This window comes from Falco peregrinus, chromosome 1, assembly GCF_023634155.1.
Source record: "Falco peregrinus isolate bFalPer1 chromosome 1, bFalPer1.pri, whole genome shotgun sequence".
In the NCBI taxonomy this organism is placed as follows: Eukaryota; Metazoa; Chordata; class Aves; order Falconiformes; family Falconidae; genus Falco; species Falco peregrinus.
The window spans coordinates 29,720,001-29,785,482 of record NC_073721.1 but is presented as its reverse complement, the minus strand read 5'-3'; the positions used below and the strand labels follow the sequence as shown (position 1 = coordinate 29,785,482).

Genomic DNA, 65,482 nt, shown 5'->3' with positions numbered 1-65,482 from the left:
TGGCCACCACCAGCCCTGGGCATGCACCAGCCCTGGCACCTCCCAGCTGCCTGGGGTGAGCAGGGTGCGGGTGCCTCTCCCAGCACTGGAGGTCACTGCCAGGCTGGGGGCAAAGAAAGGGGGGCTCATCCTGCTGGCACCTGAAACACCTTGAAGACACACGCTAATGGAGCCAAAACTGTGTGGTTAAAAACCCACTGGACCCCAGTCCCTGGAGGAGATGCACAGGGCTGGCACTGCTGTGCCACCATCAAGCATTTTGGCCACGCTGCTTGTGTACTCGCAGCACTGGGTGCAAGGGGGGTTATTCAGGAAAAACAGACCCCCCAGCCTCTAAAACAGCTGCTTTCTGCCCCAGGCTTGCAGTTCGTGTTGCACCCAGCCCCTGCTGCAGGCTGTTGGAGGGACCTCGGCACTTGTCACTGCTCCAGCCTTAAGTATGGGGGCACCATCCAGGTCCCCAGACCACTCCAGGGATCACCATGGGTCAGGAGACCACCGAGACAGTCGGCAGCTGACCCAGAAATGACACCAGGTTGCCCTGCTCCCCGAACAGCCGCTCCAATACCCCCAGCACCTCCCTCATCCTTGCCCCCCAGTCCCGCAGCGCTGCCCAGAGCTCGCGTGGCAGCAGCCACCAAGCCATGGGGTTTGTGGTCTGTGGGGACACCCCACCAGGTCTGGCAGGTAAATATGATTCAGGAGCGAGAACACACTGTCCCTGTCCCTCTGTGCCCTCGGGGGTGCCGGGACCTGCCCCCAGCTTGGGCCCGGGCAGGAGGCACGTCTGCTCCTGCATCCCGGAGTCCGGACGGGGCCACCGGCGGGATTAGCCGCTAAACAGCGCCACCACCTGGCAGAGCCGCCGGCTGCGCCGAGCCGCGCCACCGCGCCCGGGGGCCGGCAGAGGCACCACTGGAGCACCCCGACCCCTACATCCAGCCCTGCCCGCCCCATGCCCTCCCCCTGCCCCCGGCAGCAGCTCTGCCTTGCTGTGAGGGGCGATACTACCTAAGGGACATGGGTGATAAACTGTCCCCCACGATGATGACGGGAGTCAGAGCACCCTCTTGACATCTGCTTTGGGCAGCTGTGGCCAGCGCAGCTGGGATGGGGCAGAGCTTGGAGATGTTCAGTTGCTGTCCTTGGGGGTGCGCTTTAACCCAAGGCTGTAAAAGGGTCAAAACGCCTCGTTGCCACCCTGCCCATCCCCATGTGCTGTGGGTATCTCCCAGGCTTCTGGCAGGGGTCTCAGCCAGCCTGAGTGCTGGTCATGCCTGGATGTGATTTGCAGCACCGTAACCTTGCTATGCTAATGGGTAAACTGAGGTACAGAGCAATCAGGTGTGGGGAACTCAACCAGAGCCAGAGAGACAAGCAGGGCAGATCAGCCAGCTACACACAGGACTTCTGTTGCCAACCTGTCCCCATCCTGTGGGAGGTGACATTTTCCCTTGTGCCCCCTATATGGCACCTCTTTGCCCTGCTGTGCTGGCTCAGGGAGAAAATAAAAAGAGCAAGACCACTTCCCTACCTCCACCCAGCACTTATGCCATCTGATAAACAAAATGGAAATAAATCCTCCTGTGTTTGCAGCAAATAGGTCTCCGTGGGGGGTTGCTTTCAATAATTCAAATGCTGTTGCAGAGCAGAGCCCACGCCAATGGGTTTTAATAAACACAGCCATAATGTGACATGCAATTTATTATTAAGCTTAAAACAGGAAGCAAAGAGTTTAATAAAAGCACCAGGATCCCTGTATCAGTCACAGCAAGCGGCGGGGTGCCAGCTGTGGGGGGAGGCTGGCCAAGCTGACTGCAGAGGCACACAGAGCCGGTTTGCTTTGCTATGTGCCCCCTCAAATGGGACTGCAGGGACCATGAGCAGGACATGGAGATGTGAGCCAGACCAGGGGGAAATGGGAATTAATACATGGACAAGGGTAAGGCATGAAATGATGCCTGCACCCTGCATGCTACGCCCCTTACGGCTGCCCATCCACCCAGGGCAGCTTTAGCCCTAGCATCATGGCTTAGGTTTTGTCCCTCTTGCCCCAGACTTTCTCACCCACACCCCTTCTTAACTCAGCTTCACATGGGCAGCCCTGCCCAGCTGCTCCACCTTTGCCGCTGCTGGAGCTGCCTTTAAAAACAGGCAGAAGGGGCAGCTGAGCCTTACACTGAATGTGTATTGTATGGCTGTGTGAAGGTGAGGTGCTGCAAGGTGTGGGGTACAGGAGCTGGTAGCTGGCACTTGCAGCTAGCCTGTGTGTTGCCTACTGGGCTGCATGGCTATCCCTTTGTGCCACGGATCTGCTCCAGGGCTGGTGAAAAGCAGGAGCTCTGCAGGGAGGTGGCTGAGCTGAAGGATGGAGCTGGGTGTGAAGTAGCTAGTCCAGCTACCTCTGGAGGCACTTCTGTGCGTAGGTGAGTCACAGAACCACAGAATAATTTGGGTTGGAAAGCATCTTAAAGATCACCTAGTTCTAAGCCCCCTGCCACGGGCAGGGACACCTTCCACTAGACCAGGCTGCCCAAAGCCCCATCCAACCTGACCTTGAACACCTCCAGGGAGGGAGCATCTACAACTTCTTTGGGCAACCTGTTCCAGTGCCTCGCCATCCTCACAGTAAAGAATTTCTTCCTAATATCTAATCTAAAAATGAGGGGTGAAGGAGGTGGCAGCATCCCATGTTTATCACCTAGAAGGAAGTGGGCACTGCTTTCTCGCTGTGGGCTTCCCTGGGCACTTGAATCCTGACAGTTCCCCCAGGGATGTGGCCTTTTTGTCTCCACTCCATGGTCTTGCACCCTTTCTGTTTGGGAGGGGTTCTGGCAAACCCCAGTACATAGTCCTGCAGAGACTAGCACAGCAGCTGGAAGAGAGGTAAGAAGTGGTGCAGGGACTGCCCGTGCAGGTTCTCTGGGGAAACGGGGGTTTGTATGACTGCCTGTGCTCTGGCTTGGGGGAATGGCCTCAAGGAGAGGCAATTCCCTGGATGCAAGCTTTGCCCATCCTATATGAGACAGCAAAGAGTCCCTTCCTCACCGAGGTTGTAGGAGATGGCAGGCTTTGTCCCAGTCCAGCCAAGTGACAGCCTGGGGCCGAGCCAGAGTCTCCAGGGCACCTGCAGCTGCTTCAAGCAGAGTGAGTGGCCTCCTATCTTAAGAAGGGCTTTCCAGCCAGATAAAGCCACACAGGCAGCTTCCATCTTACAGCTTGGCTGAAGTGTTGGCAGGGCTGTGCGTGGGGCAGCTTTCGTGGGCTCTTTAGCTGGTGTTGACAGCAGAGGGTTCATGCTGGGATTGATGCTGAGTAACACCCTCAGGCTTCTGCCAACACCTTTGCCTGGTGGAGCCTGTAAAAGGTTTTAACTTGATACTGCTTTTTTTCTCAGCTGTGTTTGCTGAAAGCCCTGCTGCCTCTGGCTTTAAAAGTCCAAGGGCTGCTGATGTCACTCCGTGTGTCCACTACTGAGCCTGCAAACGGGATCTTGAACCTGGATCCGGTGAAGGAGCATGGTGTCTTGCCTGTCCCCTTGAGGTGACGATCATTGTGCAAAGTTGTCAAGAGTGGCACCAGCCCAAGCAGAACTGGAGGTCCCCTGCAGCTCTCCAGATGGAGTAGAGTCTCCTTGCAACACAGGTGGCTTTTTGACCTTCACCCATGGTCAACTGGGGGAAAGACGTGCCCTTGGTAACATGTGGGGACGGCGTGGAGATGGTCCTGATTATACCTCTGCTCATATGCTAGTCTGATGTCCTGGGTCCGCTCCCTGTGCCCAGCACCACTCCCCTTGGGCTGGGCTTTCCCCTCTGCACGGGGGGGCTGTGGCAAATAACCCGTGCCAGGGCACAGCCTGCAGAGAGCACGGGTACCCTTCGGGGAGTGCCTGGGGTGCGTTATCTCAGAGGCAAGGAGGTGCTCAGCAGGGACCTGCCTTATCTGAGCACTGGTTGCTGTCTCTCCTCGCAGCCCCCACCCCACCCCGGCGCTGCTCTCTGTCACTTCTCTGCTCCATAACAGCCAGAGGCAGGCGGAAATGGGAGCCCCTTCCCCTGGTCCCTGCCGGAGCACGCTGTTTCGGAAGTGGGGGGGTATCTGGCTTGCAATTACTGTGCCTTTGGCTTGGCAGGCCTGAAAGTGTGAGTGATGGGGTCTCTGCAGAGCAGCCCCTGAGCCCTCATGGGTTGGGGAGCGCTCAGACCCATCAGCAGCTTCCCCAGCTGCCTGGGCTCAGCTGGTTTGGAAACATGGGAGGGAGCATGGGACAGCAGCGTTTGGCTACTAGCGAGAACCCCAAAAAATCACCTGGCTGGATGGCCACACTCAAGCACAGCCTGAGCCCTCCTCTTTAATAACCTCCCTCTCCCAGCCACAGCTGGGGGGAGAGGCAGAAGCACTAGGAGACTCACAACTCCTGTTCCCATCTACCATTCCTGCTTTGCTGCTGTGTGTGGTGGAGGGCTGGGGTGGCCATTCAGCATCTCTGAGACATCTACTGGAGCCAGTCCTTCCCCGCCAGGAGAGCTCAGGTAGGGAGGAAAAAACAGGAAAAAAAAAAAAAATCTGCTATTGCATCTTGGCTGGGGTCAGTGGGACCAAGAGGTTTGGGGAGCCCTGGTGTGGTGTGTCCTGCAGGTACGGTGTGTCCTGCAGGTACAGCTGCAGCCAGTGGACTGAAGCCTTCATGTCTGTAGGTAACAAGCCATCAGCCGCTGGGCTGCTGGGGTTGCAGGGTGGGAGTGGCAGCTCCCCCGAAGGTATTTTGGGAGGGAGGATGCTGCCTGTCCTGCCTAAGGGCTCACTTTTAACATGGGGAGAGGGCCGAAAGCACTGAGCATGTTAGCATGGTGTCCTCAGGAGTCGTCCTCTCTCCCACCACCAGGTTGCCCTGACCTTGGGGAAGGAAGGGTTAAGTTGCAGGTCTCGGCAAAGAGAATGCTTTCCAAAAAAGCCAGCCAAGCTACCCAAATGCTGGTCTCCCCTCTGCCCCCACCCTTATCCATCTCTCTTATCTGCCCTGGGCAAGAGCAGGGCATTTCCCCTCCTTGGGCTGACAAGGACCAGAGCTGGCGACAGGCGGAAGCCAGCGCTGATGGCGTGCAGGGCTTGGGGAGGCCATGGCCATGGTGTCCTGGCTGCAGGGTGGCCTCTGCAGCCGCAGATAGCAGATGTGGAGGGGCAGTAAGGTCCACCATGGGGCCAGACCCACTGAGGGGGTCCCCTGTCCCTGGCTGTCTCACACCCTAGAGACCTCCAGGGGAACCTCATTTCTGTAGTAGGCATGTAATGAGCTGCTGGGTCTTAACTCCTCTGGGAGTTAAGCTCGCATCATAGGGGATGATGGCTCTGCAAGGTTTAAGTACCCTCTGGGCACTGATATCTGGGCATGGCAGCCCAGTTTGGGGTGGCGTCATGCAGCTGGGGCTCAGCTCTGCCTGTGCTGGGGGTGCAGATGGAAGCCGGGGGGGGGGGTGGGGTGTCCAAGTAGCCCAAGTAGGGGTGCTTCACCCAGTGAGGGATGCAGTGTAAGGTGCCAGGGCATCTCTGGCAGCACAGCAAGTTCTGCTGACGTGAGGCAGGCTTGGATGGGCTGTTTAATTAAATGTGAAGGTCTCCCGCACTTCACAAGCTGCAGCCCTCACCACAGCCTGAGCGACTTCAGGAAAGAGGCCTTTTATTAAAAGAGAGAGAGACTCTGGCTCTGCCAGGCAGCCATCAAATGGCACATTTAATTGTCTCTGCTTGTTTAGCTGTCGCACGGGGAGGGATGCGCTCTGAGCTCTTCAGCCTTCCTTATATGTCCTCCCTGGCAGGCACACATGCTGCCTGCATCCTGGGTGCTCCTGCTGCTCTCCAGGAGGGTTGGTGAGGAGGAGCTGGGAGATGAACCTCCATCCAAGGACAGCACTGGGGGCTTGCTAGGGAAAATGGGCAGAGCCCTGGCTTGCTCAGTGCACTGATGGCCCAGCCTTCCCAGGGCTGAGCACTGGGGTTTGAAAGGACTTGGGAAAGCCTCTGGGGAGATAGGAGCCTCCTGGGGTTGTGGGAGCTGTCTGGAAGGCAGGGGGTAACTAAATGGCAGCTTAAAAGTGTCTTCTCAATTATTCTCAGGGTTTAAAAGAGGAAGAGCACTTCTGGCTCTGAAGAGGCCATCCTACTCTGGCTGCAATTTGGCAATCTCAGTGTCTAAGCTGTGGGGCAGGCTGGCAGTGGATTAGGATCATTGTGCTGCTCCTCTCCTCTCGGAATTTAAGTCCTTTGAAATATCTTCTGGGCTCTGCACCATCCCAGGTGGTCTGTTTGGGGTGCACATGGAGGGAGAAAGAACCTCTGAGTGGCTTTGCATTAAATTTGCTGGGTGATATGGAGGGATTGAATTTGGGTTCAGCTGCTGGTACCGAGCACATCATCCTGGGCCAAAGGCTGTTTGGCTGAGTGAGGGGAGATGCTGCTGCAGGGGGGAGTCGCAGCCTTTCCCTTGGCTGTGCAGGAGCAGCCATGCCAAAGCTCACCATATGAAGAGGGGAAAGGAAAAAAGATCAAGAGGGGAAGGAAATGCAGGCTTTTATCAAAACGTCCTACTTCAAAGTTGTCCAGCTGAAGTGCTCCCCCTTGGTTTAATTTGAAGTGATGTTTCCTTCAGCAACTGCAGCTAAATGGCATCAAACGGGACTGAAATGGCCGGAAAGCCTGGAAAGGCACCGTTTGGGAATGGCTTGAGGCACACCTTCCCATTAGGGTCATCCATGAAAACCTTTCCACAGGGATAAAAACTGCCAATGTTGGCATTTCTCATCCCTCAGCTCATGGCATGGGATAAAATCCAGACCTCTTTGGGAATGGGAATGGGGGGTAATTTCCCATCCTGGGCACCTGGGGGTGGCTCTACCACTCTGAATCAGCTGCAGTGTCTGTGCTCATGAGCAAGGGGAAGGCAGGAGATGGACACCTGGGTGCTGCTCTGCCCTGAGGAGCCAGCACATCTCCTAGGCTTCTGGTTCCCAGCCTGCAGCCCACCTGAAGTCAGATGCTGAGAGCTGCTTTGGCAGCCCCTCCACACGAGTGAGAGCTAAGCCAGATTTCAGGGAGCACCAGGGGAAGGGGCATGAACCAACCTTCCTGATGAACCCCTCCAAACCCTCCTGGAGCAGAAAAGGTCACCCTCTACTCCCATTGCCTGGGGAATTCCTGTGGGGGGGCAGTGGGGAAAACCAGCAACAGCAGGGCACGTGCTCCCCTGTCACAGCATCCCTTAACTACTAAAAAACTGCCTGAGAGGCAAAGCAGCTGGCTTTTCCTGGGAGAGCCCAATATGCTCCTGTCTGCTGCATAGGAACTGATTTTCCACATCTGGCTGAAAAATGGAGAGAAGCTACTTTGAAGGCAGCTGTGTCCTGTCCCTGTTGGGACAACGGGGCTGGGTGCCTCCTGGGCAGTGGGTCTGTTCACTGGGAGGGCAAAGGTGAAAAACAGGCCAGCAAATCTGAAAGCTTCTCTGGGAAAAGATATGTGTCCTGGGAAACAAAGAGAAAGATCATGGTCATCTCAGCTCCAGCAGTTGAAGCCAGTTTTTAATGGCAATGATTACGTTAGCACTAAAGCCACTGGCCAGGGAGGAAAGTGAAGGACAAGTCACTTGTCACTGCGTGTGGAGGAGGGATGCTCAGTGCTGTCTGTCTGCTGGGGACTGCTCATAATAGCACCTCCAAACCTTCTTCCACCCAAAAGACTTGAATGTTGATCCAGCCAGAGGCTGCTTTATGGAATGGGACTTCAGAGACTTGTGATGGTAGCAGAGCTGGGACCCTGATCCCAGATTTTCTTCCAGTAAATCTCGAGGGAGAGATGCTCAAACATGTGTTTGTGCTTGCAGTGATGGGAGCTCCATGGAGCAGAAGGCATCCAACCATGTGCTCTTTCTCATGCTCTCCTTGATGTTTGGGAAAAGATCTCTGCCAATCTTACGTGAAGCCTTGAAGCTGCATGAAGAGGCAAGAAGGAAAAAAACAGTCCTCCCATAAGAGTGGGCTGAAAGAAGCTGTAATTTCTCTTCTCCTGGTCCAGCAACCCCACGTCCCCCACAGCAGCACTGGTAGAGTTGTTGCTTGCTCGACTCTCCCCTCTCCTCGCCCCCTCCTCTGCCTCCCCCCAGCTCTGCTCCATGCACTCCCAGCTGCTCTAGGATGATACAGGCAGGCGTGGAGTTCATGGGAGCCGTACCTGTGCTTTGTCTTCATCTGTCACCCCTCCTGACAGTCAGATCCATCTTAAAATGGGAGCGAGAGGGGAAGAGAAGGAAGCAATAATTAACCTCTGCGCAGGCCGATCCTGAAATGCTGCAGTCTGGTGATGCACGAAGAGATGTCCCTGACACTTTTATTGCTACTCCAGTGCCGTGCTGCGTCTGTAGGAGGTGATTTGGCCGAGCTGGGATACCTAAGACTTTCATTATGGTTGAAGAGCCACTGGCACCTGCTGCCCTTCCTTGATGGGTGCATTAGCAGGGGCTGCCTACCACCCTCATCTGGGGAGCTGGGGGGCAAAGCTTGTTTGAAGGTGTTTGCAGACAGATTGGGTCAAGGGTTTCATGGCGTGCTTTTTGGAGTGGTGTGTGTGTGTTAGATTTAGGGGTCGAAGTTTTTTGTGGTGTGGGTAGAATACAGGCATGCAAGAACAGAGATGGCAGGGTGGTCTGGGATGGGTAGTCCCAGCCCCAGAGTGAGCTGCCAGGATGTGCCTGAGGTCTAGGGCAGGACCCCAGGTGTCAAGGAGCCTGAGCTCCCATTACTTGCAACAGATCTTTGGTGGCAGCCTTGTCCTAGACTGCAAAGTTTTCTCAATGGGGAGATGAAGTGAGTAGAGAGGCTGGGAGCTTTTGGGCTCCCTTGTGATGCTGTGCTGGACCATAATGCCATCTTGGTAAGGGATGGTGCTGAACGTCCCCCTGGCTCGCTGCAGACCCTTGCCTGGGTGCCTGTGGGTCCCTGTGCTGGCACCCTTGGAGTGGGGTGGCCCAACAGCCACCTCCCAGCAAGGCTGGGACAGCAGTGACACTGCACGGCTGACAAAGTTAGCTATGCACCTGTCTGCTCGGGTCCTGGTAGCAAAGGAGCTCAGCAATTAAAGCTACTTTAATGGCCAAGCTCCATGAGATGCAAAGACAACAGTTGTTTTTGTGAACCCAGTGGAGCCCAGGGACAAATACAGCCTGACCCTGCATGGAAATCATGAAAAGCTGTCCACGGGCTGGTGTCTAGCTTGGTTGTCCACTCTTTGGTTCTTCTGCAGGATTGCTGTGCTGTCAATCAGAACAGCGACTGCATTTCATTACATGCCAATGCCCATTCAGCAGATGTTGCAACCTCATCTCATACAAGCGTGAGAGAAAATCAATGCCAAAAGCACTTGGCAGCCAAACCCTGGGTTGTGTTGATGGAAAGTGGCTCATAGGCAGGCTGGTGGTGTATCAGACTCCTGGTCCTCCATGTGGGAGTGTGGAGGATAGGACAGCACTGGCCAGAGCTGGATACCAGGTGTAGGGCCAGATCCTGGTGTGGGATACGCTGTTCTGCAGCATCTTGCAGCACCTTGGACATGGAAGGTCCTGTGTCTGGGGAGTGGAGCAGAAAGGACTTCTTGGGATGCATCTTTGGGATAGCACTGGCATGTTGTGTTTGTCCATGAGATGGGTTGCAGCAGCTGTTCCTCACCAAAAATGATCCCAAGTAACCAGGACTGTGAGTGGGCAGGAGCCCAGCATCAGGTTCCTCTGCTGTCTCCAAGATCTGCAGCAAGGGGCAGCCATCCAAGGGCTGTGAGCTCCCCAGCATGGAGGGTCGGTAGGTCACCGCCATTTCTTGGGTGGGAGGATGGAGGTGCCACTGGAGCTGGCACACGGAAGAGCCACGGTGGGATATTCAGGCCCAGAGGAAACACCTTGTAGGGTCTAGTGGATTGAGCTTACCAAAATAAGCATGAGTGCCCCTGGTCACCTTGTAAGGAGGAATCACCAGGTGCTGAAGGACTAGCTCATGAAACTAAGAGAGAACATGAATCTGGACCCAAGTTCAAACCAAGAGAAAAATATTTTTAAATAACATTAATTTTGGTTTTCAGTTATTTTAGCAGTGAGGGGGGCTGAAATAAGCTCATCCACTAAAATCAGAGGTGGCTTAGCCTGGTCCTGTTGTCTGCAGAGTAAATTGGGATCCTTTTCCACCTATTTTTGTCATAGAGATGCTTTGAGCAAACCCAAGTTGCAGCTGGTCATGTTTGGAGGCAGGCTGATACAACCTGCCCTGGGTAATTTCAGAGGCAACTGCAGAGGATTCTGGCATCTCTCCTAGCCTTGAATTTTCTTGTTGCAGCCTCAGTCCTGGCAGGTTTCTTACTCTACCCAGCACCCACGTCTTATGAACTGTCAGCCCCATAGGTATCCCCAGGCTGTTTCTAAGGAGTCTTTGAAAAGCCATCAAGAAAGGCAGAGGTGGCTTCTGCACAGGCCAGAATCTGGGGCAAATTCCTAGTGGAGGCAGTCTGCGCTTTAAAGAAAACACAGCTTCTGCATGTAAGAAGCTGTTGCTCATATCTATTGGAAATTGGGAAACTGAGGCACGGAGGATGAGGCTGATTTTTCCCAGCTGAAGCAGGGACCTGGTAACAAGCCCAGAGATGACTTAAAGTACTGTACAGCTTCCCTCTTCTAGCTGCAAAAGTATCCATTGGGAACAGGTCAGCAGATAGAGGAAAACCAGCCCCAAACTTTCCAGCTCAGCCTTCAAGGGGTAGTTTGCCAGTGGTAGAGGGGGAAAATGCTCCTGAACACCTGAAATGTCCCAACAGGCTGCAGATGAGGCCGTGCACAAGTGCTGCCAGCTCCCTGGCTTTTGAGCAGCAGCAAGACTCTGCCTTCCCTGCACAGATGGGGGTTTAATCAGGCACAGTTTAAGCACATGGGTGTTCAGCACTAATCCAATTTCCCTCCATTCATTAGGGTGGTTATTCATCACTCGGGAATGATGAAAGACTGTGAGTCTGTGTGGATGCTGGAGAGCAGCAGCACTGCTCGATGCCAGTGTGCAGCCGCAAGCCCTTCCTTCGCCGCTGAGCCTGACCACCGGTGGAGATGGCGAGTGAGCTGCTGGATGATCCCAAACCCTTCACAACACCAAATGGCAAGCTAGGCTTGCTCCACCAAGCTCCAGAGATCAAGTCATCTTAGGCTTGTCCAGCAATCAGGTGGGAAACTGGCTGAAGCATGTGGAGGGAGAGCTGCTGTGCTGGGAGAGGACCTGAAGGGATGGAAACATGTGGCCCCGCTCTGCTTCATCAGACTCTTGCATTGCTCCTGAGGGTTAGTTGTATGGTAAGCTTACAGGGCAAAGCTGATCTTCCACTGCTCTGCGAGCCCACAAACCACCGTGTTCAGCAAACTGGTCCCAACCCTACTGAGAAAGGCCACGGTCTGTGAGAGCAGAGCTACAGGGAGTGAGTGAAGGGGTGGCCAGTGCCCCAGGCTGGGCAGGACCTGGGTATAACATCAGCTGGAACAGCCACAGGGAAGGCAGCTGCTTTGGGTGCATGTTGGCTTCTTCCAAGGGTTTGGCAGATGCACTTCCACCTCTGCCACCCGCTGCCTGGGCAGACGGGTCAGAAGGCTGCCAGAGCAGATCCTAGCTGTGCCCTGGGACCATGGCATCCAAGAAAAAGGCAAGGGATATGTCTCCCTCTGTCCCTTTCCCCCATATGTAAAGCCCAACAGACCTTAGCTTTCCAGACAAACAGCAAAGTTTGCACAAGCATGCAAGATGTTCCTCCTGTCTCCTAACTCCTGTCTTCAGTACAAATATTCTGGCTATTAAAGGCAAAAAAGTAAATTACTCTCCATGGTTGGTGTAAATTTTGGTGTGAGGTGAATGAAAGGGCTTGCAAACACTGGACAGGAGGAATCAAAGGCTGTTGAGTGGATGCAAGTGTATTTCCCTGCTGCATTTATTCCCCCAGCTCTGGTAAATGGCCCTCGTAGCATGGCTCAGAGGGATGAAAATTACTGCCCTGCCCCAGGGAGCTGAAGGGTAACTACCAATTAGTGGCTGGAGAGTTATTGGATAATTCTGATTATCATGAGGTATCTGGGGACCCCCGGGTCATTGACATGGGGCACCTGGGCTGTGAGCAGGTATTTAACCATGTTCTGGAGTGAACCAAAATGACTTTCACATCCTGGCCAAGGCTTGGTCCTTCAGGCCCCGCCTGGGGGTCCCAGTGCAGAGCCCAAGAGGGGCAGGGGGTGGGAGCCACTTACCACCCATGGAGCTGAGCTCCTGAGCTCCTGGCCAGTCCATCCATCCTGTGCTCTTCTTGGTTGGGAGCTGGATACTAATGCATCTGAGACGCTGTCCTTCTGGACCTGGATGCTGAACACACCTTTGAGGCCCTGAAATCATCTCCAGGCTGCCTGCTGGCATGGGATCTCCTTTGCCTCCTCACTTTCCCTCTTTTCTTTCCTCTCCTTTGCAGGATTCCTTCTCCAAAGCATTGACCCCTCAGTCCCATCACCTGAACCCCTCATTCACTCAGACTCCAGCTAATGGCATCTCTCAACCCCACCACACCCCCCGGCATCCTCGCAGGCCCCTGCCCACCCTAAGCCCATCTGCCCTCCCTCCCCAGCACCCCACTTCCCAAACCCCGGCCGAGTAGCAAGGCGCTAACACCAGCACCCCTCTACCTTCCAAAAGGGGCTGGTGGTTGTGTTTGATGGGAGCAATCCATCTCCATCATTGTAATGACCGTTCCCATTAATCGGCCATAAACTAATAAAGTAAGCACTTTCCCCTCCATCCCCACCACCCCCCCCCAAACTTCATTAAGTCTTTAGTACATTAATACGTCTTACTTAGTGTCTGCTTTGGCCTCTGTTTGTTTGGCTTTTTTTTTTTCCCTTTTTTTTTTTTGCTGTGTGTAACAGGGGTTTACCTGATGATGTTATTCCCTGCAGCCCCAAGGAAGCTTTGACAGCCCAGGTCATCCCTACGGTGGCAGGAGCATCGTGCGTGCTGGTGAGCTGAGAAGAAAGGGACAGGGATGTGGGGGGCGGAGGGAGGGAGGAATAAAAGATCCCGTACACCTCCAAATTAAATTTGTGATGCCTGGCATCAGATGGGCCCGCAGCCAGAGATTAATTCGACTGATCAAGTTATAAAGAGCGCTGAGGCGGGTAATCAATCTTGGAGCTGTCAGGCGAATAGGCAGCAGTATTAACCTGGCAGGACTCACACACACATACACACGCACACACGCAGAAGCCTTTTTAATTCCTTTCACATTGACTATTATTTTCCAGGCCTGTTTATTTTGGAAGGGCTGGGGGAAGGCGGGGGGCAGCAGTGCTTTACTTTCTCCTCTGTTCCCAGCAGCAATAGCCCCATCCAAGTGAAGCATCGTTCTCCCCCTCATGTGCCTGCCACCTCCACGTGCAAAGGGGAAGCCCTTCGCCATGAAGTTAGAAGCCTTTCGGTTCAGTTTTCCAAGGGACAACACTGGATTTTCTGCTTGATACTGGAAAGATTCAGGCTGGATTTCATCCTTTCCCCAGATCCTTGGCTGTGGTGGTACGCTTCCTGGCCAGCCCCTGGGCTGGGACTGGCCCCAGGCTTGTGATGCCCAGGACACCCTCCCAGGCAGACATGGTGCCCATGTGTCCCCAGAGGGTCACAGGACCACTGAGCTGCACTGGGTCAGCTGCAAACTGGAGCTTCTTGGAGCCAAGTCTGCAGAGCCCATAGATAAAGGCCAAGAGCTCTCTTTGGAGGTCTTCCTCAGGAATGGGGTGCAAACAAAGCAGATTAGAAGTGATGAGAGTGGGAAGCTTCCTCTTTTCTATGAGCCTTGGGAGTGACAACCTGGCAGGCAGCAGAAGAGGTCTCTACCTCTATGGGCTGGAGACCCCTGTGCTGGTCAGGTGCTGTGCAGAGACTTTGTCTAGTCCAGTCTTGGAGGTGGACAGGGCAGGTCCTACAGGCTCAGGGCTGGGAGTCTAAAGAGTCTTGAATCAGCTCCACAGAGAGAAGGAGACTTGCAGGTGAAAGCCAGGGGCAAGTCCAGCCCAGGGACCTGGGAATGGGCTGTTTCAGGAGGGAGCTAAAACTTGGGCCAGCTGGAAAGATGACAAAAAGAGCAGGAGTTTGGGGTGCTCAGCCATCAGCCAGCACTGCAGTATGTCTGGGAGACACCCAGTACCCCATGGGATCATTGGCAAACCACCCAGGAAACTAGGAGGCAGTGGGACCTCCTTGTATGAGGAAACCTGTCCCCTGCTAAGTCCTCTCTGGCTGGGGACACCTTCTCAGGGGATGTAGTCAAGGAGCAATGTCTCTGTGAAGAAGTCACTGCGAGCAGGCACCAAAAGCTGTTGGTTGTGGATTTTTTTTTGCCAGGCCAAACACATGGTGACCCACCTGGCATCCTCCAGGAGCTGAGAGGGGACCTGGCCAGGTGAACCAGCTTATACTGGTCCCCGCTTTGAACCCGAGTGCTAAGCATGACCCAGATGCATGGGGACTGGGAGCTAGCACCGCAGGGTCCTAGCCCTGGTGGTTGGTGGCCATGGATTAAACCCTGTCACGGACTGCATCCAAATGCGAGTGCTTGTTTAATGAAAAGGCTCTGGCACAAGTCTTCCCTGTACTGCAGCCCTTCTGGTCGTCCTGGCTGGCCAAGGGGCTGAGAGCCCATTCTGAGCCCCTGGGCTAGTAGCCCTTCATCTCAGAGCCGTGCTGCCCCATATCCGGGCAGGCTGGACTTTTGCAGTAGCCCTGTAGTTCTTTCCAAGTGCCAAAGCTGCAAGCCATCAGCATGACACAAGCAGGACACATGGCTCAGGCTGCTGGGAACGCTGTGGCCTTTCCAGGATGCTCAAGTGTGTCCTTTCAGGCTGGAACAAACTGCGTGGGCAGCCCAGGGGTCTCTGAGAACTGTTCTGGGATGGGAGCTGGCATCCCTGCAAGGCAAGTTGCTTTCCAAGCAAGGTCTCCCGGTCAAACATTTCAAAATCCTTTCACTCCCACAGTTTCCCTGCACACCCCCTTCAGGGGCTGTCAGTCAGGCTGCAATGGCCCTGCTGCGAGCTGGGTCATCCAACACAGCTGCAGCTTGCAGCCAGCTCTCATATCTCTGCATCCAGCACAAACGTGTGGAAGGGCTGTGCCAAGTGCTGAGGAGGGCACTTGCCTTTGGGTTGCTTGGGGTGGGTCCCCAAAGGAGGCAGAGGTTGGGGAAGGATTGCTGGTGCTCAGTGCCAGCACCCGTCCTTTGCATCCCTCTCTTTCTGAAGGGGATGCAGGGCTTCCCAGAGCCTTCTTTTGATGGCTGGTGTGCCCCAGGGGTGTCCCCATCCTCCCTCATGTCCCCCACAGAGCGGAGCAGAGGCGTAGGGACTGCTCTCATCCCCATGCTGGGCAGATGTCCTCTCACCTCTGGTCAGAGCACATGGCTGCAGCCATTCCCCCATCTCCTGTCCCTATGGCCCCATCCCTGCCATCCTGCGGAGCTCTGATTGATGCTGTGGCTCCTTCCCCTGGACCTGCCGACAAACACCTGTATCCTCTGCCGGCTGTGCTGACCCCACCAGCTTGCAGGGCTGCAGGCAAGAGGGCTGCATCCTGGTGCCAAGATGCTCCTGCTCAGCTCTCACTGGCAGATTTTGGAGCCGTTCAGTGCCAAAGTCTTCTCCAATTAATCTTCCCCCATCTCTGGCTCTCTCCCCTCCTCGCTGGGCCACATCTTGGGGAAGATCCATTGATCTCGGAAGTGCCCAAAAAAGCATCTGGAGCTCAGGCTAGGCTGCATTTCCCAGCACCTTCTCCAGGTTGCTGGGTACCGGTGCGGATGTTGTCTTCATGTTTGATGGGATTATTAGCATGGGGGGAGGAGGAGGGGGGAGAGAAAGCACTAATTGATCTGGTAATAAAGTTAATAGAAGCTCTTATGAGCTTGCCCATTAAGAATAATTAAGCAAGGGTGAGTGAGGGGAGGAAGGTGAAGGGAAATCCACTGAGGATGGGGGCTCACTTGGTGAAGGTTTGCAGAAGCTCTTTTACCCACACTCTCTGCCTTTGGCCTTCACCCCCAAACCCTCTTTTGTCCCCGCTCCCAAGGTCCCAGGCATGTTCGACTTCTCCAGCTGGGACTGGGGCAGCTGGGAACACAGGTCACCCAGGCCTGGGAAGGGTGAGGCTGGGACCCTCCCCGTCAGTATCCAGGCAAGGCTGGGGCCCTGTGGGAACTTGACAGGGACGGTGACGGAAGAGAATGGAGGACTTCTTCCAAAGATCTTCCAGCAAAAGGTGAGCATCAGTTTTTGCCAGGCTTTTCACGGATACCAGGGCTGCTCTGGTTCACCAGCTGGCTTGGTAGGAGCAGCTTCCCTGTGCCAGGCTGTGACCACTGTGGACCCTCCAAGCTGGGAAGGGCCAGGAAGCATCCTGGGCTGGAGACAGGGTGGTTGAACTCTGGCAAGGAAAAAAAAGCCAACCTCCAAGTACCTGATAAACACAATTGTCAAAAGAAGAAAAGAGCAGCTCGGCAAGGTCAGGGGTTAATACACACAGGGCTACTGCTACAAACAGCAGGGAAAACAGGTAGGATTTCTGTGGCTGATAACAGGAGGCAGCAGGGACAGGAGTGCAATGGGGCTGTGAGCTGCCATAGAGGGGACCAGCCTGGCTGTGGGGCAAGGGGCTGCTGGGTACGTGGGGGCAATGCAAAGTAAGCCCCCCACTCCTGCCCTGCCTATGGAACTGCAAATAGCGTGGCACAGGCTGCCCACAGCACACCCTCCCCAGACTCCCGGAGACACTATCCCCTACTTTCCCCACCTCACAGGGCTCATTGTAGGTGTGTGGCCAGCTTGGTCAATGCTGCCAGCTACCAGCACTGAGCTGGATTCCACGGCATATGCCAAATAAACAAGAAATTCAGAGGATGAGCATGATGCTGCAGCTCTGTCCGCAGCAAACAGCCATCACCCAGCTGTCGAGCAGCGAGTTTACCCAGGGAGTCTCAGCAGTGCTGGCCCCAACTGCTGCTCATCCTTGAGATGGGGCTGGAGGCAGAAAGTAGGGCCCTGCCTTCCCCTGCGGCTCTGCCCCTGCAGCGATACGCAGGCAGCCCAGACTCGCTCTGCCTGCAAGCTGCCCCAAAGAGGGGCAAAACCCCCCTGGCTCCCAGTTCCTCTGCCTGCTGCCAGTCCATCCATCTGCAACCAGCTGGGACATGCAGCCAGAGCTGGGCTGCGGGGCTGGCAGATTCAGGGTTCCTTGGAGTAGCAGGTGTGTTTTGCCACAGGCGCTGAAATGCAGACACCGGGCAGTGGGGCTGGACTGGCTGCCCTGCCACCATTGCATGTCAGCTCTGCCCAGCACCCTTTCCCAGCCCAGACCTCTCCACATCCCCCTGCCCTTGGCTTTGCAGCTCGGCTCTGGCCCTCTCTGCCCATCCCTCCAGCACCCTGCAGATGCAGTGCTGTGCCCACAGGTCTCCAGGCAGCCCTGGTAGCCAAATTCATGCATGGCACCGACTTCTGTCCTGCCTGTAGCACACAGAGCATGGCTTCATCCTTGTGCGAGTGGCACAGCAGCCCTGAGACCTCCCGCCATGGGGAGAGATGAGCTGGCTACTCCCACCAGCAGGATGCAAGGAGGAGCCAGTGCCTGGGCTAGCAGAGGGGAACACGTGGCAAGTGCAGCCGGGAGCTCCCAGCCCAGCCTCGGGCTGGCTGCATGCAGCCTCCATGAGAGGATGAAGCCTTCCCCAGTGCCCCCCAGGTCGGTGCAGCAGGTGACGATGTCTGTGTTTGTTTGCTTTGGGAAAAGGAGTGAAACCAGATCTAGCTGTGCTACTGTTTGCAGCAAGGCCCCGACCCAAACAGAGGCAGGAGGCCAGCACTCACCGGAGAGGCCACAGGGAAGCATGTCCATGCGACTTATCAGGGCATCCATCTCTGCCCCTCCTATCTCCACCTGCAGCCTTTCAGTGTCCTGTCTAGAGCAGAAAACCTCATTTGCTGGCGATTTTGTAGCATTGCTGTGTGGTGTGCCAGGTACCAACACATGCAGGCGGACCAGGCTGGTAGTGTGACCCTGCAGAGGTCCCTGGACTCTCCCACCACTTCAGCCTCATGTGACCAGCAGAGGGTTCCCACAAGATCAGTGACATCTTAAAAGCTACTGCAACACTAGCCGGCAGCTTGGAAACACCCATATGCTCTGCTGGGCTCTGGGGAGGGCAGCCAGGGCCAGCAGGCTCCAAATATTGATTATGGCCAGGATGATCATGCAGCATCTTCCAAGCCCTGCGATCATGAAGAACCAAGGCCAGATGTCACCACTTAAAACACCCTGTGGGGAAAAAGATGTGGTGCCTGCTCCTTGGAGCCCAAATAACTCAAATCACCTCCCTGTGTCTGTCATCACCTGTGGGTGACAGAGCCACTCACTGTCACAGCAGACTGGGGCATGTTCTGTGTGACCGTGAATCACCTCTGCACGGGGGTGACACCCTTTCTCCCCTGTGAATACAGGCTAGCTAATGGGGCTTGGGATCCTTTGTGGTAATCCTGAGCAATGATTTACATTTAATTAGCCAAATTAATATGAAAATAGACTCTGCCCAAGAGCCTACTAATAACTTTCTGTGTTAATGGCTTGAGCTAATATGACTCCTCCCTGGCAGATCGCTGTGCTGTGCAGTGTGGAACAAGATCCTCGGCCAGGCTGCGGGGAGAACCGAAGCCATGCACACTAGTGAGCAGGGCAGGCGGCTTTGCCACCATGAGGTCTGTGACCACAGTCTTTCCCCTTCTTTTCAATGGGTGCTGCAGGTCTGATGTGATCAAGGCTCTAAAACATGTCCTTATAGCCTAACCTCATGGAGATGGCTCAGTGGTGGCTTCCTTGGTCCTAAATTTGGTGTTGTGTTGATTAGCAAGCTCTAGATCTGAATAAACAAGCATTTTGTTATTGAGGCAAACAATACGAGAGGAAGGAGCCAGGTATAACCGCAGCAGAAAGATCAAACAGCAAAAATAGTCACTATGCAGAGCCAGCCCAGGAGCTGGATTCAAACCACATCACATCGCATCTGACACCTGTGAGCTTGGTAAGGGCTGGGCTACAACCCCCCCAAGCTTCCCCTCTTTAGTCCCTCCAGCAGATGCAGAAGCATCTCTGTAAAGATGCTGGTCATCAGAAACATATCAGTTGGTACCCACAGGGCACAGGAAGAATTCTGCCCCAAAAGAGCAAAGCTCCCAGGCTCGCCTGGAAACATGGGCATCACAAGAGGTTGCCCTGGACAGGAGGGGAAAATGGCATTTGGAGTCAGCTGTTACCAAGGAATTAAAAAAAACCATCCAGTTTGTTCATTGATTAATGTTAATGAATTGTTAGTTAATTCATTACTGTTAATCAAGCCAAAATGCTGTATGTTTAAAATTTATTTTTTAAATAGCCTCTGCCCCCAGGCTAGTCTGCTCTCAGGGCATCAGAGGGCTGGCCTGATAAACCTGCAGACTAGCGTGATGGACGTGACCTAAGAACTGGCTTTGATGGCTTTGCACTAAATCACAGATGCACGGGGTTGTCAGACCATGCCTGATTTTTATGTGTGTTTGGTTTCTTAACCTGTCTGAACCCCATTAAACATGATTAAGGCTAATATGGGGCAGACCCACTCAAAATCTCCTACAGTGGCCTGGGGTCTCCCCAGTCAGTCTTGTCTCTGTTTGATTTCTTGCTGCCCAGGAGCCCCCCAGCATCTGTAATTGAATGTGAGGGCTTCTGTCCAGGGGAGCGGCACTGCATTAATCACTGCAACCTGGCAGAGTCAGGCCGATAGATCTTCCCAGAACGTGAAATACCTCATGTTAATCATTGCTTGTGATTTACCCGCTTCTCTGTCTCGTACATGAATTACTCAGGGTAGTGCTGGGGGAAGCTGGGGCAAGGAAAGCTAGTGGGGAGAAAGTCCTGTGGCTGGCACAGGCAAGCCCTGCTCCCCCAGCTGGGAGGGCAGAGTGGGGTGCAGTGGGGCTCCCACTGCAGCTCTGGGCACATCCAGGTTGCAAGACGTGCTTGGCCGGGGTCCTCACTCACAGGGTCCACTGGAAATTAATTGCATGGTCAACAACCATGTGTTGAACTCTCTGAGCATCTCCACCTGGGTTTCTCGGGACAGGCTCTTCTCCCATCTGTCTTTGTGCTGGCTGCAGGGCTGTGTCCGTCATTGGCGCCACATTTGTTTTGCTGTGGGTATTTTTCTTTAGCCCCAATTATGCTCAGGCTTACACCAAAACAAACAAGCCCTAGGACGTGGAGGTACCTGGCTGGCTCAGACAGGCTGGTGCCGCAACTGGCCCCAGGGCTGATAAAGGACCCACGGTGTCGCTGCACTGGAGTCTGGGCTTGCAAAATGTGACATGGTTTCTCTTGACGATTAATCACTGGGGAGCAAGCAGCACCAATTAATGGGTAATTGGCCTCATTTTAGGTCAGGGTTTCCAGGATAGGCTCTTTTTGGCCCTCTCTCCACTGCAAGGATGGGCATCTCGTTGCAGCGCCTGGATGCATAGCCCCAAGGGAGATGGTGGATGGAGGTGTGGGCTGATCCCCCAGTGATAGCAGCCAAGGGGGTTATTTCCCTGGGTGAGTGGGAATATTAGCAGCAAACCCCGAAATGGGGAAAATGGACCCAGCCGGGGTGAGGACGTGACCAGCCCTGTGCTCACCACTGCCATCTGTGCCCCAGCCAGGCTGGCAGCACATGTCCAGACTGAGCCATGGGATGTTTTGGGACCTGGATGCTTTCAGGGGTTCATTTCCGTGGGTGGCCCCATGGCGGGGCAGAAGCAAGGGCTGCTGGCTTTGCATTTAGAGGTGAATTGAGATGCCTCCAACTCTGGGAAATGCAAATATTTCTGGTCCACTCTTGCTTTAGCAAAGGTAGCAGTGAGGTGGCTGCTTGCAACACTTAGTGGGGAAACTGAGGCACCAGAGCAGCTGTCCTAAGACTGAAAACCCCCTGATGAAACAGTGCCCTCCCAGCCACACTGCGTAGCATGGGGGGCATCCCCAGCCCTCTCCAGTGCAGCAAACAGGTTGAAGGATGGAGGTGTGTGTTGACCTGCCATCAGGGAGAGCCCTTCTGTCCGGCCACAGACCACATCCCGCTGCGGAGTGGCTGCCCGGCATAGCTGGTGAACGCTGATCTGGAAGCTCCAAAACAGTTCAGCGGAGGAGTATGGGATGGAAGAGTAATTTGATGCTCTGAGTGTCCAGAAGAGATCCTGCTAGAAATACCCATCTGACACTGCTTGAGATAAAGCAGGGGAAGCGGCTTTACTTTAGCTTATCGGACACATTTCCTCTAGAGAGATCTCCATCAGCTTGGGGAGGAAACTACTGAATTTTTGTGTTTTGGTGGCTTTTTTCCTTTTGAAATTTTTCAAGAGGAACAAAGATGGTTAAGTTAAAAATAGTTTCATTTGGTCCTTATTTTGCTGGTGAGAAAGTTTTAAATTGGAAAGTTTTTGTCCATTTTCTTTTAGTACCAGAAACAGAAGATTTAAATTTTAATTTTTTTCCCCACAATTGAGATGAAGTAAAAAATACTGCCTGGAGAACGAGGTGGAAGATAAATTTTAGCCTGAAGAAGAACAAGTGACACACTTAGAAATCTGTATTTTTCATAATTATCCAATGGAGACAAAGTGAAGCGCAAGCACAACGTGGGAATTTCCCCCACTACTTCAAAGCTGATTTAATGAAATTCCATTTTTCAGGGAAAGAAGAAGTTTGTCAGAAAGCACTTCCACATACCTTCATCCCTGGGACCCAACCCCATCCTTGGGACCTGACCCCTTGCCTCCCATCCCAACTCTTTGCATATGCTGGGGAAGTGCAAAAGGACATTGTGAATGCCCTCACCCTGTGAAGAGCCGCAGGGCTTTACTTGGCCTCTCCTGCCATGCAAACTGCTTCACTCCCTGCATCTGCTCTCACCAGTCTTTTCTGGGCAGGTTTTGGGGTTTCAGTGCCCCCCAGCTCCCCCAGTCCCATTGCTGTGGGAGAGAAGGGGCTGCCAGCCCGGTTTTCTTCTCCAGCGCCAGCACATCCAGGCACCGAGGCTCTCAGCAGGGACCTCCCCTCCAGGGCATTTCCTCCTGGGGAGGTGGGGACCCTCATCTCCCCCACCTCCCGGCACCCTCTGCCCCTCGCCAACCCCAGATGTGCACACAGTGGGGCATGTGAGCAGGATGCTGCAGTGCCAGGCAGATGGCTGCTCGCCTGGCACAAGCCCAGGGAGCTGTCATCTCACTGCCACTGTGCTGCTAAGCATCAGGCGTTCAGCATCAGTGCCCCAAAACCCATCAGCAGCTTCAGGGGATCCACCTTGCAAGCTGCAAGTGCGAGCAAATGTGCCACGGTACACCAGCATCTCATGAAAACTTCTACAAGGCTGTGAGCACATAAGTACCAAGTTTGATACAGCAGCGTGTGGGGACACCACCCTGGGGAGCACAGCCAGCCCTCAGGAGCTGGAAGTGCTTTCATCCATTTGACTTTCCAGCTCCATTTATAACGCTTTCTGAAAACTGTTAGCACTTGCTAAGCATTTTGCAAGTGCCCCTTTGCACCCTTGGTCTGGGAAATGCTACCCTGCGATTATGCTTTCCCCACTGATGTATCCTAAAAACACTTGCATTCATTTTCCTTCAATTTTTTTCCCCAAATCCCTGCTCTGTTTCAGTGAGGAGACACTTCTCCCTCCTCCCAGGTTTTCTGCTCTCATTTTCAGCTCCATGTTCACCTGCCCCATCCATCGCTGAACATGAGGTTTGATTTTGCTGGTAGTCCTAGTGCATTTCCTTCACAGCCCTGGCATTCGGGACCATGATGGCTTCATGCACTCCTATGGGCAACAGGTGAGGAAAATGGGTGCTGGTGAAACACAACAGCCTGGAGAGACAGGTCAGCAGGAGAAACAGCCCTTGCTGTTGTGTGGGCAGGGGTGGGATGTGCTGGCCCAATGGTGATCTGGGTTCCTTGCCAGGCTGGCAGGGGCATTAGGTCCTTGGAAAGAGAAGTTTCGAGGATCTCTGTGACCTCTAATGCCCAGCAGCAGGCCAGGTTTGGTAGTGTGTTAGGTAGCTGATTGGGGTGGTGATGGATGGGCAAGGTGTTTGGGACTCATTAATTTCCTGGCAAGGATCAGCTTGTCACATCCTATAATGCAATCAAAGTGGGAACATATCTCACTCAGGGAACACAAGGAGCACTCAATCAGGAGGCAGAACACTGCTTCACAACACCCTCCACCTGGAAAAAAACCCTCCCCACCACTGTGGGGGTTTAATCCTGCTAAATTCTGAGCACCTGGGGTGTGGCTCAACCTTGGCCCCTATAACCCTTAGCAGGGACACTGCTTCTGCCTGGCTCATTTCTCCTGGCTGCCCAGAGAAAGGTGGCTGTGCAGGGGATGCTAGAGCTTAGTGCTGCCTTGAAACCCCGCCACCCCTGGGCTGCAGGTTTCCTCAGAAGCCTCTGTCCTCTGGAATTCTGGATGGGCTGGACCACCCTTCCCTCCCCTGATCCGGCTACAGCCAGCTTTGGGGCTTGGCAGGATCCCTAGGGCAGGGGCTTCGTTGCTCACCAGGGGTGATCTCCCCAGGCCAGGCATGTGCTGGGTGCAGCTGGGCTCCCAGGGACATGTTACGGCTGATGCTGCCACAGCCAGAGGATGCTGTGGGACAGGGCTGAGGTGGAGGGTCAGGACAGATGAGCTTATGCTCCTTCCTAGCCTGAAACTCCCCAAATCCCCAAACTCCTCTCCAAGAAGCTGCTGCTTCCTGTCCAAAGGAATGGGAGAGCGTGGAAACAAAAAAAAAATAATTAAAAAAACAAAACCCCCCTGTGGTGACAAACAGGAGCAGCATGGCTATGAGCCAAGGCACCACTCAGCCACCCTGGGGATAAGCTGGGGGTGGGCTGGGACACGCACAGCCCCTCTGGCCAGGTCTATGGAGGGGGGAGGTTAATTTTCCAGCATTGTTCTGCAGGACCTGAATAAACACCCGGCCAGGGGCACCCAGGGAAAGGGCACGTTTCCCTCCCAGTGCCCAAAGCCTTCAAGGAAACCCCTTTTGTGGCTGCCTTTGGCTGGCCCTTGGAAACTACCTCCACTCCTTGCAGCCAGCGATGCCTGCAGTGGCACGGTGGGGGGTCACTTGCTGTTGGGAGAGGGTGGGACGGGTCTGCCCTCCAGCTCCTGCACACGTATCTGGTGCATGGTCTCTTCTGAGGGGGTTCAGATGGCTCATCTGCCTCTTCAGAGCCTAAACCCTGCACAAATGTGGCTATGCTTGAGAAGTAATTTAATCTACCATTTTAATATATATATATATTATTCAATAGTAATTATTTGATAACCATTTAGTTATTAATACTGCTTGTTTGCTACTATTGATTGCTTTGGTTTGATGTTACTTGCAGACAGTGGGGGGCTGAGGGCAGGCTCAGCGACCCCACAGCAAGCTGCAGCATCCCGAATGAGGGGAGAGATGTTCAACAGTGACTGTCCCCAGGTGGGACAGGAGTGGGAAAATGCCACTCCCTGGGCTTATGCAAGCAGACAAGGTTTGAAACCTGCTGATTTGTGGCCAGCTCCAGCTGCGGGGTGGTGGCTGCTCTATGGAGCTGCACCTCTGGTTTTGCGAGACTTTCTGAGCCCACCCATCAGCCACCCCGGGGGGTACAGAGCTCAGCTGGGACCCACTGGGCTCTCCTGTCCTGGCGATGCTCTAACAGCAGAGAAGGCACTGGGCTGGGGGAGCCAGCCTCTTGCCCTGGGCACAGAGCCTGGAGCTGGTACATTCCCCAGCTCAGCATGGGGTTCTGGCTTTGCCTGCTGAGGCTTTCGCAGGTGCAACAGCATCTGATGGGCCCAGGACAGGCCCTGGGTCACTCTGGGAGGACAATGGCACAAGGATGCTGCAATGTCCAGGGATGCTGCTGTTCCACAAGGCAGCAGAGGACTCAGTGCAACAAGCTCCAGAGGCACCAGCAAGCAGGACCTGACAGGCCAGAAGTGACGTCGTAGGTATAATTTCCCCCTACCATGCACGATTTTTAACCTGAGCATGTCAGTGCTTGGAAGCACCTGCACCCTCATTTTGTTCCATGCTGAATCAGACCTTGCCCCTGGCAAGAGCTGCTGCCTGCCCAGCCTGCTCCACTGTGCTGCACTGGTGTCGCCCAGAGAAGACAATTATCTTCTCCCCAGCACAGCAGTTGAGGAGCACAGGCTCCTGGCCAGGCAGCAGGTTAGCAGCCCACTTTGTGTCTGTTATCCAAAGCACTGAAAGGGCTGCAGATGAACTAAGTGAGGGACTAAGTAAATAAAGGATTGACCTTCCACCCCGGGGGCCAGAGGGCAACTACAAACTAGTGCTAATGTGAAATAGAGAGCTAAACTTCGTAAGCTCTAGAGGAATTTGCCCTGGAAGCATCAAAGGCAGTGAAGGACTGGTGTATCACCCTGCTTGCATTAACACAGGGGTGATGGCTCTGCCACCCAGAGGACAAATCTCTAGCCAGTGTCTCTGGGAGGGAGGCTTTGTCAGATCAAGGGCTGGAGCAGGGAAGAGCTACAGGAGAATCCCTCACACGGAGGCCTGGGGCTGCTCACGCTTTCAGCATGGTGCCCTGTGGGTGTCTTGGCACAAGCAAATTGCTGTGTTTCCCCCAGTGTCCCGCAAAGCATTCATGGGGCTGCTCTGTGCCCTGCGGATGGAGGGACCAGGAAGCTGGTGCTTTTATGTTACCCTGTGGGCACTGGGAGCGGGGAACCACTGGAAAAGCTTGGGCTGTGCAGTACAGAGTTTTCAAAGGACTTTCTAAGAAGGGGGTCACATCTAAATGTCTCAGGCTGGGCAGTCAACATCCCTGGTTACTTCTGACCATACGCGAACTAGCACGTGGCTGACAGTCACACGACACGGGCAGAAGACCACGAGGGATGGACGGGTCTGGACGGGCCAATAGGAGATGGCAGATGGACGCAGCCACTGTAGAGAGAAAGGCAAGCAGATAAAGGTGAGAACTGGAGATCAGCAGAGGAGAGCTAAGATTTGATGAGGGTGTTTTGTTCTGACTGGGGGAAATTGGACCAAGGAATGGGGTTTGTTGTTGCTTTTCTTGGTCTTGCATTGGCTTAGGGAGAGAGGGGAGGCTCTGCCCATTATTAATAGCTGGGGACCAGCGGGCTGGCACAGAGCACTTCTAATGGCCCACAGGGCCCCCAGATGCTGCATAATGCATAGCTGATAGCCAGGCACTAATTCAGTCACAGGACCATGATACTGTGCACAAACCTCCCTAGGCCTGTTGCATGATGAAATGCTGTGAGTGATTTACACCCTGTTAGTAGCTAACTGATCTGCATGTTACCTTACAGCACAACCGGACCCTCTGGGCTAGTTATGGCTCCACTTGCCATTTCAGTTGAACCCTGGGAATGGCTCTTCCTCCCTTGCAACTGATTCCATGATACTGCGCTTGCTTTCCCCCAGTGCAAAAAAATCCCCAATCCCCTAAAGCACCCTGTTAAGAACTTCCACATCTCATTGAGCTGTTATTAATAGGGGGATTGTCTGGTGTCACAGCACAGGCATAAAATACATTAACATTATCACATAATCTTATTTAGCAAACACTTGTGTCGCTTCGCCCTTGGTAATTGCATTTGGGAGATGCAATATTTATGAAAGGGAGAAGGAAATGTCGTGACTCATCTCCTCTGAGCAGTAAAAGTCCTGGGGAAAAAAAAAATTATTCTGGGGGTTTGCGAGAGCCTGAGAAGGGGATGTCAGACCTGCTGCTTCCCTTGCAGCAAGTTTAGTGTTTGATGGGACTCAGTCTAAGCTTGAGCATTGCCACTGAGCTGCTCCTGGACCTGAGTGGGATGGGATATGGATCTAGTTTTGCAAGGGCTCTTCTGCCCGCACTAGGCTGTCTTGCACCACAGCGCTCTCCTGGCATCTCCACAAGTATCGCTGCGAGCTTACTTGGTGCCTTGCGTTAGCTCTTACTCCTAATTGCACCTGCAAGGCTCTCCGGTGAGGCTACACTCTGGGCTGCACTCTGAGGATGCTGCCCGCTAAGCACGATGATTGATTAGGATTTCTCCCAGGACTGAAATCCAGCCAGCCAGCCCTGCATTTCTGTGTAGGACCTCACAGACTAAGAGCAGGGTCTGAGGAGCAGAGTTTTATCCTGGATAAAGCATCCTCGACCCTGGGAGCTCAGATCTGGATGTGCACCTTTCCCCTCCACCTCTGAAGCACTGGCTGCTGCCACTTCCAGTTTGGGGGGATATTTGCAGCAGGGTAGGAGCTGCTGGAAGTTGCCCCTGTTTCTCAGGGCATGCTGTACTGAGCTCAGCTCTAGCAGCGGGGTGGAAAGGAGAACGCCGTCTTGGAAGATGATTGAATGCCTCGGACAGCTCCATTCTTTCAAAGTGTTCAAGTATTTGTCCCCAGAAATTAAAACTCATTTTCCCACCTGCAACAACCCATGTCCCTTCATGCCCCCGGTGTCCACGGGGGACCCTCACCGGCACCGTGGGCTCCGCTAAGGTCCTGAAAGCTCCTGGAGAGTCGCAGAGGGAGCAGTGACACCAAACAGCGACTTTACACAAAGCCCCGATGCTCTCGGTGCTGGAACTGGCAATTCAAAGCCGCTGGTGATGGGCATGGGACTGAGAAACCAGTGTCACGTACTCTTCTCCCCGACTTATGTTTACACACCCTGTTTAATTTGTTTGTTTTCTGTCTTGCCCTCTCTAAGCTGCTTTTCGGGATTCCACCTGGGCGCTTAGAAACATCCCAAAGGTTTTGAAACCTTTGGGATGGAGCCAGCTCTGTCTTCCCGTGCGTGCTCGGTGCCATTCGAGAGGCTGTAGCACTGGAAATTACAACTAATGACAGGTGGAAAATACAATTAATACAATATTGGAAAATGCAATTAATTAATTAAACTTACAAGTGTGAAGATTTCTATTTGCATAAATGGCCGATGGTGTTTAATCCCAGATAATCCCTTGCACTCCCCATCCCCGGGGAGTCGGTCCCCCGGGCGGAGCTCGGCCGGTGTTTGACCGAGCGGGTTGCGGTGGGACGGGCGGGTTATGCCAGGGGGAGAGGATTAGTGTTTGGGAACGCCGATGATTTTCTATTTCTAGATCGTTTTCCCCCCTTTTCTTTTTCTTTCTTTCTTTGGTCATGTTTAATCCCAAACACGCTCTGCTCTTCCGCACCTTCTGCGCTGCAAACGACGTGCGGCGAGTTTTAGAAGTGCCCTGCCAGAACCGGGAGGTATTTCTGGCGGCGAAGGAAAAGCGTCCGAACCCGCTGGAGTCCCTTAACTTCGGGGACCGAAGGGACCCGCGGGCAGGACGAGGACTCGTTCCCGCAGCCGCTCACCTGTACGGCAGCTGCCGGAGGATGGGGGGGGGGGGGCTGTCCCTCCTGCCCAGCCCTCCTCTCCAAAGGCTAATGCAAACAACAGCAAATTAGATTTAAGTTTACCCATTGGTTCTGCCCTAATTTGTATTTGCTTTTTGCGTGCTAATTAACCTCGGGGAAGGGAAGGGGGAGGGGGGATAAATAAACGCGAAGATTTACGTTTTGAGATTTTTATAGTTAAGCCCGTAACAATGTTTGCAATAATTAAGACCATTATTATTATTGGATTTTCTTGTTCATTAGTGAAAGCTACTTTGTTAGCGGAGACGGCAGGGCGTGCCGGCTCCCTGTCTGCCCGGCGTTTGCGGAGCTGCCTGCGCCCCTGCCCCCGAGGGCTGCTTTTTGGCGGGGGGGGAGAGAGACACAAATCTGTTGACAAAACAGGACTTTGTCTGATGGGGAAAAGGCCTAGGGCTCGGGGTGGCCAGGAGACAAAAGCAGTCGGCGCTCCCCCGGCGAGCGAACAAACAAGGCAGCTGCCGGCAGCCGGGGCCGGGGGCGGCGAGCAGCCCCCCCGTGGCCGAGGGGGAGCCGCAGGATCGGGGCGGTATCACACCCTCTGTGTCGCGACAGGCCTGGCTGTCGCAGGGCTCAGAGCTTCTCGGAGCGGGGGAGGCGGCGGAGGGATGTGGGTGTCCAGCTCTCGCCTGCTCCCTCAACGCGCGGCTGTATTAACTGGCACGGAGAGTGTAATTAAGCTGGGAGTTAATAACGGGGCAGAGCCCCCGGTGTCCCCCGCTGCAGTCGGTGCCTTCGGGGGTGGCGACCAGACGCCTTTCATTAGTGGGGCTGGTGCGGGGCGGGTGGCCAAGGGGACAGGGCTAATGGGATTACACGCATTTCTGCACGGTGGAGAGAGGGGCTGGTGCCGCAGGACCAATAATTTATCGGCAGATGCTCCTCCGGCAACCGGCGACATTGAATATTCATGGCGCGCCGCCGGGCACTTCAGCCCCGTCGGCCACCACCCCGCTCCCGCCCCTCTCGCGGGTACCCCCGGCCGGGGGGGCCTGTTGCACGGAGCCGGTCAGTCCCGGGGCAGCGGGGGGCAGCCGGCAGCGGGGCGTTGGTGCAGACCGCCCTGCCCGTCGGGGCTGCGTGCGCCCGTGAGTTGCGACCGTTCTCTTCCCTCTCCTGAACGCTTTTTCTCCGGGCAGCCTGCGGCTACAAGTTGGCGAGCGGGGGGTTTGCGGGCCGCTCCAAATACTTGTTTTTGGTAGAAAACAACGGGCCCCGGAAGATGTCGTTGACAGAGCGCGGAGCCGGCCGCGCTCCCCACCCGGCCCTGCTGCGCTCCCCCGGCCCCGCCGCCCCTTCCCCACCGTATTAACTCGTAGCCCCTCGGTCGTTTGTAACCATAAAGGGGAGAAATATTGTTGCGGGCGAAGTTCGTGCGATGCTGTGGCTCCCGCTGCGCCGGGCACTTTATACTCATTAAGTGCAGCGGCGCTAAGTCATTACTGTAATACGGTGTTATGCTGAATACAAGGGGCCACGTTTCCAAAGCCATAAATTACAACTGTCAGTGCGTATTCGAGGGATCAACAGAGCTGGGAGTAATTATTTACAGCGTGCTTTATAGAGCAATTAAAAATTCCCCAAATGGTGTTAATTGCTTTTAATGCGCAGGAAGCGCAGCTCGCCCTTCCCGCGGACGCGGGGCCGGGTAAGAGCCGCCGCCGCCGGGGCGGGGAGCTCCGGAGACCGGCCCTACCGGGTGGGATCTGCGGGAAACGAGATTTGGCGTTGGGAAGCCCGCACCGCCGCCGGAGGCCGGCTGGTGGGTGCGGGGGTCGCCCTGCTTCGCTACCGGTGCCTGTGGCGACACATGCGACATTGGTCAGTGGGAGCGGCAGCGCTGAGGCAGAGCCCCGACGGCAGCGGGGACCACGTCTCCCCGGCCCGGGGAGCGGCGGGGCTGCCCGGCGGGGCTGCCCGGCCAGCTCCCGTGCGCAGCCCGGGCCCCGCCGGCCCCGCATGGGCACCGGCTCCGCCGCCGTAATTGATTTCACAGGGGTCGGGAGGGGAGAGAAAGAGCTGCCGGAGGCGGTGGACGTGCGCAAGGGGGAGTAATCACCGGGGGCTGGGGGAGCCCCCACCCCAGCGAATTGAACGAATTAAGAAGTGAGGAAGGGAAGGAGTCAGGGTGCACCCTTCTGCTGATGGGGTAAGCGCGTGCTTGTCACCTTGCACCTGCTTGCAGCAGAGTTGCTCACTCTCCTGCTAGGAAAATGGAAGGATTTCACAGGTTCCAGAAAGCACTTCTAGAAGTGCGGGTTTCGGCTTGAGCCCAGTGTGTTTTGCTGGGACCTTGGCAAGGTCCCAGACATGCCACTTTTGTCCCTGGTCCCTGCAGGAGGGCTTGAATTTCGTAGCAGGGTCTCAGCCAGCAGCTGCGAGGCAGGGAGGCAGCTTGCGCTGCTGAGCTCCTGGGAGCCCTGAGCTGCAGAGGAGCTCAGTGGCTAAAGGGAGCCCTGGAAAGCCAGCAGGGCAGAAGAAAAGGGGAGCAGAGTGTGGAGGTCAGGCCCTGGCTGGGCTGCCCCTCTCCACTAGCAGGAGGCAGATGCACACGATCAATGAGAGAACCTGAGAAAGGATCCCTGGGCCTTTAGGAGGAGGGAGAGGGGAGCCTTACACGGCACGGGAAGGGCCCTTGTTTCCATTGCCATCTCCCAGCACAGATACACCAAGCCCTCAGCTGGGGCAGGATTGAACCACCATTTTGGAAATCACCCTGTCCCAGCAGCTGCTCGGGGCCAGTGAGGAAGGGTAAAAGTTTCGAGGTTGGCAAGAGTAAGTAAGTGGCTGTGGGTGCTTGAAGGGGGTGAGATGTTCTGGAAAAGTAGGGATGAAGTGCATTGGGCTCCTCAACGTACTGATTTTGCAGCAACTTAGTGCATGTGTCAGCCCCTGCACTGGAGGCTTTCTTCCAGCTCTGAAGAGGGCTGATCCAGCTTGTTGATTTTTCTTGCAGAATAGGATTTTGCTGGCCAGAAACAATCCCCCACCGCCCTAAACAGCTCTTTGGGCAAACATCAAAGAATGCCTGTCTTCCCAGGCTCTGCTTAGAGTATGATCTCTGAATTTTTTGTTTGCAGGGCCTGGCATCCAGAGATCTAGAAAAGATGGACAAATCCAGCCCTTGGCAGGTGAGAGAATGCTGTCTGGGGCTCTGTCTTCAAACATCAGCCAGACAGAGCTGCCTGGACTGGGGTGCCTCTGCCGCCCACCCCAGGGATCCATTTGTGGGATCACTGGATGCACCTCAGAAGTGTGCTGACCCTTGTAAACTGTCCTGTTGGGATGTGAACACATGAAAGCACCAAGACTGGCCCTGACATATCCTGGTGTGTGTGTTTTCAGCACTGCATACCCTAAAGTCCTCTTTGGCCCCAGAATTGGGGAGTTGGATGCAAAGGCTATAAATTAATTGCCAGCTTTCATGAGACAGGGTATTTCCAGAACCTCGTGATCTAGAGCCTTGCTCATGCCTTAGCCCTGGAAAGACCAAGGGGAAACTGAGGCCAGGAGCAATATGAACTGAAGCATCTGAAGTTTAGATGTGCAGTGCCCAGACTTCCAATGCCAGAAGCTGTGTGGCTTTCTCAAGGCTGTAGGCGAGGTCTGTGGCTTGTGCAGGGATTAAATCCTGGACCAGTGCATCAAGCTAAACCTCATTGATAATTCCCATTGACTTCCAGAAGTCTTGAATGCCAGTTGGGACCTAGCCCTGCCTGCCTTTCTCCTTAGTCCTTACTGGGCGCTGAGCAGAGGACATCCCAGCTTACTTGTAGTTTGTCTCCTGGCAGGTTTTACTGCCCAAAAGCCCCTACTTTGGGCTCAGCAGCTGGGGGCTGTGACCCTCATTAGCTGGCCTGGCTCACTGGTGGTGACCTTGTGTTTTCTTGGGGCCAGTCCCTCTGGGGCCCTCAGCATCTGCTCAGCCTGGGGGATCTCAGGCACAGGGAAGGCTGGAGGCTTTACTCAGCATCGACTGGGGCCTTTGGGATGCGCAAACAGCATCAGACTGCTGTGTTCTTTACTGGAGAGAGGGCACCTCCTGGGTCTTGGCAGCCAAGCTGGGTCCCTTTGGATGTCAGGGCTTACTCGCAGGGGACTCTTTGGCACTGTTAGGGGCTGGCATGGCACTTAGGGACATGGTTTAGCAGTGGACTTGGCGGTGCTAGGTTAACGGTTGGGCTCAATGGTCTTAAAGGTCTTTTGCAACCTAAACGACTCGACTCTTAATTCTGTGATTCACTGTGGAGACAACCTGAGATGCTCTGGGCTGGTTAGCAGGCGCTGTTCCATGTCCCCTGTGTGGGAAGGGGTTGGAAAGGAAGCCGAGGCTGGTCCTGGAGAAGGGCAAAGGCAGCTGCAGCCCTGGGGGATGAGAAGGCCCCCTGCCCGAGGGCAGCCTCCTGGCCCCGGCCCTCCCTCCCTCCCTCCCTCCCCTCCCAGCTCCTCCTAACCACAAGGACTTTGGTTGATGGAGCTGGCGCCAGCGAGTTCCCTGAAGAGTTCAGAAGTCAAGAACTGAGGCAGGTATGGGGAGGGGGGGGAAACCCGACCCCGGCGGGCAGGCAGGGCTGGGCCGTGGAGGGGGAGCAGGCTGGCCAGGCACTGGGCACCGGGTGGGCATGGAGCCGAGGGGTGGTGTGAGCTGCTGCCACCACTTGTGCCTCCCCAGCTTCCCCAGCATGGGGCTGTGGTGGTGGGTGTGGTGACAGTGGTGGGTCTTGGAGTGTCACAGCAGGGTTGTGGCTGGGGTGAGGGTGGCAAGAACTCACAAGCACTGGTGTGTCAGCGTGTGTGGGTCTTGGTGTGTCTGAATGCAGAGGTACAGGGGTGCCTTAATGCCTGTCGTAGGGGCGAATGTGCTGTGTGAAGGTGTGCAGTTGTGAAGGTGTGAGCAAGAACATGTGTGTGAATTTGTGTGGGTGCAGGGAAGGCTGTGAGGGTCTGTGAGAATGAGGGAGCATGTGAGTAAATGTGCACAAATGTAAGTGCGTGTGCAAGCAGATGTGTGGGACTGTGTGGGTGCCTGTCAGCTCTTGAGGGTGTTGGTGAGTGTGTGTGCATCTTTGTGAGGGTGAGGCCGTGTGAGCAGGTGTGTGTGAGGATGTAGATAGGATGATAGCTGTGGCTGTGAGGTGTACCTGAGCACACAGGCAGGACTGGCTATGCCGGTGCATTTGTATTGCATAGGGGATGCCCCAGAGTGGGCTGTCTTGCGGGACCCCCATGGTCCCCCCCGTGGGCACTAAACCACTGGCACACTGAAGACATAGAGGGGGGTGTTTGGCCTAGCCAGGGAGGAGGGGGCCTGTCGGGCCGGCCCCAGCCCGGAGTGAGGAGGATGGAGCGGGCTGCCCGGTGCTGGCAGAGCACAAACCAGCTGGGAAACCCTCAACGCCGGTGCCGGGAGCATGAAGCCACGGTGGCAGAGCCAGTCGGAAGCAGTGAGGGGGCAGGAGCCGGCCATGCCCCGGCTGCACCGGCGGCTTTGCCCCCCGCCCGGCTGCACGGAGCCGCAGCACCGACGGGCCAGGGCCAAAACAAGTTTTGCATCGGATTACGGCAGCGACTTGCAATTTTTTAAATGATTATTTATTTCTTTATAACGAAAACATTGATATCCCCGCAGGCAGTCGCGGGCGGGGGTGGGGGCGCGGGCGCCAGCAGCCGGTGCCCGTTCAGCCCTCGCCCCGCCGCGGTGCGCGCCGCTGCCCCGGGGGGAACAGCTGGGGCCGGGCCTCGTCCAGCGGGAAGGAGCCCCGGTTCTCCGGGGGGGAGGTGTGCCCCAGGCACTCGTCGCTTCCTCCCATGATAACCCCTCCACGGCCCTCCTGACCGAGCGGTGCTAACTTTTGAAATGGAGAACACCCCCCCGGGAAAGGGGGCACGGCTGGTCTAGGACCTCTCCAGGAGGCGATCCCACGGGACCATCTGATCAATGGCCCAGGGCCCGACCTCCCCACCGGGACTGGCAGCCAGAACCCCCCCTGCCCAGCAGCCCAAGGCCACAAACTCCGGGACAAAACGTCCCCCTCCATTGCCGGGTACCTGCTGCTCCTTCACCCGCCCCAGAGCGCGGCGCGCACCCAGCGCTGCCTTTATAAGGCCGAGCCGGGTGGTGATTTCTTTTTTTGGGTGGGGGGGGTGGCGAGGGGGAGCTGGGGAAGAAAAAACTCCTTTTTTCGTGTGCTCTTCTCTGCTGTCATTCACTCGGCTCCTTTCAGCATCCAGCCAATGGAGAGTGAGGGCCTGGGAGCAGCAGGCCTTGGGTAGCGTGATTGATGGGCAAGCGGGGCGGCGGGGCGCTCGCACTCGCACTCCGCCGCGCTCCGCGCCGCTCCGCGGGGCTCTCGGCTCCCACCGCCCGCGGCGGCAAGGGGTCCCCGGGGCACCTGTGTGTGTGTGTGTATGTGTCTGTGTGTGTGTCTCGGGTGAGTGGCTCCTGCCTTGGGGCCGTTGTGTCTCGGTGGCGTGGGAGCGCTGGGTCTCACCGGAGCGGGACCAGCGTGCGCGGGTCTTGCGGCTGTGCTGCTGGAGGCTCTTGGGTGCGGTGGGTGTGCGTGGCGCGGCTGTCCCCGCTGTGCAGCTCCTGTGCCTCGGCCGGGCACGGCTGGGGTGCGCTGGGCTGCGGGGTGGCTCAGCTCCTGTGCCAGGGCTGTGCATGGCTCTGGTGTTGGGTCCTGGGGCTGAGCGCGTAGCTGCCGCGTCCCGGCTGTGCGCGGCTCTGCTGGCGTGTCCCGGGCTGCGCGGCTGCCGTGCCATGGGACTCAGCGCGTAGCCGGCGCGTCCCGGCTGTGCGCGGCCCCGTTGCGTGCCGCTGCCGTGCTGCGGGGCGGTGCGGGGCTCTGCTGCCCTGCCCGGAGAGCGGGTCCGGCCCCGGTGCCCCGGGGCGTTGTGCGCGGCTCCCCTGCCGGGGCCGGGCGGCGGCTCCCTGGCGGCGGCATGGAGCACCTCGGTGCTCACCACCTGCACCAAGGCCAAGCCGAGCCCATCAGCTTCGGCATCGACCAGATCCTCAACACGTCGGAGCCGGGCAGCTGCATGGTGTCGCACCCGCGGCTGCAGGACTCGGCGGATTACGGGCTGGGCTGCATCGTGGGCAGCGCCTACAATACGGTCACGGGTGGCTACGGGGCGAGCGGCGGCGCGGCCGGCGCCTACACCGGCACCTCCTGCAGCATGGGCGGCCTGCCCGGCTCCTACAACGTGAACATGGCGGTGAGCATGAACGGCAACACCTTGAGCTCGGCCGGGGGGGTGATCCGCGTCCCGGCCCATCGCCCGGTGGCCGGCGGCGTGCACCAGCCCCTCTCCGCCGCCGTGCCGGCGGTGAACGGCATGAACAGTCTCACGGGGCTCACCTTTCCCTGGATGGAGAGCAACAGGCGGTACACAAAAGACAGATTCACAGGTGAGTCGGGCCACCGGGACCCCCCTTCCCTCCCTTCTCCTGCTGCCCCGCTCCATTCCCCGCCGCTCGGCCTTGGCGCGGCAGCCGGCGCCCGCCGGGGAAAGCAGGATCCGGCCTCGGGTGGAGAAAGCGGCCCGGATCGCCCTGGGAAGTCGATCTTGGAGGAGGCCAGAAGCAAGAAGGGGTGGAAAATCAGGCGCATTCAGTCCCCCCTAAGTCTATTGGTTTGGGGGTTTTTTTGTTTTGGTTTCCGGGGGCTTTCTTGTTGTTGGTTTGGCTTTTTGGGGGGGGTTTGTGGGTTTTTCTTGTAGTGGTGTTTTCTTTTTTTTCTTCCCCCCCACCCCGGGATCAGGCTTGGGAAAGGCGGGCAGGCAGGAAGCGGGATGGCAAACTCCACACACCTCCCGCAAGCCCTGGGCTCCGCTGCCCGCTCCCCGCCGCTGGATCCAGCAGCCGGGGAAAGTTTCCTTCCGAACAGCGGGTTATTTCGGGGGCACAGCCCGGACCGGCGGGAGGGGAGCCCGGCGGCCTCGGCCCGAGCTCGCCCGGGAAGGCCGGCCCGTTGCTGGCCGCTTTCCCGTGCGCACCGTAACCGGAATGGTTTTCCCCGGCTGCGGGTTTCGTTTCAGCCTTCCCCCCCCCAAAAAGGGACATTTTGCAGCCCCCAGCAGAGCCGGGCTCGGGCTGGAGCTTCTTCCTGGACCCGCCGCCGTTTCCAGGTGTATCTGGGCTCGTCTTTCGGCGCTAACAAAGCAAAAACTCGAACAACGAAAATAAAAACAGTAACAAGAAAAGCAACGAAATGGAGACGGGGAAAAAAATCAGCCCCGCTCCAGCAGCGCCCGCACCAGCTCCTCTTCCCGGGGGCAGAAGCCGAGGCCCGATTTTTGGAAGTTCACGTTTAATTTGGACCCGGTGGCGCTGGGCTCGGGCACGGCGGCGGGCGGGCAAACGGGCCGTTCTCCTGGCAGGCACCGGGCTGAGTTTCACTTACCCCTTTCCTGGCCTGGCCAGGAGTTTTCCCCAATTACTTTTTCATGGGTAGGGGAAAGAAAACCCCAAAATATTAAAAAAACCCCAAACACACAACGAATCGCAGCTCCTGTTTCCAGCCCGGGAAGTTATTTCCCGCCTACGAAACGCCGGGGCCGAGGACAGCGGGGTTACCGCCGCGCCCGAACGAAATTAAACGGAGTCCCGGCGCCAGGACCGGCTGCAGCTGCTGGCCCCGCCGCCGGGCACCTCGCCGGGCCAGTGGCCGCCTTCCCCGCTGCCAAAGGCGAGCGGGGCCGGCGTGGGGCTGCAGCGCCCGGGGAAGGAGCCGCCGCCGCCGCGTTTTTGCAGCCCGTGCGCGGGTGCCGGCGGGGAAGCGGCGGCTTGGCCGCGGGGGGGTCCCCAAGCCCATCGCCCGGGAGCCGGAGCCCCTCTGCTGATGTGTTGCTGCTTGCTTCTTTGCCTCTCATCCCCCCTCCTCCCGTGTCCCCCCCAGTGGCCCTCTCACCCTTCACTGTAACACGCCGTATAGGTCACCCCTACCAGAACCGCACGCCCCCCAAGAAGAAGAAGCCGCGCACCTCCTTCACCCGACTGCAGATCTGCGAGCTGGAGAAGCGCTTCCACCGGCAGAAGTACCTGGCCTCGGCTGAGCGCGCTGCCCTGGCCAAGGCCCTCAAGATGACGGACGCCCAGGTGAAGACCTGGTTCCAGAACCGGCGCACCAAATGGAGGTGAGGGACTGGGGGGCTCGGCGGACCCGGGGGGCAGGTGCTGGGGCAGCAGGCCTGGCAGCCACCGGCTCTGCCAGGGGCATTGGTGGCTGCGTGTGGGGGTGTGTGCCCTGTGAGTGCACATATGGGTGAGCCACACGTGTGTGTGAATGTGAATGTGTGTGTACACATGCGTGCAAATGCGTGTGTGCACACAGAGCAGTGTGTGTGCGTGCAGTGGCTGTGGATACAAATATGCGTGTGGTGTGTGTAGGCCGTGTGTGCACATGCCCGTGCGTGTGCATGCATGCGGTCTGTATGAGTGTGCGTACACCTGCATATGCCTGTGCAAGCAGGGCATGCATGTGTAACTCTGCACAGTGTGTGTGAATGCCTTTGTGTGAAGGCCATGTGCGCAGGGGGGTGTATGCGTGGGTGCTTGTGCCTGAGTGTGCATGGGGGTGTGCATGCAAACTGCGACAGCTGCATACGGATGTGTGTGCACTGTGCGTGCAGCAGTGTGCATTCCATGTGTATGCGGGGTGAGCGCATCGGGTCTGCGTGCAAGCAGGTGTGCATGAATGCGTGTGTGCATACACATGTGCACTGTGGTCTGTGTGTGCTGTGTGCGCGGGGCTGATGTGTGGTGTGTGCAGTCGTTGTCACTGGTGGGTGCAACAGCTCCAGCGCCTCATTCCCCGGCGGCAGCGTGCGGGAGCCCCCGGCCCGGCCCGTCGGGGCCTCCGGGGCGGCTGCGGGCCCCAGGGGGGCTGGCGCTCGGGGTGCGGAGGGTGGCGGCCGGGGGGCAGCGGGACCCTCCGGCGCCGGGCGGCGTGGGAGTGCGACTGGGGCCGGATCCCGCGCCCGGGCTGCCGGGATGTCGGGCTCCGCGTAACGCCAAGATTTCCACCCCCGCGGGCCTTCGGCACCGCTTTGCCAAAGTGCCGGCTTTGTGTTCTCCTGCCGGGCGTGTCGGTAGAGCCGGGCAGGAGAGGAAGAGGAGGCCGGGCTCACACGGAGCCTGGCAGGCTCCGACACCGTGACCCTGCCCTTCCCAGGCTGCAGCTTGCCGGGGTGTCCCCGGGGGAGGCTCCCCGGTCCAGGGAACATCCCCTGCCCTGCCCCGGGCTGGGGGCAGGCGCCCTTCGAGGGGCCGGGGGGGAGCTGGGCAAGGGGCAGCTCCGCTGGCAGGTCAGGGGAAAGGGTGCACAGGCAGGCAGGAGCTTCAAGGCAAGGGGACACGGGCTTCCCCAGAGTCTTCCCGAGGGTGAATGGGACAGTGGTTGCCTGGAGATGCTGGGGTTGGGTAAGAAATGGGGGACAAGGAACTTGAAACCAAGGGTGTGGGTCAATCGCCACCCTCAGCATGCCCTTCCCTAAAAAGCCCATGGTAGAGCAGCTCCCCAAGCGCCAGGAAGTCTCTAGCTGGATTGATCTCTGTTGGCCAGGAGCAGAGTCCTGCAGGAGGAACAGTCCTGCCCTGGCCTGCACAACGGGGTCAGCTATGTCTTCTAACCTGGTTTCCTAAGGAAGTGAGGCAAATCCATCTGTCAGTACTCCTTGCGTCTGTTGGCTAAGTTCAACCCCCTTTGGCAGAGGATACAAACCTATTCATATGTTTCGTAAAAAATAGCTGGGTAAAGAGAAACAAAATCCTGATTCTGCCGAAGGGAAAGGCTGCAGCCTGACCTCAGTCGTAGTATTAGGCATGGGAGAATCCCCACTGGCTTGAGCCGGAGAGACAAACTTGTAAGCTCGGCTTGTTTGCATCCCTGCCTGCTGGGTGTTGCGATGGAGAGGTGGGTGCCCCTGGCTGACAGCACGCCCAGCTCACCGCCCTGGGCCCCTGCACAGGCTGGTGGGCTCTGAGCACCCTGGAGCACTGGGTGCTGGAAGGAGCTGCTTGCAGGCACAGTCTGAACTAGGCAGCAGGGAGTATCTGAGAGAAGGAGTGTTGCTTTAAGCCCTCTGATGGATTTAACTGCTTAAATAAATGCAGGCTAGCACGGGGACAGTCTTGCCTCTGCCCCTTGCCTGAGTGTTGCTGCTGGAGTGAGGTGGCTGTATGATCCCCTCCCCAAATCTGGGCTCTTGCTTGGGACATGGGCATCAAGGTTCAGTTCCTTCCAGGCAGATTTGAACCTGCAAATCCCAGCCAGGCATGAATGCATGAAGGTGCCAGCTGGCTGGAGCAGGAAGATATTTGGGAGCCGGGTGATCACAGCCATTGCGCTCCTGACTGCCCTGGATGTGGGGCTCCCTCCCTCCTCCTGGAGCATCTCTTCATTGTGCAGGGAGTCATTAAATATTCATCGAGGCAGAGAGGGAGCCGCTCCCGGCTGCGTGGGGAGGGCGGGTGCTGCTCCGACACCCCTCTTCCCGGGATGTCTGACGTGAAGTGTTGACACAGTGATTAGAGCAGGGACTGAGCCCCGAGCTACCTGCCCAGGACAGGCGGGAACCCTGGCTGCACGCCTGGAGGGTCGGGTGCCCTGGAGGCCCATCACCCATCCAGCCCTCGGGTGCCCTGGAGGCCCATCACCCATCCAGCCCTTGTCCGCTTCCCGGTGGGGAGCCAGGGTCCCTCTGCCCTGGGCTCTGAGATGTCATCGTGGAGCTTGGAGCTGCCACTTCCAATCCCCACAGCCCAAGAAGATGAGACATCCCACACCCCCAAGTTGCTACATTAAAAAGCTGCTGTTTCCCCTGTCACTGATCCACTGAAGCTGCTGGGGGAGTGTCAGCCGGGCCTGGGGGTGTAAGGGAGGGAGGGTGTGCTTTGGCAGTCATCCTGGAACTGGCACTGTGAGCTGCTCCCAGGTTTTCCCAGCAGAGTCACTGGAGGTGCCAGGTGATGTTCACCAGTAAAAGCAGAGGTGACTGCAGGCTGCAGCCTCTAGACTGACCCACCATCCAAGCAAGGTGTGTGTGGGATTTTTATTGTGGATTTATATTCAGGCCATTTCTACCTATCCCATCCCCTCCTCCCAGGCAGCCCAGAGCTGAGACCCTACCAGCGCTGGAAAGGGTGCCTGCAGGCTCCCTAGTCCCCCCCCCTTGGCAGGATCAGCTCTGCTAGTGCCATTCCAGACAAGTGTATGTCCAACCTGTTCTTCAAAATATCCTCCTTCACCCTGCCCGGACGGTTTATTCTGAGCTTTGATTCTTCTCACTGCTAAAAATGTGGTTTTAGTGTTTAGCTGATGTTTTGCTGATTTTTGTCCCGCCTGCCATGGGTATGTTGTTGCCTTCATGCAGCCTCTTGGCAGCTGACTGCCACAGCCCAGCAGAGGAGATGGCAGACCTGGGTGCTGGGAAGGGGGTGCCCAGGATGTTGTTGCCCACCTCCCAGCCACGTGGCACTGCCAGTCAGTGAAGTCTCACCTCGCTCCTGCCCTGTGTTCCTCGCTGGGACATTGTGCACTTGGCTCTAGCTGCTGGTCACAGAGCACGTTTGCAGGGGATTGCACCTTTTGCAGCCCTGTTGTGTGCCTCTTTGGGTGTTTTGGCTCTGCTTAGATTTTCCCCACAGACTGCTCCTGGCTCTCCTTGATCGGAGCAATTTTTGCTGGGGCCAGTAAGATAGACAGCCTCAGTATATGGGATTTATTGGCACTTTGTGCAGGGGATGTGGAACCACATTGTGGCTAGCACCCTCTCCTACACTGCCCCAGCCCTGAGCACCCAGCACAACCTATTCTCTCCAGAGATACCCCTCCTTTGCCCCCCCCCAGCCCCCCTAACCGCTCCCTCTCTCCTAGGAGGCAGACAGCAGAGGAGCGGGAGGCTGAGCGGCAGCAAGCGAACCGCATCCTCATGCAGCTGCAGCAGGAGGCCTTCCAAAAAACCATCAACCAGCCCATCCAAGCCGACCCCATCTGTGTCCACAACTCCTCTCTCTTCGCCCTCCAGAACCTCCAGCCTTGGTCTGACGACTCCACCAAGATCACCAGTGTCACCACCGTCGCCTCTGCTTGTGAATAAGGCTGGCACCCGCCGGCGGCACGTGCACCTTCTGCCGGTGGGGCTGTCCCCGGGGGGCCACGAGACATCCCTGTTTCTCCCCGGGGAAGGCTGGCACCCAATGGTCCTCCAGCCGCATGTGCATCCCACACGTCCAGCTGGGGAAACCCTCCACGAGGACTGAATGGAAGGGAAACCACCCCAAAAACTCTCCCTGCCTGTGGGGTTGCTGGAGCAGCGGTGGTGTCTCGCCTCCCCCCAACCCTTTTGTTCTCTTGAAAGTCTCCAGCGCCGACCATGAAGTTGCTGACGTGCTGCCAGACAAAAGCCCAGCCCTGACAGACACGGCTGCCAGCGTTTGCCCAGCTCAGGGAGAGAAAACTTCCTTTGGATTATGCTGGCAGCAGTGCAAAGCCTGGGGTTACCCTTATATATCCGTATATGTATATATATAAAGCGTTTATATATATATATATATATATATATATGTATACTTTGGATTGATGGCTTGAAACAAAAGGAGGAGGCTCCCTGGAAATCACATCCCTGCTGTGAGCCTCCTTGGGTTGTCCGCGCAGGAGACATTCGGGGATGCAACAAATGGAGGAAACAGCAGCAATTTCTGCTTGCGCCAGATGGGAACCCTTCAGATCTCACCTCGCCGTCTCTCCTCCCCTTTTTCATTAATTTTTTCTTGCAAGGGGGAATAAGAGAAGGATCTGACAGACTCCTGAGGATGGTAAATATGATATCTCAATTGTATGAAGAGCCCAAACTGTCCCCGGCTGCCACAGACTCCGTGCCCATCAGCGTGTATTTTAATAATGAGAAGACCTTGGTGGCAGTTTGTGGGGGTAATGCAGTTTCTTTCCATGGATTATTTCCATATCATTTGCAAAATATTGTCCAATGTTTTATTTTACCTGTTTCCCTTTAGAAGGCAGTTCCTGACAGCAAAAAATCAATTTCACTCTCAACCGTTTAACTTAGTTGATTCTTCAATTGTACCAAGGGAATGAGACACAATTAAACAAAGCACTTCTTATAGCAAATGCCAGGAATATATAGATATATATATACAGTATATATTTTTCAGTTACTTATAATCTAAAACAGCACTGCCAATTTAAAGCAGCAAGTACAAACAAGCAATCAGAAAACCTATTTTCAGTGAGATTTTTAAAGGCATTCGTTCATTTGGTTTTTTTAAGTTATGCACTTATAAGGCGTTTTATGTGTATTCATTTTATAAAGTGCTTGTGTAATTTATGTGGAAACGAAAAGGAAAATAAAAAGAAAAAAAATCTCCAGGGTACTGAATAAATCATTTAAAGCCTTGCTCTTCCCTGTCTATTAGTTCCCCGAGAGGAGACTATATCACAACTACTTCTGAAGCCTCTGCTATTTTTTTAAAGTGAAAATAGATTTAGCATTTCCATTTGACTTGCTCAGGTTCACTTGGCTTTGGAAGCTCCAGGGGTAATGTTCTGTATTTTAATACCTGATCCTGTAAACATTTTTAGGGTTCAACCCAGCAGTGCATTTATCACCTGCTTTAATTGAAGCCCTTCTGGGGGGCTCACTGAGGGTAGGAGGAATTGCACAGGGGCTCAGCCTTAAGCTCATGTTAAATAATTTCTTGAATAAGAGATTGGAGCAGGGTCTCGTCTGGGCTGAGGGGGGATGTCTAGAGATATTAATGTCTGAAAGTTTGTATGGAAAGGGGAATCTGAATATAAAAAAATAAGCAAGAGTACATTTTAGAGATAACCTTGCAGGGAATTATTCTAGGCACCATGTTTTTCGTTCGCGCTCAGCCTTACTTGAGGACATTGTCCCCGGCTAGGCAAGCCTTTCTCAGAGGAAAATCAAACTGGTGGGAAAACTCCTGTTGGTTTCCTAGGGGGACACTCCCAGGCTTATGGTCAGGGAAGCTGGGCTGACTTCAGCCTGGCATTTCCTTCCAGCACTGGGGATTACTGGGTAAAGGATGTTGGAGGAGAGGGCTGAAGAGGGTGGCCAGCCACAAGCCCCTGACAGGGACCCCCTGAGGGGGTCCAGGCTGCCTGTGGGATGTGTGAGACAATATTCCTCGAGCCTTTGATACCTGGCGGTTGATAGCGCTCCTGGAAGACAGGTTCTCTGGGTAGAGCATGCTGGGGAGCTTGTTAAGGGAGCGTATGAATAGGTTGCTTTATCCAAAATCGATTACTGCAGGATGGTTGTGCACACACCATGGTTGTGCACACCTCTATCACCCGCATCGCTGCCAGGGATCAAAAGCTATTACTGCAGGACTGGGCTGAATATTTATGTTGCTGCAAGATTTTCCCATCCTGCAGTCCAACGCATAAGTGAACACAGAGAAATATTTGCAGCGATAGAGACAAGAAATGGAAAAAGAAAAAAAAAAAAAAAGATAAAACACAGGAAAAGAAGTAAACACGGAGAACATGCACTTTTGGAGACATCTTTAAAAGACACTTGATTACCCCTCAAAAACTGCTAAAATAAAACACCTTGTATTTTTTTCCAAGATACATTTCACATGTCTTGTGTTTGAATTGTTTTGTACTACGGTCAGTTTTTTAGGTGATGGTTAAGCTAATTACTTAATATGTGCCCAACTTTGGCTACAAAGATAATGCTGGGGTTAGGGCTTCCTCCTTCAGGAGGTATTGCTGTGTACAAATCTTTAATGGTTTACAGTTTGTTGCAGTGTATATTTTTGTTTTCAAGGTTTCTGCGTAGGAAAAAGCACCAACCACAAAATAATAATAAAAAAGGATGATAGAGCTCACTGCTGATATTAAAAGTGTTTTCTGTTTTATTATTATGACACATCAATATTGTAAAATTTAATTCCAAGACAGCTATTTTATAATATCCACATTATTCAGTTCATACTCCAAAATGTTCCCTGGTGAAGTTGAATGTATGATAATGCACATTCGAGGGTATGTGTTTAGATACAATATTTAGCTACACCTTGTTCTTGAAACTGTTGGCTTCCTCCTTTTCTTATCAATCTTTCCTGTTAAAAAAAAAAAAAGGCAGAAAGAAAAAAAAAAGAAAAATTGATATAAACAACAATATAATAACAATGTAACATTGGAACCAGAAAAATACTCTTCTGGTCTTTTTTGTCCCTGGAAAGATTTGCTTCTAGAAGGGGTTTACCTTAAAATATTTCTCTTGGATTCATTTTAAAAATTGGCTTAGTGGCAGGAGATGTTCTTGATATCTGCATATGTGCTTCCAGTTATTAATATGATGATCTGTATCTGGACAATAAAAGTTGCCTGAAATATGATGGAATTAAATCAGTAAGCAATGACATGAAATGATGACACATAACGATATGTTTTGTAGACTGACATCACCTCAGCCGTATCCTGGGGCCATCCATACCACGTTGAAGGCTGATTTAATTTTTTGTATTATACCTATTTGGGAACAGGAATAAAATTGCATTAAGATGCCTTGAAAGTCATTTGCCCCCTTCCCTCTATCTCAAATTGTAGCAAATCCCAAATGTGAAATGTGACTTAGGAAGAAATGTTTTCCCACTGTTCGCCTGTATTTAGGAAATATAGACCAAAGTAAAATGAACATGGGCTGGCACGGGAAAGCGGGCACGAAGGGCACACGGGCATCGCCAGAGCGTGCCGTGGGCTTGCACACTTCTATTGCCACCAGGGATCAAGAGCTATCGATCATGTTGGGTTGGCTATGGATGTGCTGAGAATTTGAGGGCAAAATCTGGGGGGGAGAAAAAGCACCATCTCTGCATAAGCAAGCGGAGTATTGAACATCTGTGTGGAGCTGGAAGAGACGAAGCCCAGCTGGACAGGCTGCGGTTGTCTGGGTTTGGTCCCAGCTCAGCAAACTATGTGGGCAGGAGGAACCAGAGGTCTGGCCCCCATTTAGCCAATTAGTTAAGCACGTGACTCATCCAAACGAAGATCAGTTGGTTTATCTCTGCAGAGGGATGGGCCCACAGAAAGACTGAAGGGTCTTTGCTGGAGCCTCCTGCCTGTTTCCTGGGCACAGGCCAGTCCATTTGGCCCCTTGCAGTACTTGCATGCCCCAATTTCTGGTAAGTACTTGTAAAGATCCCATGCAGCTTTTCTTGGGCTGTGTTATCTCATCTACAGGGCATTCGTTGTGTGCTTAATTCCATTTTTCCTGCAGCAGCATTTGCGAGAGTCACCTGTATGCAGCACTTGCTGGAGGAAGACCTAGGTGAGCATATGTGTCGTTGAATATGGTTTGTATAATTGATAATAAAAGGAGGCTACGACCCCACTAACACCCATATACAGGATCATTTTCCTTACCTCACCAAGGCTGTAGATCAGTATTTTTGGATGTGCTCCTAAGTAACCAACGCATCAAAAATGAAGCTTAAACCTGGGGCTGCTGCCTCAGCATGGCGCCAGCGGGAGCCCAGCGCCGCGGAGGGCAGCCCCCTCCTCACTGCCGTGGGCGAGATGGGGTACAAAACACAAGCCCATTTACTGAAAAAACTGGAAATGGCTTTGCTGAAAACTGTTTTGGTTACAGGAAAAAGCCAGCCCTGTCTGGGCTTCTGGGACAGCTGGAACTTTTTGAATTAATCTTTTTTTTTTTTTCTCCCTGCCAGAAGCAGACTGGCTGAGTGACACTGATTTCTTTGTGCAACAGTGAGCTTTGACGGCCGCTTACTTGAAAAACATTTGTGAAATAAGATTTGGAATTATCAAAATATCCTGGGTGGAAAGTTTCTAAATGAAAAGGTCTTAATTTGTGAAGAAAAACTAGATTTAAATTTTTTAAAAAAAAAAAAATATTAAGGGAAGAAGAAAAGTATGCAAAGCTATACATTATCACAAGCTTCTGCTGCAGTCAAACCAAATTGTCTCTGGTTTTGTATATCTTTTATTTCTGAAGCTAGCCAGGACTTTGATATTTATTTTTTTTAAATTATTGTTATCGTTATTTTTGCCTTCGTTACAGTAGGAAATTTGCCTGGTGTGTCAGTGCTTGTCCAAGATTAGGACAGAGGTTCTTTGCCCCTATTCCCTTCCACCAAATAGAAAGAAACTCCTTGTTGTTTTGGTAGTTGAAAATAGATTCTATACGCTTATTCAAATCAAACTTAAAAGTGTACTGAAAGAGATTTTTTTTTTTCTGAAGGCAATGAAAAAATCTTGATTTTCCAAGTCTAGAAATTAATTTCTGGCTTCCTTTTTTGGTTTTTTTTGCAGCTAGCTGTGGTAAGCACAGGGCTGACTCTGGCAGCTTTTAGCTGTGTAACTCCAAATTACACGCCAGCCTCCAGCACGCCGAAGCTGTGCGGATCCCCTTTGCAGAGAGCTGCAAACCCCTGCCTTGCGCTTCCTTGGGGCTGGAAATTCAGCACTTACCTTCAGCTCAGCTGCCTTTTGCCTTGCTGCTTCTGAAGCAAAAATAAAATGAGCAGAAATAGATGGGGAGTCCCCGCTCCAGTTTTTAAGGAGGAAGGAGCCAGGCTTGAGAGAACTCGTTTTGTCGTTGCCTGCAAAGAATGTAAACCCGCTGGTCTGAGAGCTGCGGTTAACTGTCTGTCTTTCCTAGACTGCAGCCGCCTAAAAATAACAAAGCAGCGATTAAAAAATATCAATCAATACATACTGTTTTTAACTACAGTTGGGAAGGAGTACAAAGATGGGGATAGATGAAAACATGGAGAAAAGCTCTGTTTTCCAGGGGCTTTCCTGTCTCAGCAAGAGGAATTTTTTGGAAAGTTGCTTTGTTTTGCTATTGATACCTGCTGTTGCTGATGCCTGGCTTTTGGGCACGTCAGGTCTGGTGAGACTCTTCCTCTCTGGGCTTTCATCTAGAAAGCACTTGGTTTGCAATGCTGGTGGTCGGTGGGAGTAAGACCAAACCTAGGCTATCTGGTTTATTGGCCCTAAATGTGCTGAGAGGCAGGGCTTGACCCCAAGATCTCCCCATGGAAAGTGGCAAAGGGGAAAAAGGAGGCAGAGGTGGGGGGAAGAAAAAGGGGAGGAGGCTTGCTCGGGGGCATCATGAGCAAGCGAGCACAAGTGCATTGAGTTGTGGCCAGGCCTCTGCACAGCTCTCGATCTCCAGGGGTAAAAGCCTCCACAGCTGATCTGGCTGTTTTCACAGGAGAGCCCTGAGAGCCTGGGGGAGAAGAGAGGGTCCTCTGAGGCCAGGCTGGAGGACAAGAGGACAAATGCCAGCAGGTCCCTGGGAGCCATGATGTACCAGAAGAATGCTGTTTTGAAAACTGCAGAGAAAAGGCACCAAGTCTCTGCAGACCTGTGGGGTATGGGGGTGAGCAATGAGGGGCAGCTGGGATTTGGGGTCCTGGTCCAGTGGGAGCCTGGGCTGGGCAGAGGAGGGCTGCCCCCCAGCAGGGTCTATACCTGGCTTGTCTGGCCCTGCTGCAGGTGGCACGTGCTGGAGGGGCTCACAGGGTCTGGAGATGTCACATCATGAGAATGCTGCTGAAATGCATGTCCCGGCTACTGCATCCCCTGGTGACACAGGCGTGGAGCATGGCAGTAGCTGCTGGGCCGTACCCAGGGCACTGCCCTCCTTCCAGGATTAAGCTCCGGGAAGTTTTATACGCATTTGCAACACTGTTGGGTTTCTGCCACTGCCAGGCTGTGCTCTCCTGCCATTGGAGGGACCCCACAACCACAGAGGTGTGTTCTGGGCATCCCGCCTACCGACACGGCCACTCGCAGAGGCAAGTGAGGGATCTGTGGAGACGGCACTCCCCACTGCCCCCCGTCCTCACGGAAATGCTTGGAGAGATCTGGCTTTCATTTCAGGATGGAGTGAAACAAATGTTGAAACCTTATCAGTTGTTATGACAGGTTTGAAACCTGCCTTGGCCGTGGCTCATACCACTGTGTCCAGAGGCAGAAGGTAGGATGCAGAGTGGAGTGTCCTCTCCAGGGAGCGAGGCAAGAGGAATCTATCGGTGGACCCACAACATTTCTCATGCAGTCTCCCTCCAGGCCTGGTCCTTTGAGGATCTGGGGGTACATACAGCCTTGAGCAGAGCTGTACCACATACCATGGGCAGAAGCAGGACTTGTAGCAGTTGGGTGAGGGAGCGCAGAGCCTGCACTGGGACCCCAGGGTGCACGTGTGTGTGCCAGCCCCTGAGGAAACACACGGCAGCTGTGGCAGGGAGAGCCCAGGGCCAGGCAGACACACCTGTAAGGTCATACGGCAGAAAGGGTTTCCTGAGAGAGCTTGTGGCTGCAGGTGCTGCCAAGGGAGGTGAGCAGTGAGGGACGGTGTCCTGTTGCTGAACATCTCCTGCATTTTGGGAGCCTGTTTCTCACCCCTGCCAACAAGTGGGATCACAGGAGTTAGGTCCTGACTCCAGTCCTTCCCAGAGGAAACTGTGGCTGATGGCTCAGCCCAAACTGGCCTTGGTGGGATGAGGGGTGAAGACCTCCCATACAAGAGATGGTGTAGTGGGGACGGGTGAGTATTCCCTAGCAGGGCTACAGGTGCTGCCTTGCATGGCTCTGACCCCACCGTCCTTCTTTCCTTCCTCATGCAGCCTCCCTTCCCATTTCAGTCTCAGCACACATCCTCCCTTGTTTGCCTTTAAGTGCCTAGGGATGTTTTCTGGATGGGAGCCAGGGGACCTCAGGCCTCTCTGCAGTGGGTGGAGAGAGGGGCACTTGGCTGTCTGGTTTCCCCCAAAAGATGGTGTCTAGGGCAACGTAACCCCTCACCCAAGTGCCTTGAGACAAACAGGGGCCAAAGCTATGGGTACCCCCAGCACATGTGGCATCACCCCTCCACAGGTGAACCTGGTGCACCGTGGCCTGCAGAGCTGGCCTGAGCCGCAGGACGCTGCACACCAGCTGGAGTGACACGGTGTCCCGGTGGCCACCTCCCCCGCCAGGTGCGACCACCCACGGCTGCGTGAGACCGGCAGGACCGGGGCGCGCCCGCCGCTATGCCGGGAGAGCGGCTGCCAGCGGCGGGCAGCGAGCGCCACCTCGCGGCCAGAGAGCGCCCGGCACCGCCCCCCGCGGCCCCCCCCGGTACGGGCGGCACGGCGTCCCCCGCCCCAGCTACGTGGGGGTGCCGAGCCCCAGGCCAGCCGTGGGGAGGGGACTCAGGCTGGGAGAAGGGCGACCAAGCCCAGCGCCGGGTGTGTCCTTCGGGCCACAACGTGTTCCCCGAAGGGTCTCGGGGAAAGCCAGCCCTGAGACACGCAGGGGATGGATTCCCCTGGACTCAGCATTCCCCGCCGGGATTTAGAAGTGAGACTTTCCATGGGATGTCCCATCTCTGATGCTTTGTGTGATGGGTGGGTGGGCTGGACAGCGCCGGGATGGCAGGTGTGGGTGGGCGCAGGACCGCTGCTCGGGGATCGCAGCCACGCAGGGGACACAAAGCTGAGACCCCTGCGCATCCCCGAGTTCCAGCCAGGCATGGAGCAAGGGGTCTGGCTCCATCTGTGTCCTGGCCACGCATCCCTGCCTCCTGGCTCATGGGGTGCAGTAAGTACTGGGGTGAAACCGCTGGGAATCCTTTAAGCACGGAGGGATGTGCTTTGGTCAGAGCAGGCGGCTGCAGCAGCTCTCTAGGACAGCCAAGCAGCTGCCTGCATTCATCAAAAGAGAAGAAATATAAACCCAAGAAATGCTAAACCAGATAAACAAGGAAGCAATGATTTTCTCTTTGTGGCATAGGAAGTCAATAAAGCTCAAGGAAACCACCTGTATTTTATTACCACATATTCATATGTTTAATGCTATTAAAACAAGAGTCTGGGGTGAGCTACAGGAAATCAGAGCACTTAATGGTGCAGACACAAACCTTCCCTCCTCCCTCTCCAAAGGTGATTTGAACCAGTTTAAGCAAATGTGTCTTCATCTTTTAAAATAATTATGTGATTTAGAGACACTTTTCCCTGGCTCACATCAAATGACTTTAATGGGGTCTGCTCGTGTGTGTGTGTCTGTTTAACAAGTTATTGCTTTTTAAAGCTGCATTTATTCCCCAGTATTCACCAGAAAAGTAATTCTCTCTGAGAAGGGATTATTCGTGTTCCACCATCACTTGGCATTTATTCCACGGTGCATTTAGTAGTGAAATGGTGCCCAGAGGGCAGAGGCCAAAATGTGATCTAAAATGATATGCTGAAATTTGGGATAAACATCCTCTGGGTGGTCTACCAGCTGTGAACTTTCTCTTCTTTGTTTCCTTTTTTTAGACTGGTTTCAAAAAAACAAACAGGACTTGAGTGCGCTTGCATGTGTGTGCGTGCATTCAGATGAGTCTGTTGGGGTGTGTATCATCTTTGTCTAGCAATTTTTGTCCTCTCTGGCCCAATTTTGGCCACTCCCATGGCTGTCCTCAAGGCCAGGCTGAGCTCTGCCTTCCCTGCTTGTGTCCTCCTCACCACCCTGCCCAAAATGGAATTTTCCTGGAGCAGAAGAGAGCTGGCAGCAGTCCCGGCCAGCCTGGGATGGGAACTTGAAAGTGGTTTTTACACATGCCACTGCGTGAGGGGCAGGTGCTCTGAGAGGGTCCTCACAGGTGACCTTGCTGTCCTTGTCCCACAAAGACCTGTCAGCATTGGGGAGAAAAGGGCTGATTTAGGGGCTAGGTGAGCACACAGGGGTGCAGCAGGAGCCCAGCTGCATTTCCAACCCCCAGCCATAGCTGGGCCAGCTGAGGAACAACATCTCCAGACATTCAGGGTGATGCTGAGACCACTTGCTAATGTACAAAAGGAGAAGAAAAGCTGGGAAGAGTCAGAAACTCTTTGGGTTTGGTGGAAAGGAGGGCAGGGGAATGCACGGCAAACCTGCTGCAGAGTGTTTTCTGTGGCGAGGGGAAAGCATTAGCACTGTAGGGTGAAGGCCAGGTGAGCCCTGCTTGGCACAATCCTCAGTTCTGGGGAGGCAGAGCACCGAGGTGTGGGTGCATCTGCCCTGAGCCGTGCTTCTCTGGGAAGACACTTGCTGGGTGAGCTGCTTCATTTACCCATTGTGCTGGAGGCACTGGGAATCTCTGAAGCAACTGAGCTCTGTCAGTGAAGCAGCTAATTTCTCCTCACAGGTGTATTTGGCTGCTTCAGGTAAGGGTAAAGTGAAGTCTCACATGCAAGTCATCAGAGCAGTCTGGGGACCAAGTGGGACAGTGACAGTTCAGCTGCAACTAATCTGTATTTCTTGCAGAGAAATATCACCAGCACAGACAACAAGAGGTGCAAAAGAGAGGGCTGAGCAGTTAAAGAATCAGGCTGTTGGTGGCATAAATCCTGCGTTAACAGGCTAAAGAGATGGTCTCAGCAGGACGTCTCCAATCTCAGCCACTGATATGAGGGAAGCGATGGGTACCACTGAGCAGGGAACCAGGAGGATAAGTGAGATGGTGCTGTCTGCAGAGTGCCTTTGTATAGCAACAGGCTGTGGAGCTGAGCTGGCCCCAGCAGCAGCAGCTGGGCAACCTCCTCCATGGGATGCTGGAGCAGAGACCACTGGTGCTCTGGTGCTCTGCTGGCTGCTGCAGCCTACGGGAGACTCCTTCATGTGCCTGCAAAAGGAGCCCAGGGAACACTACCCTGGCAGTAGGATTGAGTCACTCCACCAAAGCAGACACCAACATTGCAAAGAATGTCCAGGGCTGCAAAAGAAAGTCTGGGCTCTTTAGCCATGCCAGGGCACTGGCTCTAGTTTGCAGGTCTCCTCTCCCAGAACCACATGTCATGGAGCCTGGCATTGCTGGATCTCTCTGGGGCAGGGGAAAGTATGCAGAAATGGAGGCAGGCATATGAAACGTTTCAGTGACTCATTTGTGCAAGAGATTAATGTGCTTTGTGACCACAACACATCCTTACAATTTATCTGACCTACTTGATCTCCCAGACACAACATTTTTGCCCCTTAGTTTGTGCTTCAGGCTGTTTCTTCCTCTTGACTTGCAGCAAATCCCCTAGAGGGATGTCAACGTTTGACTAAAGGGGCCCTGTGATAAACCTACCTTCCTATCCAAACCCTGCAAGGCTTCTAGCATGTTAAAAGTTGCAACTTTGACCTCAAATTGCTTTGTGTCAAATCCTGAACTCATTGAGCCTTTTGTGTCTTCAAGACTGAAGCAGCAGCTTCCAGTGGAAGTAGGTTTTGTTCCCATGTAGTTTAAATTTATCCTGGAGGAAGAAATCAGATCAATTCTCACATCCTTTGTGTCCACAATAGCTGTGATTGCAAACAGCTGCAGTCCCTGTCCTGCTATAAAAGCCACTGAGAAGGGTTATTGCTCTCTCCTGACCTCCATCTCTTATAGAATCAGAACAAACCACTTCAGCTCCTTGTAAATGGTCTTTCCTGCTCTTGGCCTGTTGCCTGCGTCACCCAGTGCTCTGATGGGACCATGTCCTTACCTGGTGTCCTTTGGTGGTTATGAGGAAGCTGAAAGGTGTAGGTTTCCCAGGGGGAAGGAACTTCAGCTCCTTTGCATTAGTTTATTGCTGGGGTTATTCACTGACAGTGAACTAACAAACTCAGCTGATTTCCTCCTAAATGACCTCATGCTGATACAGCAATGATGAAACTGGAACAATGTGGGGTTTTTTGGGGAATGATGGGTTCAGGTTTGCAGCAGTACAGTGATGGAAATGTAAGTATAATGGGTCCATTACAGCATTTGTACTGGAATGAGGCACCCTGAAATATATCGACTGGTTGCTGTTGGAAAGCATGTTAGCAGTCCTTTTCCCTCCCTCATAAGCCCGTTCCTCAGGTGGTTGTTCACTGTCACTGATTTCACAGTTAAAGATTAATTACAGGCTCTGCCTCAGACTTCTCACCAAGGGACACAGTGGGGAGTCACCCAGCCATCCCCTGCCATCTGCAGCAGTGGGATGTGGGGCTGAAGGATGGTCCCTTCCTGCAGAGGTGCTGAGCTCTGATGCCAGAGTGGAAATTATTAATTTCAATGGTTTGAGGTGGTTTCTCTGAGCCTGTAGGCCTGGGCCAGCCCTGTGTGGGTGCAAGCACCTGAACATCTTGAAGTATTGCAGCAAATAGGACATGGCATGAAACCTGGGCTCAATTTTCCCCTGGAGGTGGACATTTGGCCATTCCAGCATCCTACTCAGTTTATCCTGAGAGCCTGATGATGTCTGCCTGAATGGGGTAAGTCGCTGCATGGGTGTGAGCCCCCTTTGCCTGTCTCCTGGCCAGAGGAAGGGAATGCTGTGGGATTTATGGGTGAGGAATCAACACCTAGACTGCAACAATCCTGAGTGGGTTAAACAATCCCCACATTTGTAGCAGGAAAAAGCCCTTGTCCCCACACCTACGAGGTGGCCTGCAAGCTGCTTCTCGTGATAATTTCCCAGGGCAATGCTGCCACAGCTTTCCAGGGAGCTGGGTGCTGGTGGAAACAGTCTAGGTTCTCGCCACGCTCCAACCTGAGGAATGCCCTGGCAGGGAGGGTCTGACCCTGTCTTTGGACTGCCAGCCTTGTCCCCTGCTCCTTCCCTGCCTGGTTTCAGCACCTCCTCTCAGCAAAACCCCAGGCAGGGGGGGCCTGGTGACACCTCTTTATTTTGCAGACAGCAGCACACAGGGATAAGGTAACTAATTTGGGAAATTACTCCAGCCATCAATTCCCTGAGTGATTTGGTGGGAGAGGCTTTGAATGATCAGCTGAGCTTCACACACTCTCCCTGCCGTTCACTTGGGCTTGAATTACCCTTTTATTTTACTTCCTCCTTGTTCTCATTGCCACACCACTCAAACTAGAATTATTCGCCTACAACCACAAACGCAGGGATATATCACCGGGAGTGCTGTAGGGCTGTCGCCATATATAATGCTCTGAGCTCAATATTTATAGAGCTACATACAGCACAAATCATATCCAGAAAGCCCGTCAAGCTGGAGAGCTAGGTATAAACTCCAGAAATATCGCAAGCCATCGCTCACAAGAGACTGCCCGGCAGACTCGCTGGCCGTACATCACACTGTAATGCCATCCAAGTCCGCGCTCGGTGCTGGAGTGGATCAGAGGTCACTGCCAAGCTTTTCTTCCATAAATCCTGGGCGCTGGCTTTCAGCAAGGTTAGGGGCTGGGAGAGCCCTGCTCTGAGTGCTCCTTCCTCCTGCTTGCTGCTGCCAACACCGAGCTGTCCCAGCACCATGTGTGGGCATTTATCTTCGGGGTCTTGTCCTCCCTTCTCCCTCTCTGCTATAGGAACCAGAGGGGAAGGAAGAAGGGATGCAATGGATCTCACAGCTCAACTGTACAAGCTATGGGGGCTGACAACTCATCTGAAATGTCCTTTTGACGGGCTTTGGGGGAAGGTGAGCCCCTCTTCTTACCCCTCTGAGTCACATTCTCCCTCATCCCCCTGCTCTGTGCAGGGGTGTAAATTTTCTCCAAGTGCTGTATCAAACCCCACATGGTTAAGGGCACCCAGTAGCCTGCCTGTCACACACCAAAGGCACGGGTATCAGGCCAGGATAGTCCAGGTCCCTCTGCCTCTGCTTTTTCTCCTTCTTCTCTCCTCTTTTCCCCCTTTCCAAAGTTTGTCTTTGGTTTGGGTGGAGCTGATGCCTCCCTGGAGATGGGGAACAGTTCCTGACCAGGGCAGGCCCTGATGCTCTCCAGGGCTGTTCTGTTGCATTTGAAGTCAATCCAAAGAGCAAAGCACAAGCAAGAAGAGTGCTCTGTAGATGAAGACTAATCCATCTCCAGCTCTTCCTACTCCTGGCAGCTCTCAATCTACGTGCTGGCGGTCCAAAGCACACTGCAGTGGATAGAGAAGATCCAGGAGATGGGATCAGATGCAACAAATGGGTGAAGCCTCTCTGAAACAGAGGAGCAGTGACATGGTGCTTCCTGAACAAATAAGCACTGGGGTTTTGTCTAAGAAACCACCAGCCAGACAGTCACTTGTATTTCTGAGTATGATGGACTTGAGCTAACCAGTCTCTGCCTCTCCCCTAGCAGCATGGCAGGCAGATTCTGACATTAAGCAAAATAAAATCCAACCCTTAGCATTAAGTAAAACTCCCAGCGTGATGGGTTTGTGGCTTGCAGCAACAACTCAGCAGGGGCGTGTTAAAGCTGGTCTCCAGTGAGTGGAAGAATGAAGCTTTGCAAAACCCTGACGAGGCAAAGCTCCTAAAATAACAATTGAATTAAACTTAATTCATTTTCACTTAATACCCTAATAGTGCCTTTAGCAAATGAGGCTATTATTATTTTGAGGAGGAAAATGGGGAGGTGCAGTCTGGATACAACTCACATCTCCTTACTGAAAGAAAGAAAACTTTGGTGGAAACAAAACAAGTCTTGTGAAGAAATGCAGGCGGTTCAGTTTTCACATGTGGTTTGAAACACCCCCAAACCCAGCCAGTCTCACATTCTTCAAGGTGTGCCCCAGACTTGAGTATGCAAAGTCATCTCTTTCTTGCCATGTGCTGGGGATTTGCTGGGTTTGCCAGAGTTAGACACACGGTCATATCCAACGTCTGTGGATAGATGGCCAAGCTCTTCCTACCCTCTTCTTCTCCTGCAGCCTTTTGTGCATCTCTAAGGCATTTGAACCCCAGAAGTCCACTGCTTGCTCTCCCCCTCACCACCCTGGCATGCAGGGTTTGAAGCACTGTGCTCACTTTTGCTTCCATGGATGACATGTAGGTGTGAGCCGATCCCTCAGGAAAGCTGAGCTAACCCCGCTGCTGCTGCCCTGACTCAGCGGGGCATGCAGGCACAAGCTCAGGGTGGCCCGCACTGCAGCAGCCCTGGACACTCATCCCCATCCGGTACAGCCTCCAACCACACGCCTTATTTCCAGCCTTGCCTCCTGTTTTCTTGCACTTACGCTCATTTCTGCTGGGGGTGGGATTTGGGATTTTGCAAGCCCCTCACTACCAAGATTTTCTTTCTCTGTTGGGGCTGCAGATCAGCATGCCAGAAAGGGCATCCCACAGCTCTTTCCCTCAGACTCCCCAGCAAAGACAGAATATTTTATGGTCCCACACTCCAGAGCAGCATGGTCAACCAATGCAAGCAGCAAATGGACCCAAGTAGCCATCCCAACCCTACCTCCCAAACTTTCCTGCTCCAAACTCAGACTCTGCAAACCAGAGGGAGCAAGGGCTGCTCCAAAATGGCCATGCAGGCACTGAACTACACTTCCCAGTAGGCCACAGAGCAAGGACCCTCCTGGTATTAAAAAGCCTCTGTTTGACGTGCTCATGCTTGGTGGGGATGGGGACAGCTGGGGGATTTCAGGATTTCAGGGCTAGAGGCAGCCACTGTTCATCACTGCGTAAGCAACAGCAGCAGCAGGCATTAGAGCAAAATTAATTTCCTCTCTTAATGCAGCTCTCCTCTGTCACTACTGGCTTTACAATCTTCCTCCCAGAGCTCTAGAAAATAGCCCAGACAGGCTTTGCAAGGTCGCCTTGCCCTCTGTCTTGCTCGGAGGCAGGCTCTGCTCCAGCTAATCCTCTCCTGACAGACCTTTTTGTCTCTCTTTCTCCACCTGCCCTGGTTAGGACAGGCAGCTCCTTAGCTTTGAGAGAAAAAGAGAAGAAATATTCTCATTAAGACACAGCTTTTCAAAACTCTCTGCTCTTCCCATCAATTAGAACTGGTTAATTTTAGGGTTATTCTACCAAAACTGAATGAGAAGGTCCCTGGGACATTGAGCACCCACCCTTCTCAGCTGCAGCCCCTCTGCTGCCAACAGATGCTGCTGCTTCTCTCTCTTGCTGCCAGGCAGGGAGAAGTGATATTTAGAGCTGTTTCTGATGCAGGGGCAGGAGGCAGGTGAGAAATAACTTAACTGGGGACATTTTCCTGTGACCTGGAGAGTTAGCACATGCCCTAGCTAGTCCCCTGCACCTTTCCGCTGTAGCAAGCCACACCTCTTAACCTGATAGTTTCAGAACTATTCCAACCAAAATCCAGCTCAACTTTCAAAAGCAAGGATTAATGGGAAAACAATTATCAGACTTGTGGAATACTCCATCAAAATCAGACCATCAGTTTTGGTTTTTTAATTCTGTGCAGAATGAGAAGAATATGAGTGAACTCCACCACCTCTGGGGCTGCCATGAGCCTTTTGCCTTCTGGATCACTGTCTAAGAAATGGATTTTCTTGGGCATTATTCCTTTGAAAGGAGATTCCTGCCTTGTGTGAGAGCCGAGGCCTGGGAATAACAAAGATCTAGGTAGTCATTTGCCACAGCCTGTGGATGGACTCCCATGCCCAGTGTGCACCAGACCCACACCCAATAGGAAGCTGCATGGAACCCCCAGTCCTGTCCTGACCAGGCGAGCACCCACGGTGCTGTGAGGTACTGAGCCTACCCTGTGTGTTTTGCAGCATCAGGGCTGCCTCTGGTTGAGTCCGGGGGGCTCTGAAGACCAGCCAAGGTCACTGGGAGAACCTCACAAGCAGCCTCTTGCCACAGGGCAAGAAATTGGGTTCCTTTCAGGGAGCATCGATGAGCTCTCATGCCTTGCCTTGGGAACATCAGTTGAGAGAGGAGCAAAACATAGCCTACGCTGTGTGCACAGGCTCCAGCCATGTTTGCAGATGGCAGAATACCTGCCCCATTTCCCTCACCCAGTTCTCCTGCCCAACCCCCTTCTTTCCAGCCCCTTCTCTAGAAAATAATCCTCATCCTCCTGCTGTGAAGGAGAAGGCATCAAAGTCAAGGGCCGTGACACAGCAGAATGGAGGGCAGGAGGGGCTGGGAAGCTTTCCCTGGGGAGTCCTTCAACTTTCTTATCACCAAACCCATTGCAAAAGGGTTTTGACCAGGAGACTTGTCACCAAGTGAGATGCTTCAGAGCCAAGCCTTGGCTGTCTCACTCCAGACATCAGTTACATGGTGGGGGTGGTCCTGGTGGCAAACCAAGTTATCAGGTAATTATTATTTCTTCTCACTTTGGGATGATCCTGTCTGTGTTTTTACATCTGGCAGCACTAACTACCCTTTTGCTTTCCTTTGGAATGTTCAGGGAACAAGTAGGGCAAATTCTCTCCCCCTTGGCCGTGGTTTCTGCACCCTGGGATGGGCACGGCACAAGGAATGAAGGCAGAAGTTGTTTTGCAACCTTGCTCATGGGTGTCACAGCTGATTCCCCTGCAGGGCAAAGAAAGAGAGATGGAAGTGAGAGAAATGAAACCTATTAGTATCAAACAATTAAGGGCTATGGTTGAATTAGGTGAAGAACAAATGGGACTATTTGGGAAATGCATTAGTGGATCATAAAATAATATGATTTTAAGAAATGAGAAATAGCAGCTGATTATAGACTGTGTGACATTGGCTGTACATTGCTGCTTGTGTTGATGGGCTTGGAAGTTGCTTGGCTGCTCCGGTTTATTTTGCTGTGCTGGAAAGCACTGATGGATGAGGGGGATGCAGGAGCAGCAGCCAAGGGTTTGTTTGCATCATCATTGCATCACGGCGTAATTCAGATCTGGAAGCGACCTCAGGAAGTCTCTCATCCAGCCCTCTCTCTGAGCAGGGCTCACTGCTGCTACATCAGGTTGCTCAGTTCAGTCGACCTTTGAATGTCTAATGACCCCAAAGTCTGACCCCTGGTCCAGTATTTGACTACTCTTCGCGTGGAAAGTTTCTTTTCCTAATATCTAATCAGTTTTCCTCGATGCAATTCGTGTCCATTACTCCTTGTGTCCATTGCTCCTTAGCCTTAACTTCCACTCCAAGGAGACTCTGGCTCCCTCTCTTCTAATGCCCCACCAGGCATCTCTGGCATGGATGAGGGTGCCTGTGGAAGGGGATGTGCAAGCACAGGACACCTGGGGGAGCCGCCAGCATGAGCATAAAGGAATGTGACTTGTGACACCCCTTACACTCAAGGCTTAAATACTTCTATGAAAAAATGTTGCCCATCATATTTTCCTTCAAAATATTAATCTTCTGAAACTCCCTCACTGGAAGTAAAGTGACCATAATATTCATTTGTGCGATTCAGAGGCAGGTCCAGTACCTCGGGGTGTCACTGGCACCCATGTAACCAAGAGCAGAAAATAATGTGGGGACAGGGTGTTTGTCCATCAGCTGCAGGGTCAGCACATATGTAGCACTTCATACTGGCAGCTCATAGGACCCCTTGGCCAGCGAAGGGGGGACACTGACTGTTTGGTTGACACCAAACACTGATGGTTTGGGTGGTTTGCTGCATTTTGGAATGGGTTACAGAGAAGTGGGTTAAAGTCTGGGATGTGCTTGCGACCTGGCTCTGTGGGTGGGGTGGTCATGCAATGGCATCACATGCATCAATAACCAAGCACAGTGCTGCTACCCAGCCAGTACGCCCTGCTGCTGCTGGGAGAGTGGGCCAGCATTTTCATTTGGCAATGTGATGGGTTCAAAGCTGCTCCAGGTGCCCTAAAAAGCCTTTGCTGCCTGTGGAAATGCAGACTGACAGTACCAAAGGAAGGCAAAGTCATTTGGCAAGGCAACTTTGTGCCATGGGGCCACGCAGGGCAGTGGGCTCATCCCAGTTCTGCAGTGGCTGTAACTGTGGGGCAGGATAAAGCAGCTCCTAACACTTCAGCAGCTGGAAGATTTGGGATGGGCCATAGGCGGGGGAGTCACAGGGCTCGTTCCAGGTGTAAAGCCCTGTCAGCTGGCACACAGTGACCCAGGAACCCTGAAACCCTCCTAGCTCTGAGGGTGAAACAGGAGGCAAAAGAGTTTCTGCTAGCAGTGACGTGGGCTGCAGAGGAGCTCTGCACACACACAAGGGAGCGCTCCAAAGTTCAGCTGCCCAGGGCAGCAGGGTTTGAAACATCCAGGGACTGAATTTCCTTAATTCATCATGTCTCTCATCACATTTTGGCTGAAATTCAACAAGACATTTAGATTTGGGGGGACAGGGGCTGAGGGGCATGCATGATGCACATGGGACCACCTAGGAGGAGCTGCCTGCTTCTTCCCTGCTGCCCCACTGTTTCTCAGAATGGTCAGTTCTAACCTTGTGCCTGGCTTTGACCTTCCCTCTTGTCACCCAGATCTGTGGCACTGCTGCCACTTTGTTATTAGCACTAATCCTCTGAAATCATGGCAAACCAGGGGATGGGTTTCACCCTTCAGCCTATATTACAGGGATAGGTAAGCACCCTGCTTCCTCAGCTCCTGGTAGGGGGAATGAGGGGGGCAACATGGTTCTTCACACGGTGTCTGCCATCAGTAGTGTCAAGAGCCCTGGGAAAATACTACAGGATTTCTCTGTGGGACGCAAAGCAACTGGTCACGTAGCAGCAGAAGGGATGCTACGAAGCCGTTTGCTCGCAAACCCCTTCCGCTTTATAGATTTTTAACCTTTAGAAGGGGGGTTTCGCCTACCCAAAACGCCTGGCAGGAGGTGGGCAGCCGTGTTCGGGGGGGCGCAAGGTGTGGTGGGCAGCCGTGTTCGGGGGCCGGGGGCGGCGGCGGCGGCGCTGCCTGCAGAGGTCCCCCTCGCCTAAGCTTTGAGAGCCGGGCAGGGCGGCAGCGGCGCGCCCGCACCGCCGCGCGGGGGAGGCGGCAGCGGCACCGGCGGCAGGGACCCCCGCCGGACCCCCGCCCGGACCCCCGACACCCCGCCCCCGTCGTCCCTCCCCCCCAGCTCCCTCCGCTGTCCGGAGCAAAGCGGCGTCGGGATGCCCACGGGTTTGCCGTAAGGATGTGGTGAGGTGAGCCTGGAGAAGGGATCGCCTAAAGGTGGGACAACGGCGAGGCAGGAAATCCAGCAGCCTGGGCTAACTGCGCGATCCCCAGGGGGCAGCCTGAATTTCAGGTCTTGGCAGCTCGGCCTGCTCTGCCGAGGAGGCACCTGGAGCAGGAGGTGGCCGAGGGATGATGTGTGATGAAGGTGCTTCAGGTCCTGCCAAGAGCAGAGGCCAACGCTTACCAGAAGCTGAGGGAGAGGGAGCGGGACAGGACAGCCCATTCCTCCTCCCCAGCTGCTCATGGGTCTGGGTTTTGCCCCGATCTCTGTGATGGATTTAGAGTTCTCCAGCTTAGCCCACACCAGTACTGTGGCTGCTCCATCTTTGGCATCATACAAGAATTTGGGGAGGAATGACTGGTCCCGGCTGCATTAAAAAGGAGTTCCTGCCAGGGACACTCCAGAGAAAAAAAAAGGTGTATTCCCTCCTGTGCCCCATGGCAGCTAAAAGCAGGGGCACCACAAGCAGCTGGAAGACCCCCTCCATGCCTGGCCGAGGCTGTAGCCCTGCAGGGTGCATGCTGCCTCCTCCAGCCTCGCTGCAAAGCCAGGCCCGGCAAGGCAGGGGTGTGCGGGGTGCCCTGGGCTTCGCTCTCCTGCCCTGGTCCCACCTCCTCTGATCATGCCCACAGGCCTCCCTCCTCTCTCAGCACATGGGTGACCATATCCCTGCCCTGGCTGGCTGCTGGAGTGCTTGGGTTTGGCGTTGGGATTTTGGGGATGGAGACAGCGCTGTGCACTCTTCTAATTCCCTGCTTTAAAATAAAAAACAGAGGACAAGATGATCTATCCACCCACGTGTTGGTACATGTGATTTTTACTGTGGGAGCTAGGACATGAGCTGCCAACACCAGCAAACCCCTCCTGAGCGTGGGCTGGCGTTAAGGGTTGAGTGGCCTCTCCACAGCCAGCAAGCCTCACGCTCACAGTCGCATCACTTTTCCACCAAATACCCTGTTCCTGCTCCCAAGGAAAGGACCATTTACTTTTTTTTTCCCCAAAAAGTAAAGGGGAATAGCAGCCAGCTAATAGTGTAAAGTGAGGAAAACCCTGTGAACAGGTCCTCAGAGGGAGTCGGCACAGGCTCAAAGTTTCTGTGCTGTCTTGCCCTGTGCTGTCCTGTTCTCACTGCTCTGTCCTCTGAGCATGGTGTGAGTCCCTTCCAAGGGGAAAGTTATTTCCATAACAAATGGAGGAGGGCGGGGGGAGCTGAGAGTAATATTGGCTTTGTCAGGAAAGGACAGATCAGAAGTGATTTATTTGGATGTATTCGACATCTTGGAAAACTCCAGCCTGGTTGTAATAATAACGTTTTTGAAGGTAAGGAGCATTAGTGCAACAAGCTGGTCCTGGTTCAGCGTGACCTGGGCATTGCTTTGGGCTATGAACCCGGTCACAGACCCTCTGCATCTGCCCGAGTGCCCTGGATGTGTTTCCAACAGCAGGCTAGTGGGTCTGTAAGATGAGAGAAGTGGGACTGGTGTTGGGGAGGATGGGCTTGCAGTGGGTGGTGTAGAGGGAGCAGCAGGGTCCCTGGCAGGGGGTGCATTTGCAGACTGGGACACCATTCAGAGCACTTGTGATCCTGGGGGTTATGGGCCTGGTGCAGTGGGACCTTCCCTTTGTCGCATACTGGGCAGCCTGCTCTCCTTCCCGGGCCAGGCACGAGAAAGGGTACATGGGGGCTCCCAGCCAGCCGGGGTAAGCACGGGCCCTGGGGGACACAGCAGGATGGGCAGTCACTCACCAAGCTGTCACCCGCGGTAGAGGGGCACAGGAACTCCCCTCACTTGCAGGCTGCTGGCACCAACTGCAGTCTCACAGGGAGGTTTGCTCTGGATTTAGGGGGAGGTGGAGGCCGGGGAGGGGAGGCTGTGGAGCAGCAGCCCATCTCCCCAGCAGTCAGGACACCTCAGAACAGGGGGGTTTCGCTGCAGCCTTGGAGGCTGCCTGCATCTCTCTGAAGGACACCCCCTCCCCAAGTCGGGGGAAGCCCCCCACCTCAATCTGGGGCCTTGTTGGCCTTGGGAAGGGTCTGGGGAGCAATGAAGGACCGGGCACGGGGCTCCTTCCCTCACCGAGCTGCTCACGTGTGAACTTCAGCCCCCGTCCCTGGCTCCCTTCCTTGCCGCGGTCGCTTGGCTCCCCCAGGCCCACCCGTGTCCCTGCCTGTGGAGCTGTCCCCGGGGGGGCGGGGGGGGGGAGCATTGTCTTATTCGGGAAATGGGAGACAGGGGTTGGGAAGGAGGGAGAAAGGCTTTTGCCAGAGGAAATCGATATCCCGTGAAAAGTAATTATTGAAGCATAAATTTATCATAAGGGTGATCACCAATAAAACATCTCTTGGCGACGTTTTAATTTAAAATCAAATTCGAAAAGGCCCCCCTCCCCCTTCCAAAAAAAATCCTTAACAAGCAGAAAAATAACTGCAGCCCTTGGAACACTTCATTATACGTTCAAAGAGAGCTCCATCATCTTCGCACCGACGCCGGGCTTTGCTCTTCTGATGGATCCAATGCAGCTGATTTATGGAAATGACTTGCAAATCCATAAATGTAGTTTGCAGTGACAGCCGTGCATATCACTAGTAATTCCTTTAAAGTATGCAAAGAAAAATGATTCATATCTGGTTGGACCCTGCCTTTTCCAAGGGTCGCCACTCTTGAGTCTTGATGTGTTTGTCTGTATTGGTTTCCCTCTTGATTTTTATTTTTTTTTTAACTCGGTGATGGATGAGGCTGAGATCTTACAGCTGAAACCCGGGACCCCGAGACGGCCGGCGAGGGAAGGGTTAAGCCTGTGGGAAGGTGTTTTTGCCCTCCGTCCCCGGGGACACGCGTGGGTCGGGCGCGACACACATTGCCGCACTCGGTGTCGTGTGTCCCCCCCCCCGGCTTTTCTCCGCAACCCCTCCGGGTTTCAGCCCCGGATCCCGAAAGCTTAATTGTGATAATTAATTAGTCCTCCATTGCTGGGTGACTACGAGGCGGGTGGAGGGGGACCAGGAAGGTGCAGCTCGGAGGGAAATGTGACCGTGACTCAGTTTCCCCACTTGTAAGGGGGGCAGCGCCCCAGGCGTGAGGGGGCAGGTGGGGGGAGCCGGCCCACGGCGATGGGGCTGCAGCCTCGCTCCGGGCGCTTCCCCGATTCCCCCGAGGGTTCCGGCTCTGCCATCCCTGCCTCCTTGCGCCTCCAGCACACGGGGCTGGGGCCGCACCCGTTCGGCAGGGCAAGCCTTTCCCTGGGGGCAAAGATGGAGCAGAATTAGCAGATCTCGGAATTTCTTCACTGTTTTTCGCAGTTATCCTGGGCACCACCACACAGACCCCTTTGTCTCCCCCAAAGATCACCCTCCAGCGGTATCTCCGTTAATGCATTTATTAGGCTTCATGATGCAATAACCAGAAGCAGCCAGAAAATGTAGCATATTTCCACATTATCATCCAATTTCCCTTCCTGGGTATTTAGTTCAACTCTTTAACACCAGCCACATAATTAGAATTTGGATTTCCATTAATTTTCCTTGGGCCTGCAACCATTTTAAGATCACACTGGTAATTAACGTGATACATCACTAATTTCACCAAGCACAATCTAAGTAGGCGCTCCCCCTCCCTCCCGGCGGGCCGGGCTGGGGGGGGGGGGGGGTGGGGGCGAGCCAGGGATCGGGGCGGCCCGGGGTCCCCGGCCGGGGGAGTGGGGTGGCTCTGCCTGCCCCTGGCCCCTCCGAGGAGCGGAGCGTGTCGTGACGCAGCCCGGCCCCGCCGCATCCTCCACGTTTGCTACGGAAAATACACTTTTCTTTCCAGTAAATTTAACAATTAAAAATATTTATCGGTAGCAGATTTACGTTGTTGTGTCTCCAGTCTTGGGGCATATTGGTAGACTATTAAGACTAATTAGCATCCTTTCTGCATGCAGATTTACTAAGCTGATTGCAGTATAACTCATCCCTAAAAGCCCCTATCCCTTCACATTTGCAGAGTGTAGCTGAAGGCAAGGCCCTTTCGTCTCTCTCCGAGCTTGCAAGCAGCTCACGTTAGCCGGGCC

The 65,482-nt window shown here is 54.3% G+C and overlaps 1 protein-coding gene and 3 long non-coding RNA genes across 7 annotated transcripts; 3 read left to right on the top strand and 1 right to left on the bottom strand.

The window, feature by feature from the left end:
- Window positions 1–7,469: 7,469 nt before the first annotated feature.
- On the top strand, window positions 7,470–11,886 carry LOC129785137 (uncharacterized). Its single transcript, XR_008748758.1, has 2 exons — window positions 7,470–8,419; window positions 11,000–11,886. It is a non-coding gene; the product is annotated as an uncharacterized LOC129785137 (long non-coding RNA).
- A 22,901-nt stretch (window positions 11,887–34,787) lies between these two features.
- On the top strand, window positions 34,788–42,989 carry TLX1 (T cell leukemia homeobox 1). 2 transcript variants are annotated; one of them, XM_055820285.1, is made up of 3 exons: window positions 34,788–36,014; window positions 37,504–37,741; window positions 41,482–42,989. In XM_055820285.1, the coding sequence occupies exons 1-3, from the start codon at window positions 35,546–35,548 to the stop codon at window positions 41,702–41,704; spliced, it is 930 nt and encodes a 309-aa protein (XP_055676260.1). In that variant the 5' UTR covers window positions 34,788–35,545; the 3' UTR covers window positions 41,705–42,989. The 2 variants fall into 2 exon arrangements, with proteins under 2 accessions (XP_055676260.1, XP_005239021.1); XM_005238964.2 differs by having other exon boundaries at window positions 34,791–36,014; window positions 37,540–37,741.
- Window positions 42,913–47,847, bottom strand: LOC129785804 (uncharacterized). Of its 3 annotated transcripts, none has more exons than XR_008750053.1 (3): window positions 47,092–47,847; window positions 44,864–45,129; window positions 42,913–44,717 (listed from the first exon to the last, which is right to left on the bottom strand). It is a non-coding gene; the product is annotated as an uncharacterized LOC129785804 (long non-coding RNA). The 3 variants fall into 3 exon arrangements; XR_008750052.1 differs by having other exon boundaries at window positions 44,864–44,985; XR_008750054.1 differs by lacking the exon at window positions 47,092–47,847 and adding an exon at window positions 46,024–46,941.
- On the top strand, window positions 45,142–48,248 carry LOC129785806 (uncharacterized). Its single transcript, XR_008750055.1, has 4 exons — window positions 45,142–45,782; window positions 45,878–45,928; window positions 47,840–47,999; window positions 48,124–48,248. It is a non-coding gene; the product is annotated as an uncharacterized LOC129785806 (long non-coding RNA).
- The last annotated feature ends 17,234 nt before the right edge of the window (window positions 48,249–65,482 follow it).

What these genes read in the sequence shown, in the direction of transcription:
- TLX1 (XM_055820285.1), top strand. Translation starts at nt 35,546, where the DNA reads ATGGAGCACCTCGGTGCTCACCACCTGCACCAAGGCCAAGCCGAGCCC. An exon ending in CACAAAAGACAGATTCACAG is followed by an intron (nt 36,015 to 37,503) that starts GTGAGTCGGGCC and finishes TGTCCCCCCCAG; the next exon opens with TGGCCCTCTCACCCTTCACT. An exon ending in AACCGGCGCACCAAATGGAG is followed by an intron (nt 37,742 to 41,481) that starts GTGAGGGACTGG and finishes CCTCTCTCCTAG; the next exon opens with GAGGCAGACAGCAGAGGAGC.